We start from the raw sequence: 69,043 nt of genomic DNA, 5'->3' as shown, positions 1-69,043 counted from the left end.
CAGGGGCCTGGATTGAGACCCCTGGGTCGAGTGACCAGAGCCGGGGGGGCTCCTGTCTGAAGACTCCAGCTTCTTTTCCTCAGGTGCCCATCAGATGGGGAGATGGCTGATGCACAGAACATCTCGCTAGACAGCCCAGGGAGCGTGGGCGCTGTGGCAGTGCCCGTGGTGTTTGCCCTCATCTTCCTGCTGGGCACAGTGGGCAATGGGCTGGTGCTGGCTGTGCTGCTGCAGCCCAGCCCGAGCGCCTGGCAGGAGCCTGGCAGCACTACGGACCTATTCATCCTCAACCTAGCGGTGGCCGACCTCTGCTTCATCCTGTGCTGCGTGCCCTTCCAGGCCGCCATCTACACCCTGGACGCCTGGCTCTTTGGGGCCCTCGTGTGTAAGGCTGTGCACCTGCTCATCTACCTCACCATGTATGCCAGCAGCTTCACGCTGGCCGCCGTCTCGGTGGACAGGTGGGCTGTGCCCGGGACCTGGCTGGGTCTGGGCTGGGGAGGGAAGACCTGAACAGATTCCTTAGGAAGGAGAGAACGGGGAGCCAAAAAGGAAATGGGAGGGAGAGAAGGGTCAGCTCTGTGGCCCCCACCAACCAGTCTCTGGGCGGCAGCAGAGTGTCCTTGAGGGGACCATCCTGCCCTCCCCCCACTCCATTGTGAGCCTCCAGGGGCCATCTCTGTGTCTCACGTGTGGGCACAGAGCCCTACACGTAGTAGATGCCCTGTGTCGCATGAATGGCAAAGAGAACACATGAATGAATTCATCAGGTGTTTTATTACTGCCCACACCTGCCCGGGTCTGCGGTCATCCCTGCCTTCGTCGTTCCGAACTTGGGGTCCAAGCCAGGCTGACTGTCCCTTCCCTCCGAGCCTCTAACCCAGCCTTGCTGGGTGCCAGGCACCCCCCTACGCGCTTGGCCCGTTGATGCCCTTCACCCTGCAGCCCCCTGCAGGCGGGTGGCGCCCTCTCGCCCCTGCTGCCCAGACCCGGAAAGCCAGGCCTGCGGCCCCAGGTCCGGCGCAGCGTCCGGGCGGGGGCGGGGCGGGGGCGCGGGGGCGGGGGCGGAGGGGCGCTCGGCCCCCCGCCGCGCTGACCCGCGCCCGCCCGCCCGCAGGTACCTGGCGGTCCGGCACCCGCTGCGCTCGCGGGCCCTGCGCACGCCGCGCAACGCCCGCGCCGCCGTGGGCCTGGTGTGGCTGCTGGCGGCGCTCTTCTCGGCGCCCTACCTCAGCTACTACGGCACGGTGCGCTACGGCGCGCTGGAGCTCTGCGTGCCCGCCTGGGAGGACGCGCGCCGGCGCGCCCTGGACGTGGCCACCTTCGCCGCCGGCTACCTGCTGCCCGTGGCCGTGGTGAGCCTGGCCTACGCGCGCACGCTGCGCTTCCTGTGGGCCGCCGTGGGCCCCGCGGGCGCGGCGGCCGAGGCCCGGAGACGGGCCACGGGCCGCGCGGGGCGCGCCATGCTGGCGGTGGCCGCGCTCTACGCCCTCTGCTGGGGCCCGCACCACGCGCTCATCCTCTGCTTCTGGTTCGGCCGCTTCGCCTTCAGCCCGGCCACCTACGCCTGCCGCCTGGCCTCGCACTGCCTCGCCTACGCCAACTCCTGCCTCAACCCGCTCGTCTACGCGCTCGCCTCGCGGCACTTCCGCGCGCGCTTCCGCCGCCTGTGGCCCTGCGGCCGCCGCCACCGCCGCCACCGCGCCCGCCGCCGCGTCCGCCCCGCCACCGCGGGCCCCGCCGGCCGCCCCGGGGACGCCCGGCCTCGAGGGAGGCTGGCGGCGGGCGGCGGCCGCGGCGGGGCCCCCGGGGGAGAGGCCGCGCGCGCCGCAGGGGCTGGCCGAGCCCCGTGCGCCCTGGGCCCCGAGCGAGCCTCGTGCGCCTCCACGGTGCCGGTGACCCCGGGCACGACCCCACCGGGCGGATGGCGCCAACCCAACCCCGGGCGGCAGTCCCCCCAGGCGCCCTGGCCGAGCTGGGGCTCCAGCCCGGCGGACACCCCTGGATGGTGACACTGGGTCACCCCAGCTAAGCGCAGCCCCCCGGGTCTGGAGTCTGGCCACAGCCAGCCGGCCTGAGAGCAGGCCTCTGCCCACGCCTCCAGCTTGGTCAGCACCTTCTAGGCGCGGCTTCCTCCGCTACCCTTCACCGGGCCCCTTCTCCCTTCCAGACGGCGTCCTGGGCAATTTCGCACTAGCAGCATAGTTATGAAGCATTTACTGTGGATTTTCTGCGGTGCTACGTTCTTCAATCTAAGCATCAAAGCAGCTTTGCAAGGTAGATACAATTAGTTCCCTTTCTACAGATGTAGAAATCAAGGATCAGAAAAGGTTTAGCGATTGGGGGCACCTGGCTGGCTTAGTAGGTGGCGCATATGACTTTTGATCTAGGGGTTGTGGGTTCCAGCCCCCTGAGTGTAGAGATTATTCAAAAATAAAATCTTAAAAAAAAAAAAGGTTTAATGATTTGCCCAAGGTCACATAGCTAGTGTCTAGCAGAAGTTGGATTCAGATCCACTGCAATTTAGCTTTTCCTGCTCAATGGAACCATCTTCTCCACCTTTGGGGCCTCTGCTGTCAGTTTGCATCGTTTCCAAGGTTTTCCTCTGCTCTTTCTGGTTCTGCATCAGCACTCTTCCCTAAACAGGCAGCTCCCCAGACTTGACTGGATGCTGTGGAAACCTCAGAGAGCTCCCAGTCCCTTTCCTTAGGATTGTTCTGTTTAGATACTCAGGCCAGCAAGTCCTGTGGGCATCCCCCCCAGCCGCGCAGTCCTAGGTCCGTCGCCTGACCCAAACCCCTTGCATTATTCCTTCAGCCACTTGGTGCTCCTGGCTCAGGTGAGACACTGAGCAACACTCGGGTCCCAGCTGGCAGCCCTGGCTGCCCTGTGGCCCTCTCTCTCCCTGTCCATGCACACAGCAGGGTAGTCTGTGGCTCTGGAAATCTCCTAATTAGCCAATAAATCAGTCCCGATTGTTGCAGAACTACCCACTTCCCTCCCTCTCTCCCCTCCGCACACATCAATAATATTTATTAGCTTCAGGCAGAGGCCTGAGACCTTTCGGCCTCCTTGTCTCCTTGGCACACCTCCCGGCTGCTAGGCACCCTGGGAAGGCCCCTCCCTGACATGACAGTAGGCAGCTGCCGAGTCCTTCTCACTGCCTGCCACCTGCCATAGACCCTGGGGGTCAGAGTGTCAGTCACCCTTCACAGGGGGGCCCAGCACAAGGGCCTGACAGCAGGTCCCGTGCTCTTTCTACCACGTGTCTGCCAAGGTTCCCATGGCTGGCTCAGGTTGCAGCGGTGGGAGTGTTTCTCAGATGGCAGGGGCGTGATGCTGCCCACTTCTACAGCACCCAGCACGGCCTCTACGTCCCTGTTGCCACCACTCACACCTCCGCTGGCTGCTCTGTGCCTCGGAGACAGGAGACCTCCACTTTCAGTAGAAACAGGTAGCTTGACCAAAGCCAAGTGGCAAATTCACAGCAGAGTTGGGATCCTAACTGGGCCCGACCGACGGCTCCCGTGGCAGGCCCAGCAGCCCAGGGAAACATCTTAAACCATCTGACAAAGTTCACCACACGACACAGGTGAGTGCCTTCAAAGCTGAATGGGGAACATCTTCCCGGGTGTGCTTATGCTGTGCTTGGTCCGGCCAACAAGCGGGACTGCCACTCCTCCGGTCAGCCCTGTGAGGTGGACAAGCGGCTGACCCACCACAGCCTCCGTCTGGGACAGGAGAGAGGTCAGATCACCTGGCCAGGGAGTGGCAGGGCCAGTTTGAACCTGCGTGAGACCCCAGGCCTGGGGAAGGGGCGGTGGGTCCGGGGGGGTCCTCCACGGTGGCCTGGGGCTTTGCTCACCTGGCAGGCAACAGTTGTACAGCTCAAGCCCCTGCCTGGACTCCAGGGCCTGCTTCTGAAGAGAGTCGTCGGGCCCACTGGGGCCAGGTAAACAAAGCCAGAGGCTCCGGCTGATGGAGCCTCTGGACCACAGTAGGCACACAGAGGTATTTGATGCATGAAAACAGAAATGACCCTTCCCTTCCTTTTTTCCTTTACTCCCCAGCCATGTGAGTGCCTGCCTCGAGCTTTGCTGTGAGCTCCTTTCAGGAGCTCTGTCTAGCTGCAGAGCCACACACCAAAAGATGAAAAGACAGCGCCGTGTGGTGGGTCATAACGGGAGAGCACCCGGTCCTGAAAGGGCATAGGGGAGCTAACCTCTGCCTTCCTGAGAAGTCCAAGCAGGAGTCCCAGAGGAGGTGACATTTGCCATGCCTTTTCCTGAAAAAGGTGCAAAGGGTCTGCCAGGTAGAGCAACAGCCTGTGCCAAGGCAGGGTTCAGGCAGGAGCAACTGTGGGCTTATGCAGTTGAAGCAAGCTGGAGGGAGGGGGGTGACGTGGCCTGGGGAGCCCGGGATGGTGAGTGCAGTGAGATCAGGCAGCCTCCTGGGCCAGTCAGGGAGTGGGGACTTCCTCCTTCAGGTGGACGGTGATGCCACTGAAGGTTTTCAGGATGGGCCCCATCAAACGTGTGGTTAGAAAGCCCCCAGCATTGCCATGTAGAGGCTGGGTTGGAGGTGCCAGGGTGGCAGTGAGCAGCCCAACCTGAAGGCTGCTCTGTGAGCCTTTGTTTTCTTTTGTTTTTTAAAGATTTTATTTATTTATTCATGGGAGATGGAGGGATTGGAGAGAGAGAGAGGCAGAGACACAGGCAGAGGGAGAAGCAGGTTCCATGTAGGGAGCTGATGTGGGACTCGATCCCAGGACTCCAGGATCATGCCCTGAGCCAGAACAGATGCCCAACTGCTGAGCCACCCAGGCATCCCCCAAGCCTTTGGCCAGGAAAGCTGCCACCAAGGGCCTGGCCTAGGACTGGGAAACTATTTTGCCTTGGATTTGGCAGGAAGATTGATGGCCTGCTACTGGGCTTGGGCTTGGCCTCAGAGGCTCCTGGGCCTGCTCAGGGGCTAATGAAATGCTTGGAAGAGCAGATGGTCATAGTACTTTGGTTCAGAGAGAGCTGTGAGTCCTGTAGGGCCACAGGCAGCCACTGGAGGCTGGAGGAGAGGCTGAGGGAGCCCTGGCCATTTTCTGAGGCCCAGGAGAATCCATCCAACCTAAGCCCCCTTGCAGGGTCTCTGGGTGGGCCTGGGGGCAGCCTGGGGGTTCCTGGCAGGAGTTTAGGTGTAAGGAGATTTGAATCCTGCAGGCCTCTCATCCTCCTATTTGTGCAGACCTCTTAGGGATAGGCCTGCAGTGTTCACGCCTAGGCACTTACTAGGTACAGAGTTCTTCTGCAGAAAGAAAATGCAGAAGCATGGGGGGTTGGGGGAGCCCAGAAGGCCTTAACCCTGGGCAGGCAGGGAAGACTTCCCAGAGGAGCTGGTGCCCACGCCAAGTCCTAAAGTGGGAGTTAATCAGGGCAGATGGGGAAGGGAAAGATGGAATAACATGGGCATGGGCCACCTGGAGTCGGGCAGCATGGTGGGCTGAGGACCTGCAACAAGGTACCCAGCAGGAAGTGAGGTGGGAGCGGGGTGGCGGGGGGGGGGGTGGTGTCACAAAGGATTCTGTAGGTCCTCTCTGAAACTGATGCTGGACTTTGTCCTGAGGGCAAGAGGGAGCCACGGAAAGGTTGTAAACAAAAGAGGAAACTTGCCAGATTCACTCTACAGGGAACTTTCTGGCTGCAAGGCAGGTTTCCTGGGGAGGAGGGCAGAACGAGATGGGGTGGGGTAGGGAGACCGGTTAGGAGACATGAAAGTGTCTAGATGGTGATAGCAGGTGGGGATGTGTGGACCGCCAGGACAACCACTTACAAGGTACAGTCGTCGGGGCTTGGTGACTACATGTTCAGGGGGTGTCCCAGATGACATCCCAGACTTCTGGCTGGGGCTACTGGGGGTGGCAGAGGGGATAATGGGGGCACAGGTTTGGGGGGGACACGCTGAGACTGAGGGGCCCGGGGGCTCTCTGGGGGTTTCCGTGGAGCACCTGCTGCACTCAAGCCTTGTGCTTGGCCCTGGAACATGACTCATCTGCTTTAGAGTTTGGAGATGGAAAAACTGAGGCTCAGAGAGATTGTGCCACTTGCCCAAGATCACAGAGCTGGCCCCAAACAGCCCCCCTCGGGTCTGTCTGATTTCAGTTCCATGGTCTTTAGGGAGAAGGGGCAGGAAGGAGTGGTTGAAGCATGGAGGGAGGAACTGGCATGTGCAAAGGTGACCCTCACCCCCCCCACCCCACCCTGTGTAACAGCTGTAGCCGGAGCTCAAGCTCTGTCCTGGGCAAGGTGACTGGGGTGAGGACCCTGGCACAGCTGCTCAACCCCTCCCCCTGCTTCAGGCTGCCAGGACCCGCGTCATCCATCAACTACGAGGTGTGTGTCTGGGGACATAAATCCCAATTAACCACCTGACACTTTGTGTTAATAAGCACCAGTTCCTCAGCTCTGACGCAGGGCTCATTTGTGAGCCGCCGGCTGGATCTAAGAAGGCACGAGGCCAGAGGGAAAAGCCGTGCAGGGGTGGGATTGTTTCTGGTGTAAGAGAACCAGACTCTGATTTATCGAAGCATTTGCTCAGGGCCAAGCGGTAGCTCAGGCTCAGTGCAGGGGTGATACCAAAGCAGAGGAGGGGTGGTGAGGAGGGCTTGCGGGGCGAGGGTGCCAGATTAGGGTACCTGGGATCCTGGGGAGGGTGCTGGCCTCAGCATCTGATAGACCTGCCAGGTCTACTCAGAGAGGTGGCGTGGTGCAGGGGTCAGGGCATGGACTCTGGGCCCCCATGTTGGGTTTGAATCCTGGCCTCTGTGCCTCATGCCCCTGGCCTCTCTATGCCCTTGCTCTGTCAGAGCCGAGTCCCGTTGAGGCAGGCCACCTTGGGTTGCTCACTGGCTGCTGCCACCTGTGTGTGACGTTGCCAGGGCTGCCCGGGCAGAGACTGGTCTCCAGCAAACCCTTCACAATTCAGCTGAAGAGGCGTGACTTACCCACCTCTGCCCCTCTGGGCGTCCATGGTGGGGGATGTGTCCATGGCACACGCTGTCCTCCCAGGCTTTCAAAGTGGGAGAAAGTCACCAGGCTGCATGGGACCAGCCCCAGGGACAAGAGAACACTCTGATCCCAGGGCTGGGGCTTTGGGGGAAAGACTCTTGCTTCCCTGAACCTGTTTCCTTATGTGTAAAGGGAGTTGATCATATCTCCCTGATGCACCAAAGTCTCGGTGTTCATTTGAGAGCCAGCATCAGGAGGTTGGAGCTGTAATTCCCTTTGGGACCCATAAGATGGGGGGAGCCAGGGACTTTGTTGGGATCGCCCAGGCCTCAGATCAGCTTCCCGACTTCCTAAGCCTGCCTTGGGCTCAGCATCTGAAGCAGCCTGGGAAGCAGGCAGCACTGTCAGGGATAGCGGCGTCCTCCCAGAGGGGCTTTTTCTGGGAGCTCAGTTCCTTTTTTTTTTTTTAAAGATGTATTTATTCATTTATGATAGAGACACACAGAGAGAGAGGCAGAGACACAGGAGGAGGGAGAAGCAGGCTCCATGCAGGGAGCCCGACAGCGGGTCGTGCCCCGGCCCAAAGGCAGGCGCTAAACCGCTGAGCCACCCAGGGATCCCCTGGGAGCTCAGTTCCTGCTCTGGGTAAGAATGCACCTGACCTCAGCGTGGAGGTGACAGCCTGCCTTACCTGGTTTCTGCCACGAGGCAAATCTTCAGACCTCAGGACCTCTGCAGGCTCGTCCCACCTCCCTCTCTGGCAACCTCTCACCCTCCTGGCCCTAGCACTCTCCACGCCAGTCTCCTGGTCCCACAACCAGCCCACGCCTGTCCTCCACCCTCCAGGCCTGGCTCACGGTGTGCCCTCCACCTTCCCAGTTCTCCAGCCACCCCGGAGGGCTTGAAATAGTTGCAACCACCAAAGGTCAGCAAGGGCCACTCCCGCCTCTCCACCTCGTACTGTCCTTTCTCTGACCCCTAGTGACCAGGTACCTGCTTCGTCTACCAAGTGTGCTATGTCATGTGCTCGGTCAGACTGAGCACCTGAGACTGGTCACGGAAACAGAGATGTTCACTCAGTAGGTCAGTTCCTTCCGATGGTGACCCAGGGGACACTGGTGAACATTGCACTTTGGAACCCCTTAGCAGAAATTATGTTAGACCTGGGCTGGGCCCCGCTGGCTCTCTGACCTCAAGCAATGTACTTCCTCTGGCTGAGCATCAGTTTTCCGCATCTATAAGATAGCAGCTGCACTATGTTGCCTACCTTTTTTTTGCAAGCACGAAAGCAAAGGATTGTGTATAGAGGGCCTGCTGGCACCTAGTGGGAACTCAGCAAATCTCCTCACCCTTAGTTTTAGAAAACTCTGCTTCTGAGAAGGCTCTAATTTCAGGCATGGTGGAAACAGCATGAGCTTTGGGGGTGGTTCCCACCCAGTTGCCCAGTTGGGTCTCCCCCTGCAAACCTGCATTTTCTCCGGTATCAAGAGCAACCCCAAGGCTAGTTATCTGGAAGGATGGTTGTGAGAACCTGTGAATATTTTTCCCTAAGCACTTACCACTGTTTGCCAGGGATTCGATCTCCCGTTCGCTGCTGTATTCCCACCTAGAGTGTAGCCCAGTGTTCAATAAGTATTTCTAACCCGAATGAAATGTGAGGTATAAAGCAAAGGCTGCTACCCAGAAGGTGAAATCTGTAGAGGTGGATTTTTCCCCCATCTGCCCTTTCTCCTGCTCCCTCTACCCTCCCTCTCCCCAGTAACTCCCAGGCTGGCTAGTAACAGAACTAACTCCGAAGCAGGCATCCTCTGATGAGTGCTCTCTCCTGCTCCCTGCCCAACTCAGCCAGCTTACGGCCCACTTGTGTGCTTTCTGACTCACTCCAGCGTCTGGGGCAGACTTTAATGGGCTGGCTTTTCAGACAGATTTGGGGGTGCCGACATTTCCTGGCTGGAAATGGGGTGAGGCCGATTGGTTGGCTGCCTGGCTGCCTGGCAAGTGTTTGATGACTGGCCTATATGGCTGGGGAGGGAGTGGACGATAGTCCCTTCGCTGTTCCCAATGGCCCATTCTCATGGTTATGTGGTTACAGGGCCAGAAGTGGGTGGATGGGGCACCACAGGGGTGGAGGATGCTGCAGGGATGCCACCCGCTTTCCAGGTGGGGCTGGTTTGCTCCAGGCCAAGGACTTGTTAGGAGTTAGCCAGTGAGTGTCTGTCAGACTGTTCTAGAAACACCTGAAGTCCTCTAAGGGCCATTTCACAAAGTCCCAGCACTGCCCACCCTCTTGGCTATGCCAGTGCAAAGCAGCCTGCCCTCGGGGATAACCGATCTCAGAAGTCCCCAAGCAGTCCCCAGGATGCCCTTGGCAGGCCCCTGCCCTATCAGCTCCCAAAGTTCTATAGCAAGAGTTCCTAACTCTCTCTGTGTGGACCCTGCTGAGAATGAAAGCTGTGGTCACTTTTGTTAGCAACAAACACATGCACACTCTCCACACAGTCGTGGATGGTTTCAGGGGATTCAAATCTCTCTGAGGGCCCATTCACTGAACCCCTTAGACCTGAGGTTGAGAAACTCTTCACTTCTCTCTAGGGTGATCAGCCCCAGGAGTGTGGTTATGGGAGGCCCAGAGAAGGCAGGTCCCAAGAGAAGAGGCCCACTGACTTTGAGGGCCATTCCCTCCCACCCCTGCCTCTCCCTTGCGGTGACTCTCCCCTGCGCAGCCTCACCCCCAGGACATGGGCCAAGGGGCCCTGTCCAGGCCTCAGCCCCAGCAGAGCCCCTGGAGAGGGCAAACTCAAACGTGCTCCTGGACTTGAGGGAAGCAGGCTTCCTCAGAGTGAGAAAAGCCGCCCCACCTCTGTACTTCCCCCCACTTGCCCCTCCCCCCACCCCCCCACTCCCCGCCCACCCTAATGGCACCCCTCCCTTCAGCCCACCCCTACCTCACAGATCCCCCCTCAGTCTACCCCTCCCTCACAGGAGCACCTCCCTCCCCAACTCCTCCCCCAGAGCGCCCCCCCCACCCCCTTGTGGCACCCTTCCCCCTAGGAGTCCCTCCCTCCCCCACGGTGCTCCAACCCCCATTCCACCATGTAGACAAGACAGTCACTTCTCTGCTGCAGCAGCTTGGGCTCTGTGGAAACCTGACTGCTTCCTCCGCCCCCCTTTCTCCCCAGTCTTGGGGCTGGCACCACACTCCCCCCTCCCCAACCCTGCTGCCAACCCTGCCGACCTGGTGGGGCTACTCCCTTCACAGGGTGCTAAAGGCAGCCCCCCCCCCATCTCCGACCCACAGCGGCCCTTTTGTCTTCAGGGTCTGGAGAGCAGCTGGGCTCCATGGGTTCAGTTCCCATCTGATCAAGCTGGGCTTTGGGGGACAAGCTCTCCTTGCAAAGTAGCCAGGATTCCTGTGTGCTCAGAGGGCAGTGGTGGGACTGGACAGCGTCCAGGGAGGACTGGACAGTGACCTTGGGAGAGTCTGTGTGTACACTGTAGTCACCGCCTGGGAAAGGGTCAGGCCAGGCGGTGCTCTGTCCTCCGCTCCCCTCTTGTGGCCTGACCCCGGCCAGGACGGGCCCTGCCTTTGGTGTGTCCACTGCCCACAAGGAAGGTAGAGTCTGCCCCTGCAGGGGCAGCGGTGGGCTGCGTCCTTTACAGTGAGCTCTGTGCCTCCATGACTCTGTTAGTTTCCTGTCGCTGCTGCAACAAATGTCCACAGACTCAGTGGCTTAAAACAACACGTATTTATTCTCTTACAGTTCTGGCAGTCAGAATTCTAAGATCTGGGCTAAAGTCAAAGTGTCAGCAAGGCTGGTTCCCTCAGGAAGCTCTGAAGGGAGAATCCATTTGTTGCCTTTTCTAGCCTCTGTGGGCGCCCGCCTGCATTCCACAGCTCTGACCCCTTCCCACTATATCTCCTACTTCCTCTCTGACCTCCTGTCTTCCTCCCATAAGGAAGGAATCCCCAGGATTACATGAAGCCCACGGGGTTATTCCAGGAGTCACCTTGTCCAAAAATCATTAATGTAATTACATCTGCAAAGTCCCCTTTGCCCGACAGAGTAATGTTCCCAGGTTCATGGGATAAGAACATGGACATCGGGGGGGGGGGCACTATTCAGCCTACTACAGTTAGGCTGCAGAATGGACCACTAGGCCCTCCAGGTGTTTTAGCGCCAGGGAGAGAAAGGCTTTGGGTTCCTTTCTGCTTTGGGTTCCACGAGATCCTTCCTAACCTTGTATTTCTAAGGTCTAGGCCTCACCGACCCTCCTTTCCAACCAAGAGAAACTCACTGCAATGTCTCCCTGAACATCAGGTGACAAGTCTAAATCTTAGTGCTGGTGAGGGGTGCGGGGCCAGCCAAGAAGCCCCCGAGGATGCCTGCCCGAAGCCCATACCCTGCTGGCTGTAAAGAGCCCCTGGCCAGGAAGAGACACAGAGAAAGGTCTGGAGCCTGCCGAGGGTGCCAAGGAGGCCACAAGACAAGTGAGGCCTGCTAGGACAGTGCATGTTGGCCAGAACTGAGATGTGGCTGTGGTGCTGTGGGAGCAGAGGAGGAAGCTGGAGCTGTGGTCCCAGCCCATGGAGATGAGACAGGCCGTGGCTGGGAGTGGCTCTGAAGTCGGTGAGAGGGCATCTCTGCCCTGGCAGCATCTGGGGGCAAGGGCCTCACCAGAGAAGTGCGGCTCCGAAGTCCCAGGCATTAGGCTTTTTCTTTGTAATGAGAGAGCAGTGGGGGCAAGGGTGGGGCAGTGGCAGAGCAGGGAAGGCAGGGAGCCTCTCTTGCTACCTCTTCTCCATGTTCTGCATCTGCAAGCTGAGGGACGTGAAGCTGGCCAGGAGGTCGGTCACTTCATCCACCTGTAGGACCAAACCAAGGCTCTGTCACAGGTGCCACAACAGGCCCAGGGGTCTCAGCCCCCAGATCTCCACCCCAGTGCCAGAGACATGGAGGGTAGGGTTGTCTCTCCTCCCAGGGCACGTGGTGGCCTCACTGTGGGGACTACGCAACAGATAATCCTTGACTCCAGGTGGTCTCGGACGGCCCCAGAGAGAAGGCCACAAGTAGCTTCAAAGGAAGTAGACAGAGGCTTTAAGGTCTACAGTGCGCTATAACCCCACGGCCGCGGCCTCTCTCCACTAGGAGTGACTGTGTCACAGCAGAGAGGCACTGGCCTGAGGCTCCTGCCAGGCCCTGGGCCTAGCCCTGCAGCTGCAGTTCACCTGCTCTTTGGTGCTCGTCATCTGGAGGCGGGTGCAGAGATCATCCAGCCGCTCCCGCTGCTCGTGCCGCCCCAGGCGCTCCAGGTATTCCCTCAGCATCTGGATGATCTGGAACAAGGGGCTGGGCTCAGCTGCTGGGGGTTCTAGCCAGGAGGCTCAGAGAGAGCTGGGGGTGGAGCAGGTGCCAAATGGGGTTGGTGGGAAGCAACCAGGAGCCCTAATGCTGTAGGCAGGTGTGTCTGTGGCTAGGGCAGCACCTGCCCTGTGCTTGTTTGCAGCTGTGGGCTCAGCATGAGGGACACTCACCTGCTTCACCTCCAGCCGCACAGCCTCCAGGCACTGGGAGTGGCCTTCCTGCAGGATGTTCAGCTTTGACTTGGCCAGGTGCAGGGGCGTGCGGCCAGCTCGGTCCAGGGCGTCCACACGAGCCCCTGAGGGGGCAGGTGGAGTAAGTACTGTGGAGGGTGAGGGCAGGAGAGGGGGCCGCAGGGGAAGGGAGCACATACCTCCTCGTAGCAGTGTAGTGATGACAGGGACGTGGTTGGTGCAGGCCGCTGAGGAAGAATAGAGACTTGAGAGTCCAGGACACCAAGGCTTGGCCCTGTGTGCCTGCTGGGGGAGGGGAATGAGACTCCCAAGTGTGCCCACTCTAGGTCACACTTCCAGAGATGGTATTACCAAGGCAGCCATGGGGCAGGTCCAATCCAACTCCCTCCCTGTACAGCTAGGGAGACTGAGGCTTGGAGACGGGACCTGCCTCACTGTGAGCCACAGTGTGGGTCAGTCACAGGCAGGAACAAGCTCTGCTGAGGTGTATAGGTTACTAAAACAGCTATGCTCAGGGCACGGCCACGTGGTTGACCAAAGGAGAATTCCAGGGGACACAGACCAAGGGGAGTGAGGCCCCAGGGGGCTCGGGCTCTCCCTGGCTGATAGGAGATCCTGCTGGGAGCTTGCAGGACCCTAGGCTCGCCATCCAAGGAGCCTGTCTGTGCTGCAGAGAAGGGTGTCCTGGCAGCTTCTCAGGCACTCACCCAGGTGCAGTGGCGTGTTCCCCAGCCCATCTCGCTGGTTGGGATCAGCCCCATGGTCCAGGAGCAGCTGTACTGGAAACAGGAAAACCCACGAAGAGTTGTTGGAGGACTCCAAAGGACTGGACCCAAGCCCTCACCCCTAACCTAACTAAAGAGGCTTCCTCAAATCAAAGTGTGGGACACTGAAAGCAGACACAGTTCTCTATATTGTTTCGTTCATTCATTTGTTCATTTATTCGTTCACTTACTCACTCACAGGGTTCATGTGCAGGAGTCTCAGGGACAGGGACTGAGGATTCTGGGAGAGACTTCTGGCCTATGCGGTTGGAAAGGACTGGGATTTTAAGGGTTAAAGAAAGCTCTTTCAAAAAAAAGAAAGCTCTTTCAACAGTGGTGGCTGCTTGTAAAGGCTTTCAAGGCGGCTTCCTGCTCTTTCCATAGCCACGTGCCAAAGTGGGAATTAGGCCAAAAGCTGATGCTGAGCACCTTCCTCCCTGAGAGTCTCTGTGCCACCTCAAGGGTGGGCTGTGGTATTGCCAGGGCCCATCATTAGCAGACTAATGCATATGACGAGCCCAGGCTAAGGCCCACGCCATATACAGAAACTAATGTGAGAGGTATCATGGACCTAAATGTGAAAGCTCTAAGTCAGGCTCCTAGAAGAAAATGAGACATCGTCTTCATGACCTCGGGATAGGCAAAGATATCTTAAACAGGTCACAGAAATGTTAACCATAAAAAAGAAAAGATTGATACATTGGATTCATTCAAATTAAGAACTTACATTCATCAAAAGATACCACTCAGAGAACAAAAGATAAGATCAGAAAAGTTAAGTCATTTATATTTGACAAATGATTTGTATTCAGAATATACAAAGAATTTGTACACATCAATAAGAAAAAAAAAACCAGGCAGCTTGATTTAAAACACAAAAGACAAAAGACTTGAACACAAAAGAGGATACAAGAATGGCCAATATATACATGAGCACGTGCACAACATTACTGGCCACCAGAGAAATGCAAATCAGACCACTGTGAGACGCCACCACACCAGAATGGCTAAAATTAAAAAAAGAATACCAAGCATCAGCAAGGATGTGGAAAAATGTGGAACTCTTACACTGCTGTGGGAGTGTATATTGGGCCACATGGTGGGAAATCGTGTGGAACTACACACTAAAGCTAAGTGTACAGGTACCCTAGCGAGTCAGCAACCCCACTCCTGCATTTTAATCTAACACAGTTACGACGCTTATATCCACCAAGTCACACGTACAAGAATGTTCATAGCACCTTTATCCATAATAGCCCAAGCCTACAAACAACACAGACATCCATCAACAGTAAAATAGATGAACTGTGGGACATCACACAATGAAATACCAACCAGCAATAAGAAAGGGAAGGCTCCCGATACAACAACATTCAGGGATGAATCTCAAGGATGTAAGTTTGAGTGAAAGACAGTACAAAAGAGTACATACTCTATGCTTCCATTTATGTGAAATTCAAAACCAGGAAAACAAATCTATGGTGAACAAGGTCTACAAAGGGTTAAGGACTGGACGGGGCATCAGGTAGGCTGCTGGGATGCTGAAACTATTTCTTTTTTTTAAAGTAGGCCTTACAAAAAAAATAAAATAAAATAAAGTAGGCCTTACACCCAACATGGGCTTGAACTCATGACCCTGAAATCAAATCACATGCTCTACCAACTGAGCCAGCCAGGTGCCCCTGGAAATATTCTTTAACTTGATCTGAATGGTGATAACACCAGTGCACACATGCAGAAAGCTCACTATTTATACATTATACCACATGCAAAAAAGGACTTTAAAAAGGGAGAGAAGGGATTGTCCTGCTGCAGCCCTTGGCACTAAGTAAATGTTGCCTAAATGTCTTGAAAGACTGGCCCCCCACCCTGGCTGTGCAGACAGCAGGTCTCCCCCTGCACCTCTGGACAGATGCTGCTTGGCCAGCCCCGCTCCCTCCCCCTTGACCAGGACTCACCAATCTGGTCATTGCCATTGCAGGAGGCAAAGTGCAGAGCTGTGCGGCCCTTGTCGTCAGCTGCACAGGGATCCGTGCCATCTTCCAGAAGCTGCTGCACTGACACCGCCAAGACACAGGGAACAGGGGGACAGAGACAGTGTTAGCTAAGCGGCAGCCCCTGGACCTGAAAAGAAAGATGCTCGGGGTGCTTCTGGGCAAGCTTCCAGGTAAGGCATCCATGAGGCAGGAGAGACCGAGTCACACCTGGGTGCTGGCCTCACAGGGGATGCCAAGACAAGGGACTTGTCCTTCTGAGGGCAGAACTGAGGACCACCAAATCTGGCTGCTCTGGCTCTGTGTCTAGGGATAGATCATAGAAGGATCTTGGCCCCCAGAGCCAGGAATTCTAGAATCACAGAAATCCCTGGCTGACTTTGGCCCCATATCCATTTGGATACATTCCCATTCTGGTTGGACACGGTGGCCTGAGCTGTCGGGCCTTTGCTCCTGGGAGGCAGCCCTTTAGTGGCCCAGAGCGCAGGCCTGGGGCCATGCACGCGAAGTCCCAGGCTAAGCTGAGTAAGGAAGAAAGGAGGATGTTGCCCACAGCATGGGGCAGTGGAAAGAGCTGGGTTGGGGCCAGGAAGCCTGAATTTGGGTCCTGATTCACCAGCAAATGGGAATAATCGCCCTGCCAATCTCCAGAGCTGCTATGATGGGAATAATGGATGTGAAATGTCTTCTTTGCAAAATGTGGAGACATTATAAATTGTGAGGCATTATCTGCCACATGTGTATGTCCAACTGAAATGTAGAAATTGATGCCAAATATCATTTTGGAGCAACCAACATTTTTGTCTTTGGCAGCAAACCTCTCAAGGACTCCAGACAAAGTCCAGAATCCCCTCCTCTTTCTTCTCAGGCTCAGGTACCAATCCATCTCCTCAGTGCCCTGTTCACTCTGCTACTCTCACTTTAACAAGCTGTGCCATTTTAAAGCATGGAAGCTGTACGCCGAGCAGCTACCTGGCACCAGGCACCTGTCTGCTATGCCCTTCAACGACCCAGCCAGGTGTCATGTCCATTTAGCAAACCAGGAGAAGAGTCCTGGTCTGTGGAGTGGTACACTCACCCAGCTACCAGGAGGCAAAGCTGTGATGTAAACCCAGGCTTCTCTGGCTTCTCCGGCTCCAGAACTTACAAGAAATACATAACTTTGGTTTTTCTGGAGGTTTTGTTTTAGAAATGCTATCACTTTAAATTCTTTCTCTCCAATTATATTGTAGATTTTTTGGTTTTATCTTACTTAATACCTAGGACCTGGGTGGCTCACCAGTTTGGCGCCTGCCTTCAGCCCAGGGTATGATCCTGGAGTCCCAGGATCGAGTCCCACATCAGGCTCCCTGTGAGGAGCCTGCTTCTCCTCTGCCTGTGTCTCTGCCTCTCTCTCTCTCTCTCTCTCTCTCTCTGTGTGTCTCTCATGAATAAATAAAATCTTAAAAAAAATAATACCTAGGACCATGATCAAATTTGTTCAGCTTCATGAACATTATTGACTAATTGAAGAAATGAATGAAGGTGGTAGGAAAAGGTTTATGAGAGTCAAAGAGAAAGAAGAGCTTCCAGTCAGCTCAGGACATTCACCAAAAGACAACCTGTACCAAAGAGATAAGATAAAACTAAGAGTCAGTTCTCTTTTATGATTTGTACAGTTACAGTCTTATTGGAAAGCACTAGAAGCAGCATCTGGCAGAAGTCATCGAAATATGCATATCTTTTGATGTGATAACCCCATACACCTGGTTAATTATCTTAACAATGAAAAACTTGGGCTAGGTGGGTGAAGCAGGTTAAGTGGGTTAAGCGTCTGACTCTTGATTTCGGCTCAGGTCATGATCTCAGGTCCCTGAGATCGAGTCTTGTATCGAGTCTTGTATCGGGCTCCTATTGGGCTCCGTGCTGAGCATGCAACCTACTTAAGATTCTCTCTCTCCCTCTTCTTCTGTCCCTCCCCCACCCCAAAAAGAAAAATCATTCTGCAAATCTATGACTAACTCTCACTTTGTTCCTCTGAAGACAGTGGGCATCCATTACAAATTGTGATTATAACTGGAGAATGGAATTATGAGGTGATTTCTGCTTTTTACCTTATAAGCTTCAAAAAGTCATATAGTCATGTATTTATTCTGTAAGTAAGGAAAAAAAAGATGTTTCCATTCTGAAAAAAAACGAATGGTTACAAAGACTATGAAAAGTTATATGGGCTACAAAATTGTGTATCCGCCACAGTTTGCAAGCCCATAAAGAAAATTTCTCTGTCTAGGAAAAAGGATAAGGATAGTCACCAATATATATACAGAGATTAGTTCCTTTGCTGATTATGGATGTTTTTCTTGCATATTTCTCTCATCTTCCAAACATTTTAAGTGTGTATGATTTTCATATATATGAAAATATATTATGATTTAACAATAGTAAAACATCAGTTTTATGTCCACTATAATTGCTGACAAACCAAAACCCCAACAAATGTGTAACAAAGGAAAAGGAAATGCAAACCATAACAGAAAAGGAGTAAAGAGGCTAACTCTACAGCCAAGGTCACCATCAGCAAAAGCCTGATCAATCTGACAGCCATTTAGATATGAATGTGGGTGTGTCAGAGACTCTGACTGGAACATTACAGTATTTCTATCAAAACACTGAAATCACCATGTGAGTACTTGATTCAAGATGAATTAAGCTTTCTGTGCAAGGGAAGTATAATTCAAACAATCTCTGGCCACACACAAGAGGTATTAAAAAGAGAACACTTATCATTTTTCCTTGAAAAAAAAAAAAGCTATCTAGGTTGCTGCTCAAATGTTCGAAAATGTTAAAGTTCATGGAAAAAGACCAAAGTGAAAAGAGTTAGCCCTCCAGCTGCCAGGCCTGCTCACCATGCTACACAAGGGGTAAGGGAACCATCTTGAGGCCCACAGTTTAACACCCAGCCCCCTAAGGTAAACGACTTCCTGTCTGTGCTGGCTGTAAATGGGCTCTCTGATCCCATGGCCTTCAAGCGATGCTCACAACTTCTCTGTTGACCACAGCACAGCACCACCAAAACAGAATGATGGCCACTTGAGGCAGGTAGGATCACAGCCCCCAAGATGTCCATGCCCTAATCCTCAGTTTATTGAATAGGTTACCTTATGCAGCAAAGAAGACTTTGCAGATGTGAATAAGGTTAGGCACCTGAACTAGGAAGATTATTCTGGATTATTCAGGATAATCACACTAATCGCATAAGTACTTAAATCAGAGTCCCTTTCCCTGCTGTGTGAGCCAGAGAGACAGCGGTGTGAGGACTCAGTCCACTGTTGCTGACTCTGAAGATGGAGGGAGAAGACTATGAGCCAACGAATGTGGGTGACCCCTAGAAACTAGAGAAGGCAGGGAAACAGAATCTCCCCTAGAGCTTCCAGAAAGAAATGCAGCCTGGCTGACACCTGACGTTCAGCGTGGTGAGACCTGTGTTGGATTTCTGACCTCCAAAATTATGTGCTAAGAAATCTGCTATTAAAAAAATAATACAAATTTTTCAAAAAAGAAATTTGGGTTGTTTTAAACCAGCATGTCGGGATCCCTGGGTGGCGCAGCGGTTTGGCGCCTGCCTTTGGCCCAGGGCGCGATCCTGGGTCTCCAGGATCAACTCCCACATCGGGCTCCCGGTGCATGGAGCCTGCTTCTCCCTCTGCCTATGTCTCTGCGCCTCTCTCTCTCTCTCTGTGACTATCATAAATAAATAAAAATTTATAATGGGATTGTCATTTAAAAAAAAAAAAAAAAACCAGCATGTTTGTGGTAATTTGTTGCAGCAGACATAGAAAACTAATACATGGATATGATGAGAAGCTTTCCCCTAGGACTTGTCCTTGTACCTCTGATGCTGCTACTCCCGTCAGCCAATGGATGCTGGAAAGCAACCACGCACACAAAAAAAACCAGGGTGGTGTCCTGCTAGGAGCCCCTCTCATTCCATTTGGGTGTTCCGTCAACTAAACAAGTTTGAGAACCATTGACCCAACTACTGCAAAGCCTCAAGGAGCAGTTGAACGTGGTGGTTCTGTTCAGGTGGTGGCTCTTCTGGCAGTTAAAGTTGACTGTTCGTTCCTGTTAACCAAAACTTCTAAAAAGCTCCTACCCTGCTGCTCGGTGCCAGAGATACAAAAACAGACATGGTCCCCACATCAGGGAGCCCACAGACTGAAAAACACTATGACATCAGGAAGTTCAGAGTGACAGGGAAGCATGGGAAGTGAGCATCTGAGTGGGACACCTGGGTGGCTCAGTGGTTTAGCGCCTGCCTTTGGCTCAGAGCCTGATCCCAGGATCAGGGATCAAGTCCCACATTGGGCTCCCTGCAAGGAGCCTGCTTCTCCCTCTGCCTATGTCTCTGCCTCTCTCTCTCTGTGTCTCTCATGAATAAATAAATAAATCTTAAAAAAAAATAAGCCAGACTTATCTCTTGTACGATGAATACAGTTACATGATATATATAGTGAGCCTAGTCCAGGGTGTGAGCTGGCATACTGAATTCAAGCACTGTCTTCCCAGGAATTGGTTGCCTGGATTTTTCTTTCCCTAACCAGCCGGTGGGGCCAGACCTGCTTTGCAAACTCACCTGTTTCCACGTCATTGGCATTGGCTGAGTCCCTCAGCCTCTTCAGAGCTGTGAAGAGAGCAAGAGAGCTCCAGTTAAAAACAAAATAAAACAGGGGCACCTGGGTGGCTCAGTGGTTGAGTGTCTTCCTTCAGCTCAGGACCTGATCCCCAGGTCCTGGGATGGAGTCCCATATGGGGCTCCCTGCAGGGAGCCTGCTTCTCCCTCTGCCTGTGTCCCTGCCTCTCTCTCTGTGTGTCTCTCATGAATAAATAAATAAAACCTAAAAAAATAAATAAAACAGTCATGATGAAGCAGAGAGTGGATGGCTTCCTAGTTGATCCACCATTCACCCACAAGAACATCTAAAGGGAAGGAAAGGCACCAGGATACAAGAGACGCTACCCTGGGAACAAGAAAAACTTGAAATGTATCACAGCTACAACAGTGCAAAAAGCCACTTTCTGTAGCAAATCCTTCAAGGTCTTTGGAGCCAGATCTTGGCTCTGGCACTTATAGTAGCTGGGTGACCTTGAGCAAGTTAGTTAAACCTCCTGGGTCTCAGGTTTATCATCTGGGGAAAAAAAAAAAAAAAGGTTGAGCCCTATCCTGACAGCCCCAAGTTGTTGCAATTATATTCTCCAAAAGAGGTCATTCCCAAATAACTGAGTTAAATTTGGTAATTCCAAAGCAGAAACGCCTTTCTCCTATACGCTACCCCTGTATTAGAGACCAATGCCTTTGCCATCGGAGGGATGGTCAAAATTGCAAGCAGATACATTTAATGATTCCTTACTTCTGTATAGCCCTTTATGCTTTACATAGCACGTTCAAATTTTCATTTAATCTTAACAGCATGACTTAGATAAGGGTGGAATCACAGATAGTCCTAGAAGGGGCAGTAACGTTTCCATTCTTAAATCTTTCAAGGCATTGGTTTCCACGTCATCCCCAAATGTAAAAGACAATAGAGCCCACACACGAGCAGGAGTTTGACCTGGCCGATGTGGGCTGATGCCAGCACAGCCACTTTCTAGCTGGGGGGGGGGGGGGGGGGGGGGTGTTGGAGCAAGGCAATCTCTCCGAGCCGCCTCAGTTTCCTCTTCCATATAATGGGAACAGTATCTGGATCTCACTGAGTTACTGTGAGGACTGGAAATGAACACGTGCCGGCCCAACAGTGTTTGGCACACCACCAAAGCAGGATAACCTGTACTGATTCACCCCCTGACTTAATTCCGGCAACATCCCCGTAAAGCAAGTATTGTAGTCGTTTACACACGGAAAAACTAAGGCTGGAAGTTTCTATAGTTTGCCTAAGGCTTCGAGGTAGAGGAGTCCAATCCCAGTCCGCGCACTTAAAGGAGTTGCCAGAGCTTGGCCACAGGCTCCGGCCTCCCCTCTTTGATGCTAAAAGCGTTCGCCCGACCCCCCCCCCCCGCCCTTCTTTTTTTAATCTACTAAGAAACGCCTGGAGTCCTGAAAAGTTTCTGTTCAGGAATCCCCGGGCGCTTAAAGGCCGTCCCCTCCAGGTTCGCGGTCCTCGGTGCTCGCGGTCGGCGCGGGCCCGGAGCTCAGCCGTCCGCGGACCCGGTCGCGAGCGGCCGCGGCAGTCGGGGCCCCCGGGGTCCCGCCGCGGTCCCGCCGCGCTGCTCACCGTGCACCTCCTTGCCCGTGGGCCCGAGCCGCCGGTGGGGCCTGGCGCGCCTCAGCCGCCCGGCGGGGATCTTACGGCGCAGCTCGTCGCGGGGCTCCGCGTCCTGCTGCCACAGGACGTGGAGGTAGCGCAGCGGGGACTGCGCCCCGCCGGACGCCCGGCCCGAGAGGCCCGCGCCGCCGCCCAGCGCCGACCCGAAGTCTGCGAAGGAGAAGAGGCCCTCGCGGCCCGTCAGCGGCTCCGGCGCCACGGCGCACTCGCCGTCCGAGCTCGAGCGGCCCGAGCGCGGCTCGTCGTCCGCGCCCCCGGCGGCGGCTGCCATGGCAACGGCTCTGCGCGGGCCAGGCCGCGGGAGCCTCGTTCCGGGCCGACCAACCGACCCGCTTCCTCCGCCCTAAGCCTCGCTGTCAGCGGGCGAGCGGGCGGGCCGGGCCCGCAACCACGGCAACCGGGGGGGGGGGGCGGGCTCCCGCCGCCAGCAGCCAATCGGGCTTGGTCCGGGCGAGAGAATAGGTTTCCGGCGGCGTAATTGACGGACAGAACAACCAATCGCAAATATTAACCGCCCACGCCCTCACCGTGCGTCGCCACCGGAGCCAATAAAACAGCTGAGTTTAGGACACTTTCTCTCTCTCTCTCTCTCTCTCTCCTTTTTCTTTTAAACTCTCACCAACTTCCCGAAAGATAACGGGCAGATGCTTTAACCAATCACCTCAGGGGAGCTGCAGCCAATCACTGAGGAGAGCGAAGAAGCCGCCCTCCAGGGATAAACACGGCTACATTTTAAATCGCGAGCGGAAGAGGGAGGTGTTCCCGGTGGGAGTGCGTAGCGTAGGAAAGTGAGACTGTGTCAACGTTTGGGGCTCTTCCGCAAAGGGGAGAGTAATAGCTTCTGAAGCGGAAAGATCCCTTTGGTGAGGGTTCCCGTCACTGACTTAGGAAGAATTTTAATTCAACGTGACTGCCCCACAGCGACGCCGCAGTCGGCGAGCCGGTCACCGAGCCAGGAACCGTGTGTCCAGGGCGCAGGCTCAGCCCCGCCGCCCGCGGTGAAGCGCACAGCCCACGGGACACGCAGGGGCTCCGCGCGGCGGACCGGCCCCGCGACCCCTCTCACCTCCCGGCCGCCCAGCAGGACGTCCACACGCTGCACGAGGAGCGGAAGGAGCGGAAGCCGGACACCAGGGACTTGCGTGTGGATGCCGCGCGCCCCGGACCAGGGCCTGTGTCCAGGCGAAAGTTCTTCCTTCTCCCTCAACCCACTAAAAATGTGATCTTTCCCCTGACAGTTGAAAAACACCTTCAGAATTTGCGGTGCTCTCGGAACACCACCGTGAGGTTTCTCGTGATAACTGTATGGAGAAAAACGCTGTTTTATTTGATCTCTGCCCCATAACCGGTAGTACATGTATGCCTGCTCCCCTGTGGTTACAAGGAAACCGAGGAAAGAAATGAACACCGAACACGCATCGCTTACCAACTGCTTGGTGTATTTTATATGATTTCTCCCTCACAAGAACCTCAGCAGGTAGATGTTATTATACCCACTTTGCTCATCAGGAAATTGAGGTCTGGAGATGTTCTATGAACCCATGTACACGATTAGAAAGAACTGGGATTTGAGCCCCTCAAAGTCCTCTCTTTCCACCATACTGTTTTCTTTAATGAAGAGCCTGCTGGGAACCTAGTTCCAGAAAGTTTAAGGGACATCTGGGTGTTTATACCTTACTCCTGCTGAATGTATCTGGAAATAACTTTATTATTCATTCCATGTAATGACCTCCAAAGTTGTCTTCATCCCTCCAGCCTCTCTTTGTAGAATTCAAGGTGCATATGCTGGCTAAGGTACGATTCTTTTTGTGTCTGGAGGATCTGCCTACCCAGGTTAAAGTGCAAACCCGTTATTCTAGCAGTCAGCCGCTGTCTTCCACCTACTAGTGGGTCCAGTCTTCGAGCAATCTGGTCAACTGAATATGTGTACATGTCACAATCTTTTCATTTGAACAGACTCTCTAAACATTTGGAGTTAATTGTTACTTCCCATTTTAAAAATCAACTTTGTTGGCGTATTAATTATATAGCCCAACCTTCCAGTGTGTTTCAGGAACCACTTGTTATTTTGGATTAGAAGAATGGGATGTGTGTTGAATGTGAATCAAGTTATGCTAAAGGCTTTAGACTGGAACTTGAGCTGGATTCCCCCATAATGCCTGGCTCAGCAATGGGCACCACCGCATTGTAACTATTTGACTGACTGACCCACTGACTGACTGAATGAGAAAGGATAGTATACCCCAGTGGTTAGAACCATCAACTTTGGAGGCTTAAGAATGTGGGGCTATGGTTTCAAGCAATGACTTTACCTTTCTGAGCCTCAGTGGAGGTATTAGCAGGACCTATATCATGTGGTTATCACAAGACTAAATGATATGATGTGAGTAAAGCACAGAGCTTGGCCCAGAGTTAGTGCTCAAAAAATGGTAACTATTGCCATTATCATAATAAATAAGGGTAGGATGCAAGCTATGGCCCATGCAGATCCTATGCAACATTAGGCCCATCACACTGGCTTGAACTTGACCTATGACCTATGAACTTGACCTTGAACTTGACAATCATTCATACTAGTCATTTTTATTCAGCTAATCAGCAAATAAAATACGGAGTACTTGGTGGGAGACAAAGAAAATGCCTATAATGCTTGCCTTGTGGGAAAAGCTTCCACCTAGGAATCCAGGACTTGGGCTCTAAGTCCTGTCTGGACCAAACTCAACTCCTGATTTGGAGTTAAGTGTTTCCTTTCTTTAGGCCTCAGTCTTGTCTTCCTGTAGGAAGGTATTATTCTAGGTCAGATATTGACACTGGCTCAGTTCCAGATTCAGTAGGACTTTCCTTTCATTTTTCTCTCATTATGTTGGCCCTCACAGTATTTTAGAGCAATCTGAACTGAATACCAACGTTTAAAAATGGAGAACTTTGGGATCCCTGGGTGGCGCAGCAATTTGGCGCCTGCCTTTGGTCCAGGGCGCGATCCTGGAGACCCAGGATCAAATCCCATGTCAGGCTCCCGGTGCATGGAGCCTGCTTCTCCCTCTGCCTGTGTCTCTGTCTCTCTCTCTCTCTCTCTCTCTCTCTCTCTCTGACTATAATAAATAAATAGGGATCCCTGGGTGGCGCAGTGGTTTGGCGCCTGCCTTTGGTCCAGGGCGCGATCCTGGAGACCCGGGATCGAATCCCATGTCAGGCTTCCAGTGCATGGAGCCTGCTTCTCCCTCTGCCTGTGTCTCTGCCTCTCTCTCTCTGTGTGTGACTATCATAAATAAATAAAAATTAAAAAAAAATAAAAAATAAATAAATAAAATTAAAAAACAAAAAAAAATGGAGAACTTTTACAGACATTTAAAAAAATCTCCAGATTCTTTTTCTTTTTCTTTTTTTAAGATTTTATTTATTTATTCGTGAGAGACACACAGAGAGGCAGAGACACAGGCAGAGAGAGAAGCAGGCTCCATGCAGGGAGCCTGACGTGGGACTCGATCCCAGGTCTCCAAGATCATGCCCTGGGCCACTGGGGCTGCCCAAATCTTCAGATTCTTTTAAAAACAGGAGATATGGCAACACAGGACCAGCCCTCCCACATGGCACATGGGTGCCTGCAGACAACTCTCCCCTTTGGACGTGGTATTGTGGTTTGCCACAGTTCCCACCACTCCCTTCTGAGCCTTATAGGCAGTTGCCATTTATTGCCATACTTGTGCTGTTGTTTTTCTTAGGCAGAGCTAATAGAAAATTAATATATTTCTTGTCTTCATTAAATGTGGAATAACAGCCACGAATGTGGAGGGAATGATCTAGTATCTGAAAATATGTCATATGGTGATTGCATGCCTTTTTAATAGCATGCTAGAGAATTGCTTGTAAACCCACATAAGAGCCATCTGACTCTCTAGGGAAATCTAACTTTGACAGCAATTGATTAGCATCCAGTGACGTTTTCCAACTCTGTAAAGTTAGAAGTTAGCTTGTAGGAAACTGATAAGATGCAATAATTTTTGCATGTCTGATGAAAATAATCCCAAAGATTATAGTTTTCCCATAGGGCATGAAGTATGATCAGCAATTATAAAACAGTATTCCTTTTTTATATATATTTTTAAGATTTTATTTATTTATTCATGAGAGACACACAGAGGCAGAGACATAGGCAGAGGGAGAAGCAGGCTCCCCCTAGGGAGCCCAATGTGGGACTCAATCCCAGGATCCCGGGATGACCACCTGAGCCAAAGGCACTCAACCACTGAGCCACCCAAGTGTATTCTTTAACTCTTCAAATTCTTTCCAAACCAGCTCTGTCATATTGTTGGTTCCTTCATTAGCAAATAAATAACCTTCCTCTTTATTGTATGAGAATTGTATCTTTAATTTCTTAAGGGTATTAATCTTTTGTCATTGTGTAAGTTCCAAAATTGTTTTGGTTGTTATTAATGTTAATTATAATTTAAAAATCACATTTATTGAGATATGAATTACCTATAGTAAAATTCCCACATTTGAAGTGCACAAGGTTGATGATTTTTGACAAATGTATATACTTAGGTTAACAACCACCCCAGTCAAGATAGAGAACATGACAATGTTTTATATATATCTATATACATATATATATATATATTTTTTTTTTTAACAGAGAGTTGCTCTTTTAGGCTAGAAAGGGCCCTGTGTTTTCAGAAAAGAAAATAATTATTGAGGTACCTGGGTGGCTCAGTTTGTTAAAGGTCTGACTCTTGATTTCAGCTCATGTTGTGATCTCAGGGTCCTGGGATCAAGCCCCATGTCAGAGTTTGCTTGGGGATTCTCTCTCCCTCTCCCTCTGCCCCTCCCTCTCACTCATGCTCTTTCTCTCTGAAATAAATAAATAAATCTTTTTAAAAAGTGATTCTTTAGGGCAGCCCGGGTGGCTCAGCAGTTTAGCGCTGCCTTCAGCCCAGGGTGTGATCCTTGAGACCTGGGATCGAGTCCCATGTCCGGCTCCCTACATGGAGCTCCCTTCTCCCACTGTCTGTGTCTGTGCGTCTCTGTGTGTGTTTGTGTGTGTGTCTCATGGATAAATAAATAAAATCTTTTTAAAAAAAGTGATTATTTATTTGTGGTATTAAAATAGACAGCGGGCAGCCCTGGTGGCACAGTGGTTTAACGCCGCCTGCAGCCCAGGGTGTGTTCCTGGAGACCCGGGATTGAGTCCCACATCAGGCTCCCTGCGTGGAGCCTGCTTCTCCCTCTGCCTGTGTCTCTGCCTCTCTCTGTGTCTCTCATGAATAAATAAATAAAATCTTTAAAAAATATAAAAATAGAACCTTTCCTTGCCTACAGCTCAGTGGAACTCTTGTTTTAAGATTTTATTTATTTATTTATTCATGAGAGACACAGAGAGAGGCAGAGACAGGCAGAAGCAGGCTCCCCACAAGGAGCCTGATGCGGGGCTTGAAACCAGACCCCAGGATCATGCCCTGAGCCAATGGCAGACACTCAACTGCTGAGCCACCCAGGTGAGTGGAGCTCTTTTCTATTGCTAGACGGGCTACTGCTCCATACATGAATTGTTGAATAAAGCCAATTTGATCCTTAAATTTACTTAGTTCAACTTGTGTGTTGTGAACAGTGGGCAAGAACAATAGTCTTGATGTCCATGGTGAAAGAGAAGATAGAATTTAGCAGGTCAGGAAACAGCCTGCTACTTCACTGTTGTTTTTTGATTTTTTTTTTAGATTTATTTATATATTTGAGAGAGAGGGAGAGAGAATACAGAGGTAGAGGGAGAAGCAGACTTCCCACTGAGCAGGGAGCCCAATGCGGGACTTGATTCCAGGACCCTGGGATTGTGACCCGAGCTGAAGGCAGACGCCCTAACAGACTGAGCCACCCAGGCGCCCGTTCTTTGTCTAGTTGACTCCTTGTACCAGATGATCCCTTAAGGAGCCTCTATTTCTGACTTGTAGAGACTGAGCTCCTGCTCTCCCAAGGCCTACCTCCCACCGCAGTAAATGGGGGGTAGCAGGGGTTTGTGAGACCATGCTCAAGAGACCCAAATAAGCAGGACAGTAAGTGAGCTATGGAGAGATGCAGGGTTCTTGGGAAGTGGAGCTTGGAATGAACCCAACTGAAGAGACCAGGCAGATGGTAAAATATAAGTAATGGCTTTTCTGAGTCAGAATTTCCTGCCTCAGATCCCAGGCAAAAGAAGATCAAGAGAAGTAGGAAGGCTTTTCAGCTGCTGAATCCTCTTGATGGCTCCCCCAGCTAGAATTATCCCAGGGGCTTTGGTCTGTCCACAGTTTCTTTGCCTTTGAGGTACTGCTTTTCCATTAACAAGGGAGCCTTTCAAAATCAAACACCATGTGATCAGACATTTCATAGTCTGTAATGGGGTTCTGGCTGCTTTCAGGTCAGGTTGCAATTCTTTATTCCTTTATTTTTTCAAAGTTGCATTTCTCTTTTTTAAGAGATTTTATTTATTTATTCATGAGAGACACGGAGAGAGAGAGGCAGAGACACAGGCAGAGGGAGAAGCAGGCTCCATGCAGGGAGCCTGAGGCTGGACTCAATCCCAGGACCACGGGATAAGGCCTTGAGCTGAAGGCAGATGCCAGCCAGGCGCCCCTCAAAGTTGCATTTCTTAGTGGGCTTAAGATGCTGCCAAGTAATGGTCTAAATTTCATTTCAAATGCAGTTCTCCAAATATGGATTGAGAATTGCAAGCAGGAAGGGTGATGTAGTATTACACTACCAATGAGATGATATTGGTTTGGACAAGAATGATGGAAACAAGGTGGTAACATTTGAGAGGGAATATTTTGAAGGCAGAGCCAGCAAAATGCAGATGCACTGAAATGTGTGGCATGAGAGTCAAGTCAAGGGTGGTTCAATTCAACTGAACAAGTTGAAGTTGCCCTTAATTAAGATGGGGAATACTGTGGAAGGAACAAGTTTGAGACAGAAAATCAGAAGCTCCATAGAGATGTGTTAAGTTAGAGGTGCCTTCAGACATGCAGGTATTTACATGGGCCACTGAGCCCACTTCTGGGATGGAGTGGAGATATAAACGTGGGGAGTCAACAGCATATAAGTGATACTAATATATTTATTATTTTAGTTTATTCATGAGAGACAGAGAGTGAGAGAGAGAGAGAGAGAGAGAGAGAGAGAGAGAGAGGCAGAGACACAGGCAGAGAGAAGCAGGCTCCACTCAGGGAGCCCAATGTGGGACTTGATCCTGGGACTCCAGGATCATGACCTGGGCCATAGGCAGACACTCAACCTGCTGAGCCACCCAGGCGTCCCATATGAGTAATATTTAAACCTACTGGACCAGACAAGCCACCCAGAGGGTGAAGACAGAGAAAGAGACCAAGCCCAGGGAGAAGAGGCAGTCCACTAGTTAGTGATTGGAGAGCTGAGGAGGATCAACAAAAGAAAATGAGCAAGAGTAGCCAGTGAGGAAGGTCCTTTCAGAACCTTTACCAAATATTCTCTGTTAGAGTGTAAATCCTGGAAGAGATAGAAAATAACAAATACACATATGTACATGAATATATACATGAATATACAAATTATATATACATATATATATAGACACTCAGGTGGTTATAAACAAGGGATCCCAGTTTTTGTTGACTGAAACTTACCTGAAGAATAAAATAATTAGAAATTACAAAAACAAAACCAGGTAGGAGAGAGAATATTTATTTAGAACAAGAAATCACAACACAAATTGTGGGAGAAATCAGCCCATCACAAATTGCAATTTGTAACTTCCAAAAGCTGACAAGGGAAGCGTCATAAAATCTGGAAAACAAGCATATTTGTTAAGTTTCTTAAACACCTCCATAATATTTTTTTTAGGCCGAATAATGCTTTGATCGCCTCTTTAGAGGACAACAATTTCATATCATTTTCCATAATGAGAATGAAAAAATAATTCAGTCGTTCCTCTAGCATGTTAGATCAACATTCATTACTTATTTTTATTTTATTTTAAATTTCAGTAGTTAACGGTGTCTGATTAGTTTCCGGTGTAAAAAAGCAAAGCAAAAACGCGGCACGAGGGGGGGCGGGGCAGGGTACCGCAATTCTAAGCAGGATCTCAGAGAACTGAGGGTGACAGAACCGGCCTTGCAGTTACCTGGGAGGACTGCATTCTGTAATCCACACCAGGTAAATGTGAATCCGAAAGACCAAAGGCGGAGTGTACCTCACGGGGAAAAACAGGAAGAGCTGTTTTGACAAGAGCAAGCGGAGGCTCACCTAAGGTGAGAGAGCCAAGCTTCAAGTCACACAGCAACTCAGCAGCAGAGCTGGGACTGGAATCTAGATTTCTTTCTTTCTTTGTTTTTTTTTTTTTTTTTTTTAAAGATTTTATTTATTCATTCGAGAGAGAGAGAGAGAGAGGCAGAGACACAGGCTCACAGTGAAGCAGGCTCCACGCAGGGAGCCCGACGTGGGACTCGATCCCGGGTCTCCAGGACCACGCCCTGGGCCGAAGGCAAGCGCTGAACCGCTGAGCCACCCAGGGATCCCCTGGAATCTAGATTTCTATTAGGCGTTGCGGATGCGCAGATGACCATACTGAGGCCCTGAACCCACCTGCCGGTGTCGGCTGGTTTTATAACCCGATCCCTAGCTCGAGTTCTGCTCCGGGAGGACAAACCTCCCAACGTCCGTTTTGGAAACTGAGCTCAGCCAGAGTGGATGCTGCAGGGGCGAGCCCCAAACCACAGCTGGCTTCACGCTGCCTGCTCCAGCCTCAGTGTCCAAAGTTGGCAGGCGCCTTTTCTCAATGACCTCTCGCTGCACGGGACCAAGTCTCAACTTTTACACCAGTACGTTTAGTCTTCTGAGGCCAAACATTGGAAGTTTCTTGCCGCAGGCAAACTGCTTAGACCTGAACCCCAACCTCAGGCCCACGACACCCGAATTTTCTTTCTCGCGAGAAATCGCTCGAGGAGGCTGTCAGCCATCTTTTGTGTGGCTTCGTTTCTAGGGTCTCTTAACTTTGCCCCGTCTTTGTTATGCCGAAGCGGTTCAGCCTTATTTCTGAGTTGGCGCAAGCACTATAGAGTCGCCCTTCCTCGTAAAGCTTCTAATTGAAGAAGGAAGGAGAAGTCAGGTATTCGTCGTCTCCGCCCTTCTCGACGTGGCGGTCTCCTATGGCCGGCGGCTTCCTGTAGACTTCCGGCTTCCCGGCAGACCCTAGCGGGGCTGGACTTCCGGCCTCACGACGCAGGCGCGGGTCGCCCTTCTCGCTCTCTCCGGAGGTGCTCGTGAGCCCAGAAGCCATGTCTTACCCCGCTGATGATTACGAGTCCGAGGTAAGCCGGCGCTGTGCGTGTTCTGGGCTCCGCGACCGGGCCAGTGTCCTCTGGATGCTGGGCTCCGCGGTGAGAAGGGGTCTGGGTCTCTCTAGGGGCCCCCGCGGGCCGCGCCCGCTGCAGTCTGCCTCCCGGCGTGCTCGGCCCTCGCGCTGTTCCCATGGCTGGCGGCTCCTCACCGGCCCTCTCGGCCCAACCACTTCGCATGGCCGGTCTCCTCGTCCTCAAGTTTTCCGAGACCGGAGACGGGGGCTGGTTATGGCCTTGTTTCCGTAACTGAGCTCCTGTGGGCTTGGCTCACTCTTGTCAAACCCCGTGGGTTCCCACAGCCTCTGGTGCTTTGCTCTACCTTATGGCCCCATAACGTCTGCTTAGTCTACCCCTCTGCACAAGCATGTGAGTTTCTCGGAGCCAGGGACTGTGCTTTATCCACTTTTGTATCCTTAGTACCTTGCTTGGCACACAGATCCTCGAACGAGCGCTTTGGATTCACGAATTGGTGACTGTTCCCATCTGTTTCGTTAACAGGCTGCTTATGATCCCTATGCTTACCCAGGCGACTATGATATGCACACAGGTGAGACTACGGGCTTGTCTGGCGCGCTGGGTACTTCTAAGGTTTGGCACTTTGTTGAATGCCTCCGAACAGGCCCAAGGGGCGTCTGTTAAACACTGCTTCTCCATGGTCTCGGTTTGGAGTCAGTTATTCTCAGAAGGTGGGTGGTACAGCCTAATAAATTCGGCCTTTTTCATGGTTCATGTCAAAGTCTCATCTAGCTGTGGTTTCCCTGTTAAACGACTTGGTCTTGACTTGATCTCAGGTCTTGAGTTCAAGCCCTGTGTTGTGCTCTCTACACTGGGCGTGGAGCCTACTTAAAAATATGTATGTGTGTATATACATGTCTATTTAAAAATATATTTCTAGGGCAGCCCGGGTGGCTCAGGGGTTAAGCACCTGCCTTTGGCCCAGGGCGTGACCCTGGAGACCCGGGATCGAATCCCACGTCGGGCTCCCAGTGCATGAAGCCTGCTTCTCCCTCTGCCTATGTCTCTGCCTCCCTCTCTCATTCTGTGTGACTATCATAAATAAATAAAAATTAAAAAAAAAAAGTTTTAAAAAAAGGATCGAGTCCCACTTCGGGCTCTCTGCATGTAGCCTGCTTCTCCCTCTGCCTGTGTCTCTGCCTCTCTCTCTCTCTCTCTTTCTGTCTAATGAATAAATAAATAAAATCTTTTTAAAAAACCCTTTAAAAATATATTTCTATTTACACATATATTTAAAACATATGTTTATATAAAGTGTTTACTACTTACTTCCCTTTCCTGCAATCTTCCCTTCTCTTACAGTATATGTACAACTGTTCTAGGTGTTGGATATACCTGAATACGAGACAGAAAAGGTTCTTGCCCTCATAGGATTTAGGTTCTAGTGGAAGAAACTGATAATAAGCAAATAAATAATTGTAAATGGTGGTAAGTGTTCTGAAGAAACAGGGTAATGGAATTGAGAGTGAGTTGGGGACAGTTATACCTCTGAGTGTTTAAAAGGGAATTATACCTGATTTTATAGACTTGAGTTTACTTTGAGGGATGGTCTTACTCTTTTGTAACATGTGGGTATGAAAACACTTGTTAAAGTATTATCTCTGACCTCTAGGAGACCCAAAGCAGGATCTGGCTTATGAACGTCAGTATGAACAGCAGACCTATCAGGTGATCCCCGAAGTGATCAAAAACTTCATCCAGTATTTTCACAAAACCGTCTCGGATTTGATTGACCAGAAGGTGTATGAGCTGCAGGCTAGTCGTGTGTCCAGCGATGTCATTGATCAGAAAGTATATGAGATCCAGGACATCTATGAGAACAGGTACAGAGTGCTGACTGAAATGCCCTCTTCCTGGGTGGGGCTGGTTTACTGATGCAGCCCCTTAAAAGGGGCTGTTTAATCATTACTCTGTAAAGAGAGTGCCCATGGGGTTTCTGTGATTCCTTGAGGGAGAAATGTTATTTTGTTGGACTGTATTCCCAGAACTCCTATAGGACCTAAAATAATAATATCACTATCAGTAATTATAGCAGGTATTAGTATGTCTGATCAGTATAGATTAGGCAGTGTTCAGAATGCTTTTCCCATATTTACTCATTACTCTTCACAGTAACCCCATGAAGTAGGTAGTATTGTTTTCTTTACCTTACAGATGAGGGAAACAAAGCATAGAAAGTGTAAGTCACATAGCTAGCTGAGTGTGTGTTGAATTTTGAACCTGCACAGTCTGACATAAGAGCCCTTTGTTTTTTCAAGATACTATTTATTTGAGAGAGAGAGGGAGAAGGAGAGCGAAGGAGCAGGGAGAGGGGCAGAGGGAAACAAACAGATTCTCTGCTCAGCAGAGAGCTGGACGTGGGGCTTGATCCTAGGACTCTGGGATCATGACCGGAGCCAAAGGCAGATACTGAAGTGACCAAGCCACCCAGGTGCCCCCAGAGCCTAATTTTTAAATTCTATACAACTTCACGCATAGCAGGGTGAGCCAACCTTTGAGTGGTTGCTTCTGTTTTGAGGGGATTGCCCTGTGTAATTGGCATTAGAGATGAAACAGGATAGTCAGGGTTGAGATGGTCAGTAAAGATTTCACCAAAGATACAGAATTTAAACAATTCCTGGGAGGGGTGCCTGGCTGATTCCGTTGGAAGAACATGTGACTCTTGATTTCGGGTCATGAGTTTGAGCATGATGTTCAGTGTAGAGATTACTTAAAAATAAACTTAATGTTAAAACTAATTTTCTGGGAGGAAGAGTGGACAAAATGAATGGCCAAAGACTGTTTGGATCATTGAATAGAATTAATCCCTGAACTCTTTTTTCCTTCATCTTCAGGTCTTTCTAGTTAGAAGTGTATAAGATCAGTGCTGTCCCATAGAAATAATACTGAGCCTCAGTGGCTCAGTTGGTTAAGCATCTGCCTCCAACTCAGGTCAGGATCCCAGGGTTCTGGGATTGAGCCCTGAGTCAGGGTCCCTGCTCAGCAAGGAGTCTGCTTCTCCCTTTGCTTCTGCTCTTCACTCCATTCATGCTCGCTCTCACACTCTCTGTCTCAAATAAATAAATAAAATCTTGGGCAGCCCGGGTGGCTCAGCGGTTTAGTGCCGCCTTCAGCCCAGGGCCTGATCCTGGAGACCTGGGATCGGGTCCCACGTCGGGCTCCCTGCATGGAGCCTGCTTCTCCCTCTGCCTGTGTCTCTGCCTCTCATGAATAAATAAAATATTTAAAGAAAATAAAATCTTAAAAAAAAAAAGTAATCCTAGCTACATGTGTAATTTTTTTTATTGACTATGTTTAAAAAATGTAAAAAGAGGGGTGCTTGTCTGGCTCAGTTGGTGGAGCGTGACTCTTAAGGTGGTGAGGTCGAGCCTCACACTTGAGTGTAGAGATTACTTAAAATCTTTAAAAACAAAACAAAACAAAAAACCCAGCACCTGGGTGGTTCAGTGAGTTGAGCGTCTGCCTTTGCCTCAGACCATGATCCCAATGTCCCAGGATTGAGCCCTGCATTAGGCTCTCTACTCAGAGCTTGCTTCTCCCTCTCCCTCTGCCTGCCACTCTGCCTCCTTGTGTATGCATATGCTCTCGCTAGCTGTCACATACATAAATATATAAAATCTTTTAGAAAAGCCAACTAACAAGCAACAGGTAAAATTAATTTTAATGATTTACTTCATCTTAAATGTTATACCACACATAATTAGTATCAGACTGTTAATGAGTTTACTTTTTTTTTTTATCAAGTCTTTTAAAACACATCATTTGTATTTAAACCACATCTCAGGGCAGCCCTGGTGGCGCAGTTGTTTAGTGATGCCTGCCGCCTGGGGTGTGATCCTGGAGACCCCGGATCGAATCCCATGTCGGGCTCCCTGCAGGAAGCCTGTTTCTCCCTCTGCCTGTGTCTCTGCCTCCCTCCCTCCCTCTCTCTCTCTCTCTCTCTCTCTCTCTCTCCTCCATGAATAAATAAAATCTTATAAATAAATAAATAAATAAATAAATGACATCTCAATTCATGTGTTTTGGAAATACCTGATCTCTGTTTAGATTTCATAACATTTATGATAGAAAAAGCAGATTCAGGTGATTCTAAATGTGCTTGAAAGCTTTCCAGTAACTGAGTTAAGTACTAGTTTTTTAATTAAATTGATAGATTGATTGATTGTTAAAATTAACCAAAATTTGAAATTTGATTCTTCAGGCAGAATAATCACATGTGGCAAATGATTACTGTATTGGACAGTACAGGCAGGTAGGGACCAGAGTTGAAGGCAAATACATGGTAGATCTTTTCGTAGGAGAACGTGTGGTGAGAAGAATGGCTTGTGCCTTGGAAAGTACAGTGATCTGGGGATGTCTGAGTGGCCCAGCGGTTGGGTGTCTGCCTTCAGCTCAGGTTCCGATCCTGCAGTCCCGGGATCGAGTACCACATCGGGCTCCCTACAGGGAGCCTGCTTCTCCCTCTGTCTCTTCTCTCTGTGTGCCTCTCGTGAAGAAATTAATAAAATTTCTTAAAAAGAAAAAGGAAGGGATCCGTGGGTGGTGCAGCGGTTTGGCGCCTGCCTTTGGCCCAGGGCGCGATCCTGGAGACCCGGGATCGAATCCCACGTCGGGCTCCCGGTGCATGGAGCCTGCTTCTCCCTCTGCCTGTGTCTCTGCCTCTCTCTCTCTGTGACTATCATAAAAAAAAAAAAAAAAAAAAAAAATTAAAATTAAAAAAAAAAAAGAAAAAGGAAATACAGTGTTATTGAGATGTATTGTATGTGGGTTTTTTTTTTTTTTTTCTAAATACTTATTTTGGGATCCCTGGGTGGCTCAGCGGTTGAGCATATGCCTTTGGGGGCATGATCCCGGACTCCTGGGATCAGGTCCCGCATTGGGTTCCCTGCATGGAGCCTGCTTCTCCCTCTGCGTGTGTCTCTGCCTCTCTCTCTCTCTCTCTCTCTCTCTCTCTCTCTCTCTTTTATGATAGTCATACAAAGAGAGAGAGAGAGGCAGAGACACAGGCAGAGGGAGAAGCAGGCTCCATGCACTGGGAGCCCGACGTGGGACTCGATCCCGGGTTTCCAGGATCGTGCTCTGGGCCAAAGGCAGGCGCCAAACCGCTGCGCCACCCAGGGATCCCTCTGCCTCTCTCTCTCTCTCTCTCTCTCTCTCTCTCTCTCTCTCTCTTTTTCTCATGAATGAATGAAAAAAATCTTAAAAAAAAAAGGATTTTATTTTTTTCATGAGAGAGAGAGAGAGAGAGACAGAGGGAGAAGCAGGCTCTCCGCAGGGAGTCCCATGTAGGACTCGATCCTAGGACCCCAGGTTCATACCCTGAGCTGAAGGCAGATGCTCAACCACTGAGCCACTCAGGCATCCCGAGATACTTTGTGTTTTGCTACATGTCTTGAAGGGGGGACTTGAGCATGTTTCTGTGCTGAACTGAAAGATCTGGAGAAGACAGATGGTGTTTAAGGAGAGTGGGGTAAAGTTGAAGTCACTCCTGAGGGGTCAGGAGGGAAATTGAACAGAGACCTCCTAGAGGGCTGTGAGGTATCTTGGGTAGCAGTGTTAGGGTTGGATGGTGTGGGTCTGTTGTAGCATCAGACCACAACAAACAGATTGATTTCTTCCAAGATTGGGCAGGGGAGGAGGAGGCACAGTGCTCTGGGAAAGTAGGGAAAGTATTGGTAAGGGAGAAGGTTAGTAGTATCTAAAAAGTGGTTACCAGGGGATCCCTGGGTGGCGCAGTGGTTTGGCGCCTGCCTTTGGCCCAGGGCGCAATCCTGGAGACTCGGGATCGATTCCCACGTCGGGCTCCTGGTGCATGGAGCCTGCTTCTCCCTCTGCCTATGTCTCTGCCTCTCTCTGTGTGTGTGTGTGTGACTATCATAAATAAATAAAAATTAAAAAAAAATAAAAAGTGGTTACCAGATTAGGGAACAGCAGGCTGGTAAGTATGAGGAGAGTTCATGATACAGAGGCAGGAAATGATCCTGAAGAACACGGTGGTTGTCTAGTCGATAAAAAGGAGTATTCACTGTATTAAGAGTTGAGGTGCAAAGTTGAGTTGAGGAAAGTTGTAGACTTGAAGGCTCTGGCCCTGACTTTGTTTCTATGATGTCTTTGTGAGCCTGGGTCCTTATCTGTAAAATGTGTGGGTTGCCTTTTCTCTGGTCCTTCATGTTTTGGAGTTCTAGAGTTTTTCTGCTTTGTTTTCAGCTGGACCAAGTTGACTGAAAGGTTCTTCAAGAATACACCTTGGCCTGAGGCTGAAGCCATAGCTCCACAGGTTGGCAACGGTAGGTATGAGTTCCTTGTGTTCTGTATGCTGGATGGGATTCTGTAACTGAGGGGTCCTGAGGAAGCTCAAGACAAGCTGTTTTGCTTGCTGTTTAGTCTTCCCAGGGCTTGGTACGTACTTGTTTATTTCTTTTTTACATAGACCAAATGCCGTTATCTTCCCTTTTAATTTATTTTTTATTTATTTTATTTATTTATTTATTTTTATTTGATTTTATTTATTTATTCATGAGAGACACACAGAGAGAGAGGCAGAGACACAGGCAGAGGGAGAAGCAGACTCCATGCGGGAGCCCGACATGGGACTTGATCCCTGGTCTCCAGGATCACACCCTGGGCTGCAGGCGGCGCTAAACCGCGGCACCACGGGGCTGCCCTGTTTTCTTCCCTTTTTAAAGTTTATCATATTTTTGGAGAGTATTCTTCATCTTAGGATTCCCAAGATCACTCCCAGGATTGATGATTTGCTAGGACACCTCCCAGGACTCTGGGTATGGCTGTACCTACAGGTATGAGGGTTTACAGCAAAAGGATACAAAGCAAAATCAGCAAAGGGAAAGGGCACGCACAGTGGAATCCAAAGGAAACCAGGTACATGTTACAAATCGTCCTTTCCTGTGACTTTACATGGGATGTGCTTAATTCCTCATGCAAGGAATTGTGACATGCGTGAAAACTTGTCTGTCAGAGAAGCTTATAACACACTTGGTGTCTCAAGTATTTTACTGGGCGCTGGTCATATGGGCACACCCTCTGCCTAGCAGGTGCCAAAATTCCAGACTCCCAGAAGGAAGGCAGGAGTTCAGCATAAACCATAGAGTTGCACAGTTTAGCCTCAGCAGATTGCCCTTGTCAGTGTGCTGGGGCCCCTCCTGAAATCCAGGTTTCCACATGCCAGCCAAGGACCGACTTTACTAGCCAGAGGATAGAAGTCTCAGACCTCCTTTGTTAATTCTTTTCTGTATAGTACCCAAAATACCCAAAGAACTTCTTTTTCTACCCTCCTCCTTTTTAGTGGTTGTATCATATCAGTAGGATAAATTCTTTAAAGTAGAATTTGAGTCAAAAATACCCATGTATTTGCACTTTGGATAATGTTGCATTGCTGTCTTTGAAGGTATTACTATTTATTTATGTGTTTATTAAGCAACTGGATGACAAAAATCTCTAAATGGTGAAGGGAAATGGGTCTGGATGAGATTAAGATGAGGTTGAAAGATAAAACGAGAGAGGAGTTTTCTTGTTGCGTGTATTCTTAGGGTGTAAGTATAGAATTTAGAAGTTATTTTGTCTCTTAAATCATGTTTATGCCTCTGTTCCCTTCAAAGGGCTTGGGATGCCTGGGTGGCTCAGTGGTTGGGCATGTGCCTTTGGCTCGGGGAGTGACCCTGGGGTCAGGATCAGGTCCCACATGGGGCTCCTTGCTGGGAGCCTACTTCTCCCTCTGTATCTGTGCTTTTCTCTCTGAGCCTATCATGAATAAATAAAATCTTTTAAGGGGGGGGGCTAAAACTGCCTGAAGACTAGTCGTTTTGTGGATTACTAAAAGCAGCTCTTTGCCATCTCTTTCAGATGCCGTCTTCCTGATTTTGTACAAAGAATTATATTACAGGCACATATATGCCAAAGTCAGTGTGAGTATCTGAATGTTGTTGGTTCCATGCCATTTTTGCCTTTAGAACACAATCATTAGCTTCTATTGGTTCAATGTCCAAGAGTGGTTGGCATGTTTTCTGAGGGTTCTTTTAAGATATGACAGGGAATTATTGAATCCAGCAAGCTGGGTGTCTGTCTTAAACAAACTAGCATGGCAGAGCTTGTCTGTCCTTAATTTTCTCCATCCCTGCAGTTCCTGGCTCAGCACTCATTACATTGATTTGGTTGCAGGATTCCTTCCATCTTGGGCAAGCCCAGGTGGCTCAGCGGTTTAGCGCCGCCTTCAGCCCAGGGTGTGATCCTGGAGACCTGGGATCGAGTCCCACATCAGGCTCCCTGCATGGAGCCTGCTTCTCCCTCTGCCTGTGTCTCTGCCTCTCTCTCTCTCTCTCTCTCTCTCTCTCTCTCTCATGAATAAGTAAATAAAATATTAAAAAAAAAAAAAAGGATTCCTTCCATCTTAATGGTGTGTTCCCAAACACTTTCTGTTGCCTCTGCTTGTGATGCCCTTGCATTTTACCTTCAATGCTACCAGCCTTCTGCTCTCTGAAACACACATGAAACCATGGCTGCGTGCCAGGTATAATGTTAGGCACTTGGCAACCATTTATAGTCTAATCCTCAAAGTAATCCTGCAAAGCAGGCAAACTGAGGTGCAAAGAGGTTGCTTTTTCTTAAATTCATGTAAGGAGTAAGTGGCAAAACTATTTGAACCCAGGCCTGGGTTACTATGATGCCAGTGTTCTTTATATCATACTCTCCCAACTTTGGGCACTTGTGTGATTCTTCTGTCATTTCTGAATTTTAGAATGCCTGAATCTCTTAAAGTAACCATTTGTACTATTTATATACACAATGACTGAAAATCTCTATCTTTAGCCCGTCTCTCCAAATCCATACTTGTATATCCAGCTGCCTACACCACATCTCCACTTAGCTGTATAAAAGAGCTGTATAGCTCTTTTTTATTTTTTTATTTTTTTAAGTTTTACTTATTTCTTAGAATGAGCAGGGAGAGGGACAGAGGGACAGATAGACTTCCCCCACCGAGGAGGGAGCCCAATGTTGGGTTCCATTCCAGGACGCTCAGATCATGAGCTGAGCCAAAATCAGACGCATAACCAACTGAGCCACTCAGGCACCCCATTTCAAGTTTAACATACCTGAAACTAAAGTCTTATTTTCCTTTTAAACTTTTTTCATGTCAGCCAACTCAATAAATAACACTCCATTCAGCCAAGTGGCTTAGACTAAAAACCTTGGCCTCATTCTTGACTTTTCTCTCACTTGACTTCCAACCTTGTAGCAAATCTTGTTTAGCTCTATCTTCAACATACTTCTTGAAACTACCCGCTTCTCACCACCACCGCTATTACTACCCTACTAGTTTAAGGCGTTATCATCTCTTGCTTGAACTGTGTAGCTGCTTACCTGGGGTCAGTTTCCACTCTTCTGAGTTTATTCTTAGCCTAAAACCACATGATTCCTTTGAAAGAGTCTCATCAAGTTACGACCGCCCTCATCGTACCATGACTTCCCATCTCACATTTAGAATAAAATCCAGGTCTTAGTCATAGTCCTGCTTGACCTGGCCCCTGACTCCCTTGCCGGTTTCATTTCCTGCAACTTTCCCTCCTTTCTTGGGCTCCTGGCCATACTCTGGTGTTTCAGAGAGCACTTGTCACTAGGTAACATTGTATTGTTTACTTGGTTTTTGTTTGCTACCCTTACTAGAGGGTGAAACTCTACTAGTGCATGGACTTTATGTTGTCACTGCTATAATCTGGTGCCTAATTCTTGATAGTGACAGGTTACTTGTTGGAGCACGAGTGTATCTGTGTAAATGAAGGAACTCGGCATCATGATCTTTCCTTAGAGTGTTTCCACTTTCTCACAGTTACTCAGCTTTCATCCCCCTGAGGACCACTTGACCTGGCTAGAGCTCCTACCTTGCCACAGTAGCCACTGTCAGTGGTAGCTGGAGGAGTTCCTGTTGTCGGAGTAATGCAGGGGGCCACATTTTCTGGCATCCTGGTGAGATCTCTGACTACCTTATCTGATAGAAAGTAAAGATTCCCTTCTATCATTGATACTCTAGCTCAGGTGCCTTGTGGGCTAGGTTGAGAATCTAGCTAACCTGTATAACATAGCTTCTTTGGGAAGGCCATGGCATCAGAACCCCTAATACAGCTGGTGTTACTACCTCTGATCTTCCCTTTGGAAGATTCAGCAGAAGTTTATTAACTCTATGGTCTCTCTTTGTCAGGTACTGGACAGGGTACTCTGATATATAACATAGTTTTGAAACACTCCACCCCCCACCCCGGGGAGGGGGCAGTTCATTGAAAGAGCCTTTACTATATTGGGCACTTTAACTTCATAGTCTCATGCTACAGAGAAATGGAATACCTTGTCCGAAGCTCACAGTTAATAAGCACTGGAACTAAAATTCCAAGGCCGTGTTTTTTCTAAGTTCATTACAGATAGTGTTGTGTTCCCCAGCTCAGAAATCTGGAGTGGTTCTCAGTTGCCAGCAACATCAAGTCTAGATTCTGGGCAATCAGCAGCCTTCTGTGTGAAGGCCAGATGGTTTTTTGGCTTTGAGGCCATAATGGTCTCTGTTGAATCTATTCAGCTTTGCCTTTGTAGCAGCCATAAACATTGAGTACACATGGCTATATTCCTGTTGAGCAAAACAGGTGGATTTGCCGAACCTCCCTGGCCTTAATTCCTGTTGGGACTGAAAGACCTCTATTGTAGTCCAGTGTAGCCTAGTGTAGCATTACTTGCTCTTCTTCACTATCCTTTAAGCCCGTGATTTTACTTCTTTGCTTTTGTCTGTACTTCCATCTTTTTGCTTCAAGTCTGCGTACTTGTTCTGAAACAGTCAGTTGAGGTTGTTATAAGGCCTGATCATTGTGGTCAGGTACTCAGTGTCCTTTTGAAATGCTCTAGTACTTAGTCTTCCCTCTGACTTGAGCGCTCTTTGTATACTAAGAAGGTAAGAGTAGGCATTAGTTCTCGTGTGTTCAGCTGTCATGGCAGATCATGAGTAAAACACATTTAAATTAAATATCCGTCCTGATGTTTCTGTTCTCTTTACAGGGGGGCCCCTCCTTGGAGCAGAGGTTTGAATCCTACTACAACTACTGCAATCTCTTCAACTACATTCTTAGTAAGTTTTTTTTTTTCTTTTTTTAAAGATTTTACTTATTCATGAAAGACACAGAGGCAGCGACATAGGCAGAGGGAGAAGCAGGATGTATGCAGGAAGCCTGATGTAGAACTCGATCCTGGGACTCCAGGATCACATCCTGGGCCAAAGGCAGACACTAAACCGCTGAGCCACCCAGGCATCCCCATTCTTAGTAAGTCTGACGTTTGGCCAAGGATGTGAGGCTATGATGAGGCATAGTGTTGGCCTCCAGCTCTTTTTAGCAGTATTTTAATATAGGAATGGGAAGGGGAATATCTTGTGATTCAGAGTTGTCTTAAGAGAATAATGACAAAATGCATTCTGTAGGCTTACTGAGTGAGCATAGTCATTGCTTTGACTCTGACTTTTCTGTGATCTCCCACACAGATGCTGATGGTCCTGCTCCCCTTGAACTACCTAACCAGTGGCTTTGGGATATCATTGATGAGTTCATCTATCAGGTATCTGGCCAGTCTTGGTCTAATTTGAAATAACTCGTCCAACAAAGGAGCAGCTGTTAACATTGTTTGCGTTGTTAAAAACCTACTTGGGATAAAAATGTCTCCTCACTGTGGGAAATATCCCATAGTGGTGGTCTTTGATGTCATGGTTTTCTGAAGAGTCAGGCTTAAGATCTCTGGATGTGAACTTGGAAGCCAGCAGAGTTGAACTGACTTTGACTAAGCTCTTAACCTGATCTTGAGAGTTGATCTGATTGGAAAAATAAAGGCTTCAGAAGCCTTAGTCAGGTGGAGTCAGGTAGAAGCAAGTTGGTGCTAGTTTGGGGACTGCCATTGGTAACACTGGCTTGTTATTTAAGCTCTCCAATTTATATTTTCCTCTCCTACAAAACAGAAATGTTCTGTATCTTGATTGTAGTGGTTACTTGAGTATATACTAGGTCAGAATAAAGAAGACTATTATAATCAAAACAGAAATGTTAGCTACCTTGGATGCTGTTGTTGAGGTTCTACTAAGAACTGTGTCGGATGTAGAGTACAGGTGGCTGTGTAGCCTAGGGATATAATTTTTTTTTTAAAGATTTTATTATTTATTCATGAGAGACACACAGAGAGAGAGGTAGAAACACAGGCAGAGGGAGAAGCAGGTTCCATGCAGGGTGCCTGATGTGGGACTCGATCCCGGGACTCCAGGTCATGCCTTGGGCCAAAGGCAGGCGCCAAACCACTTGCGCCACCCAGGGATCCCCGGGATATAATTTTCAAGTCTTGCTGTTAACTAACCTGGGACCTCAAGCAAATTACTTAACCACACTGTGCCTCAGTTTCTCTAATATAGGGATTATTGGGAACATTACTGGAAATGACATCTAAACTGCTTAGTTCATAAAAATCAAAAAAAAAAAAAAAAAAGTGGGATCCCTGGGTGGCGCAGCGGTTTAGCGCCTGCCTTTGGCCCAGGGCGCAATCCTGGAGACCCGGGATCGAATCACACGTCGGGCTCCCGGTGCATGGAGCCTGCTTCTCCCTCTGCCTATGTCTCTGCCTCTCTCTCTCTCTCTGTGTGACTATCATAAATAAATACAAATTAAAAAAAAATAAAAAATAAACTGCTTAGTTCAGCAGTGCCTGGATGGCTCAGTCTGTTAAGTATCCAGTTCTTGATCTTAGCTCACATCTTTTTTTTTTTTTAATTTTTATTTATTTATGATAGTCACACAGAGAGAGAGAGAGAGAGAGAGAGGCAGAGACACAGGCAGAGGGAGAAGCAGGCTCCATGCACCGGGAGCCTGACGTGGGACTCGATCCCGGGTCTCCAGGATCGCGCCCTGGCCAAAGGCAGGCGCTAAACCGCTGCGCCACCCAGGGATCCCTTAGCTCACATCTTAATCTCAGGATCATGAGTTCAAGCTTTGCATTGGACTCCACATTGGATGTGGAGCCTACCTAAAAAATAAACAAATAGAGTAAAAAGATAAAGGTGCTTAGTACAGTGCCTGCCATAGAATAATCAAGAAATACTGCCTTATTTTTACGCTGATAAATATTATCATTCTTTACCACCTTCTTTTAGCTCATTAAAAAAAAAAAAATCTTTTTTAAGATTTTATTTGTTTGACAGAACTAGAGAGCCCCAATTCGGGGCTCCATCCCAGGACTCTGGGATCATGACCTGAGTTGAAAGTATATAGATGCTCAACCTGCTGAACCACCCAGGCATCCCAAGGTTTATTTATTTTAGAGGGGGAGAGAGAGAGAGCAGTGGGGGAGAGGAAGAGGGAGCAGACTTCCCTCAGAGTGGAGCAGACACAGAGCTTGATCCTGGGACCCCAAGATAAGGATCAAGCTGAAATCAAGATTCGGCGGCTCAACCGACAGAGAACCCAGGTATCTCTCAGATTGATTCTTCAGAAATAGAATGTAGACTTAAAAACAATAACTGAGGGGCGCCTGGATTCTCAGTCAGTTGAGCAGCTGACTCTTAATTTTGGCTCAGGTCCTTATATTGGGGTCCCGAGATTGAGCCCATGTCCACTCCATTCTCAGAGGGGAGGCTTCTCTCTCCCCTCTTAGGTGCAGGTGTGTGTGCGCATGCACTTTCTCTCCCCCTCCTCCCTCCCGCTCCCCCTTCCTCCCCCAATAAAAACATAAAATCTTTTAAAAAAAATGATTGGATTTGGAAAAATACTTGTTTTCCATGAGTTTTATGGGGATGATATAACTCACTGGGTATTTCAGAAGAAATCAGTTTCTTTTTTTTTTTTTTTTAAACTTTTATTTATTTATGATAGTCACACACAGAGAGAGAGAGAGAGAGGCAGAGACACAGGCAGAGGGAGAAGCAGGCTCCATGCACCGGGAGCCCGATGTGGGATTCGATCCCGGGTCTCCAGGATCGCGCCCTGAGCCAAAGGCAGGCGCCAAACCGCTGCACCACCCAGGGATCCCAAGAAATCAGTTTCTTAATAAAGCTGTTATTTGAGTTGCGGGGACCAAAGAGGCTTACAGAGTACAGGCAAGTTGTGATTGGTACACTGGGCGAGCCCTCCAAGGGCCCTTTGAGAGAGAGGCTTCCTGCTCAAGATAAGGCTTCAGTCCCTTTGTGCAGAGAAGACCACAAACCATGCTGGCCTTTGTCTTCTGGCTCCTAGGCTTGTGTCAGCCCCTTCTTTGGCATAATTTTAGAAGGTTGGCAGTTCCTGTCGACTCAGACTCACAGCAAGTCAAAGGAGGATCATCCGTGCTGAGATTCTTCATCCTTCATAAGATTATCATAATCCCTTGGGTTTAGCTGGTATTCTCTTGTTAAGGGACTTAACATGCTCTCACTCGTAACAAAGACCGGACCAGTGCAGGCCAGGTAGCTGTCACATGGGCTAAGTGGCTTTTCCCCACCACTCTGCTTTCATTTTTATCAGTTCAGGTATTAACGTGAATGTGTCGTTACTGTTTGAAAACTTTGTATATAAGTGTCTTCCTTGACTTTTCAGAGGCATAGGTTACTGTCTGAAAAGATAGGCACCACATTCACCCTTTTAAAGCATTTATATAAATGTGTATATATAAAATACACCATTTAAAAATGGTATATTGTGTAATTTGTTTTGATTTGGAACACTTAACATGTCTGCATAGAGATGGCTTTGTTCTTCTCTGCCGTGTACACAATATGGATATACCACCCTTTTTGTGATGAACGTGAGGGTGTTCAGTTTCCACTACTATAAATAGTCAATGATATCCTTGTATGTGTCACACATAGGTCTATCTTGACATCACCAAATGTAGAATTGTTGGTTGAAGGATTTTTGCTTTTAAGGTTTTTTTTTTGTTTTTGAGAGAGCGAGCGAGCGCGCACACACATAAGCCCAAGGGAGGAGACAGGCAGGGGCAGAGGGAAAGAGAGAATCCCAGCAGGCTCTATGCCCATCGTAGAGCCAATGCAGGACTCAGTCTCACAACCCTGAGATGATGACCTAAAGCCAAAATCAGGAGTCAGATGCTTAGCTGACTGAGCCACCCAGGTGCCTTACTTTTTAAGTTTTTTAAAATCAGCTTTATAGAGTCAAAACTTAATTACAGGGCAGTCCGGGTGGCTCAGCAGTTTAGTGCTGCCTTCAGCCCAGGGTGTGATCCTGGAGAACTGGGATCGAGTCCCATGTCAGGCTCCCTGCATGGAGCCTGCTTCTCTCTCTGCCTGTGTCTATGCCTCTCTCTCTCTCTCTCTCTGTGTGTGTCTCTCATGAATAAATAAAATCTAAAAAATAAAGCAAACTTGATTACAGTGAAATACCGGTTTTAAATGTACTGTTGATGAGACTTAACAAATATGTACACCACTATAGTCAACATACAGAACATAATCACTTTGGATTTTAATAAATAGTAGTATCTTGTTAACGGTTGTATCAAATTACACAGCTAACAGAAGCATTTGAGAATTTTTCTCTGCTGTGGATGTAATTGGTCTAATTTTTGTCTGTTGGGAAAGAAATGGTAATCTCATTTCAATTTGCATTTCCCTCCTAACAGTAAGATATCAGGCATTTTCCCTGTTATTTGACCAACCTTGGTTTTCTTTGAAGTGATCCTTTGTCCATTTTTCTATTGGATTATCTTTTTTTTTTTTTAATTTTTTTTTTTTTTATTTTTTTATGATAGTCACAGAGAGAGACAGAGAGGCAGAGACACAGGCAGAGGGAGAAGCAGGCTCCATGCACCGGGAGCCCGATGTGGAACTCGATCCCGGGTCTCCAGGATCGCGCCCTGGGCCAAAGGCAGGCGCCAAACCGCTGCGCCACCCAGGGATCCCCTCTATTGGATTATCTTAATGAATTTTGAGAATTTGTTCTATATCCTGGTTACTCTTCTGTTATAAATTTGGAAACCTTTTCTTGTGTTCTTAGAGGAAAGTGGTAATTTGGAGTTGAAGAGCATTCCTGGGTCATCTAAGACCTATATTCTAGGTTTCTAAACCTGGTGTACGGGATGCCTGGGTGGCTCAGTGGTTGAGCGATTGACTTCGACTCAGGGCGATTGACTTCGGCTCAGATCCCGGGTCTGGGAATTGAGTCCCACATTGGGCTCCCTTCAAGGAACTTTCTTCTCCCTCTGCCTGTATTATATCTCTCTCTCTCTTTGTGTGTCTCTCATGAACAAATAAATAGAATCTTTAAAAATAAATACATAATAAATAAATAAACCTGGTGTACACCAGAATCGACCCAAGAGCTCTTTTTTTTTTAAGATTTTATTTATGTATTCTTGAGAGACACAGAGAGGCAGAGACACAGAGGGAGAAGCAGGCTCCCCAGGGGGAGCCTGATGCGGGACTCGATCCCAGGACCCCAGGATCATGCCCTGAGCTGAAGGCAGATGTTCAACCACTGAGCCACCCAGGTACCCCTACCCAAGAGCTTTTATTTTATTTTTTTTTAAAGGTAATTTTTTTTATTTATTTATGATAGTCACAGAGAGAGAGAGAGAGGCAGAGACATAGGCAGAGGGAGAAGCAGGCTCCATGCACCGGGAGCCCGACGTGGGATTTGATCCCGGGTCTCCAGGATCGCGCCCTGGGCCAAAGGCAGGCGCCAAACCGCTGCGCCACCCAGGGATCCCCCAAGAGCTTTTAAAAACTGGTTGAGGGCAGCCCAGATGACTCAGCGGTTTAGTGCCATCTTCAGCCCAGGGCGGGATCCTGGAGACCTGGGATCGAGTTCCACGTCGGGCTCCCTGCATGGAGTCTGCTGCTCCCTCTGCCTGTGTCTTTGCCTCTCTCTGTGTGTCTCTCATGAATAAATAAATAAAATCTTTATAACTAACTAACTAACACTGATTGAGTGGGTAGGTCTCTGTGCTCTGTGTGACTGATGGAGAACCACTGCCTTAAAAAATGCATGTGATGTGGGCCCGAGATGTACCTTCCACTTGACGAAGCTCTGTGGTTGGTACAGCGGTAACTCAGACTGCGTTCCTGTCCCCAGTGAATGGATGGTCAACTCCAGTAGGCAAGACATGCACATACAGACCTACCCTGTCTCTACCTTGTCATTATTCGTAATCCTGACTCAGGCACAGCCCAGCCATGTAGAGGAAGATCAGGGGTTTTTTGTTCATTTTTAAAATATTTTACTTATCCATGAGAGACACACAGAGAGAGAGAGAGAGAGAGAGAGAGAGGCAGAGAAACAGGTAGAGGGAGAAGCAGGCTCCATGCAGAGAGCCCAATGTGGGACTCGATCCTGGGACTGCGAGGTCACACCCAGAGCTGAAGGCAGACACTCAACCTGCTGAGCCACCCAGGCGTCCTGAGGAAGATGAATTATAAGCCACTCCATTCTGACAGCCAGGCTAACTGCATTATGAAGCTTAGAGACATTACATGGCTCCAGGCTGTGTTGGACCTCCAATTTTTTAAGATTTTATTGATTCATGAGAGACACAGAGAGAGAGGCAGAGGAAGAAGCAGGCTCCCTGTGGGGAGCCCAGTGCGGGACTCCATCCCAGGACCCTGGGATCATGACCTCAGCCAAAGGCAGATGCTCAACCACTGAGCCACCCAGGTGCCCTTGACCCCAAATTGAGTATGTTTTTCACAGACTACCTTTCATCTTAGAGATTTTTACTTAGCTGTGGAGAAATGACAGAATTCAGTATTGAATAAAATTAAGTTTTTTTTAAAGATTTTATTTATTTGAGAGAGAGAGATTAAGATACTATAAAGTGGGGAGGAGAGGGAGAAGCAGGCTCCCCTTAGGAGGGAGCCCGATGTGGGCTCAATCCCAGGACCCCCCACTCCCCACCCCACCCCCCGCCCCCGATCATGACCTGAGCCGAAGGCAGACACCTAACCCACTGAGCCACTCAGGCTTCCCACAAATTGAGTTTAATCAGAGATACTTTGCAGAAACAAGTAGTGTACAGACCAGTTTAGCATGAGATGCAGTGCGCATGCCGCCCAGCGCCACCCCACACTTCCTGTTGTGTACCACTGCTGCCTCTCTCCCTTCTTCCTCAACAGTTTCAGTCATTCAGCCAGTACCGCTGTAAGACTGCCAAGAAGTCAGAGGAAGAGATTGACTTCCTTCGCTCCAATCCCAAAATCTGGAATGTTCACAGTGTCCTCAATGTCCTCCACTCCCTGGTCGACAAATCCAACATTAACCGGCAATTGGAGGTGTACACAAGTGGTGGTAAGCGCTGCTTGCTATCTGTCCAGTGGAAGAGAGGCCGCATGCAGCCCAGGGGAGTCGCCATGGCTTAGGCTGTGGGCTGCTTCTCTTTGGTGTTGGGTGTGAACAGTAGCCAAGTGCTGATGTTGAGGAATGTTGGGCTTGGCATTCTGTGGGTTGACAGACCAGCACTCAGGTGGTCTGATTTGCCGATGCTTCTACTGTGTCTCCAGGAGCTTTATGTAGCCAAGCACTTCTCACGCTTTTTGGTGTCAGAACTGCTGTACAGTCTTTAAAGAGTGAGAATCACAGCATTTATCTATCTATATTTATATATCTATATATATATTCATTTTCCCTGTGAGAAGAGTGCCATTTTTGGAAATCTCTTTAGTGCCTGGCTCTGTAAAGAAGCTGGATTCTCAGTGTACTTCCATATTCAGCAATTACTGTATTCAGCAATTACAGTATGTGGTACAATATATGAGGGATATCTGGCCTCACTCAGACCTGGAGTTGGGAAAGCGAGGAGTATCTTAACAGCTTTTTCAGGTGGTTCTGATGTTCTTTGTTACCACATCCAAACTTGATATTGGGAGTTTTGTATTTGTGAATTGCGATGAGGAATCTGGAACCTTAGCAACAAACTTTTACTTTGTTATGTTAAGGTGTATTGGTCTATCCTGCAGCTTGAAAGGATCTTTTTATGCTGCACAATTTTGTAAAATACTGGTTTATTGAGTTATAAAGATTTTCTGAATGCCTTTTTTTTTTTAAGATTTTATTTATTTATTCATGAGAGACACAGAAAGTGAGGCAGAAACCTAGGCAGAGGGAGAAGCAGGCTCCCCGCAGGGAGCTCGATGCAGAACTCAATCCCAGCACCCTGGGATCACAACCTGAGCCAAAGGCAGACGCTCAACCACTGAGCCACCCACGTGCCCTGGCTGACATATTTTATTATACAACCTAAAAAAAAAAAAAATACTTTGGTCATCAGATAAATCTGTATTTGGAAGCTATTGGACTCAGGGTAGCAGATAAACGTTTTTAAAACTATGATTTTTGACTAAGCAGGGTCGGTCCTGGTTAGTACTTGGATGGGAAACTGTGATTTTTGCTTAAAAGCTCACATTTTCATTGGCAGTGGCACTGTCAGTTCTCACTGAAATGTAACAGGCTCACCTCATTCATTTATGAGAAAATGTCTGCCAGATACTCTAAGTAACCATAATTTGTCAGTCGTTCTTTTAAGTAAAAATGGTTTTCGTGGAAAAAAAGTGGCTGGTTCTTTTACTGCGTGAGGGAAAGAATACAGTAATTGCTAATGCAGTTTGGTACCACTGCCTGGTTTATGCTAAGTTGTGAGTCATTTGTACCCACTGTTGTTTTTGCACCATCAGTGCAAATCTCACTCTAGTGAGAAAGACAAATAGGATCTTAGTGTTATTAGGAAAATAGCTTTGACCCCATGAACTTATTGAAAGTAGTTGCCTTGATGAGTAACTGCTCCTGATAAAAGGGGGCCATCAATATTCTCAGGTGTCTTGGGACCAAGAAAATAACCAAAAACCACAACAGCCACTCCCCTCACGCAACTCCTGTTGGTAAATTTAAGATTAGTATAAGGCCAGGGACACCTGGCCAGTCAGTCAATAGAGCATGTGTGATTTTTTTTTTTTTAGATTTTATTTATTTATTCATAGAAATGCAGAGAAAGAGAGAGGTAGAGACACAGGCAGAGGGAGAAGCAGGCTCCATGCAGAGAGCCTGACATGGGACTCCATCCAGGGTCTCCAGGATCACGCCCTGGGCTGCAGGTGGCGCTAAACCGCTGCGCCACCGGGGCTGCCCGAGAGCATGTAATCTTGATCTTGGGGTCATGAGTTCGAGCCCCACATTAGGTATAGAGATTACTTTAAAAAGATTAGTTTAAGGTCAGGCATGTTGCTTCTGGGTATTCCTTTGAAGGCAGTTATTCCCTGTTGCAGGAAGCTTTAGAGGCCAGTAGTAGGTGAAGAGTTGATTAATATTCAAGGCTCAGGCTTCCCTTCCTTCACCTGCCCCTGCTGAAATGTTCACCATGTCTGTTTCTCTCAGGTGACCCCGAGAGTGTGGCTGGCGAGTATGGACGGCACTCCCTTTACAAGATGCTTGGGTATTTCAGCCTGGTGGGGCTTCTGCGTCTGCACTCCCTTTTAGGGGATTACTACCAGGCCATCAAGGTGCTGGAGAATATTGAACTAAATAAGAAGGTGATTACTTGTTTCCCCCTGCCCTGCTACCCAGAGCCAGAGACTCTGCTTTGAGAGAATCTATAAGGACAAATTTCAGGGAGCAAAAAGAAGATTCTTCCCCAGGCCATTTGAAAATTGAGACTTGCATGTGGACAAGGTGCTTTCTCTTTGTTGCTTAGTAATACTTGAAATGTTCAGCGGTCTTTCTATTTTCAAAACAATGATAACGCAGATTTTTATTACTCCGGTTTCACTATTTAAGGAATTTGTGAAAGACTTAGTTCTAGGATAGTATAATGATGATTAGCTGTGGTGGTTTTTTTCTTAGCCACAGAAAAACTGGTATTTTCTGGACACGTGTGTATGTATCATTCAGTCTTACTTGTTGATCTGTTTCTTTATTGGGTTTACCTGGAAAATCAAGGAGTAGAAAGCAAGGAAGAATACATAACTGAGATGTGGAGGGATATGGAGCTGAAAGAAATGTTAAGGTCACCTGATCCAGTCCCTTTTTATTATATCTAACAAGATGGAGTTCTCAGGTCATATGATTTAGTAAATGGTATAATCTGTATTCAGAGCCTCTAACTCCAGAGCCAGGGCTTCCCCTGGGTAGTTCAGGACTTCTACAGGGGGCTTCCACTTCAGCTGACACTGGACCCTGCCAACTTCCAGACTCCCTCTGGGATGTATTGATTTGGGGACTTATGGATGCTTCTGCCTCCTTCCACAGAGTATGTATTCTCGTGTGCCTGAGTGCCAGGTCACCACATACTACTATGTCGGTTTTGCATATTTGATGATGCGTCGCTACCAGGATGCCATCCGGGTATTTGCCAATATCCTCCTCTACATCCAAAGGACCAAGAGCATGTTTCAAAGGACTACATACAAGTATGAGATGGTAAGGAAGCCTTTGACCAGCTTGATGTCTTGGTACCTATGCCAACAGTTTTTGGTAAATGCTATCCAAAATTTTGCCTTTTATATGTCCTTTCAGTAGGATGATTTCTTAATGGCTGGTCTACTCTTAGTTTCTTTTGTTGTGCCTATTATTTCAGACCATGAACTCCTTGACGATAAGGACAGTATCTTTTGTTTTACTTTTGACCCCCAGCAGTGCTTACATTTATTCAGCAACAATTTGCTGAGTGTTCACTGGACTGTGGGTGTTTTAAAGTGAGTTAGTTGGGGTACAACCCTCAAGCAGTTTGCCATGGAGGAGGGAGGGTCCAAGACATGCATAGAATTGGAAGGTATCTAGGCAGAGCAAAGGTGCTGAAACTTGTAGTACAGTGTAGTACAGTGTAGTACAGTGCAGCACAATGAACTACTTTGTTGGAGGGCCGTATATTAGTCAAATTGGGGTTTTGGTTCTGGGTAACCTTCACTACCCAGCTGAAGTATTTAATCTTTATAGGCATTATGGTGCCATCAGAGTTTCTGGGTGACTTGGTCATAATGATGTGGGAGGATTGATGTCCCAGTGAAGTGTGGTGGGCCAGGGAGAGTGAGAAGAAGGCTCTACTAAAGAATCCAGGAGCCAGGGTAGCCTGGGTGGCTCAGTGGTTTAGCGCCATCTTCAGCCCAGGGCATGATCCTGGAGACCCGGGATTGAATCCCATGTGGGGCTCCCTGCAAGGAGCCTGCTTCTCCCTCTGCCTGTGTCTCTGCCTCTCTCTCTCTCTCTGTCTCATGAATAAATAAACAAAATCTTAAAAAAAAAAAAAAAAAAGAATCTAGGAGCCAGTTCCAGAGGCTCTGGAAGTGGGCCAGAAGTTCAGTAGATCTAGAGGGCAGATTAGGAGAGACTTCAGGAAGGTTAACTGACTGAGGCAAACCAGGGAGAAATCAGAGGTCTGAGCATAGTGTACTTGGGAGGGTGGTGGAGCCACGTTGGATGTGGGACCTCTGAAAGTCTATCTCATTTGACCCCGCACCAATTTCTCTTACACCCCCAGATTAACAAGCAAAATGAGCAGATGCACGCGCTGCTGGCCATCGCCCTCACCATGTACCCCATGCGAATCGATGAGAGCATTCACCTGCAGCTGCGGGAGAAATATGGGGATAAGATGCTACGCATGCAGAAGGGTGACCCACAGGTCTATGAGGAACTTTTCAGCTACTCGTGCCCTAAATTCCTGTCACCTGTGGTGCCCAACTATGATAATGTGCACCCCAACTACCACAAGGAGCCCTTCCTGCAGCAGCTGAAGGTGTTTTCTGATGAAGTGCAGCAGCAGGCCCAGCTCTCCACCATCCGTAGCTTCCTCAAGCTGTACACTACCATGCCTGTGGCCAAGCTGGCCGGCTTCCTGGACCTCACAGAGCAGGAGTTCAGGATCCAGCTCCTTGTCTTCAAGCATAAGATGAAGAACCTGGTGTGGACCAGTGGCATCTCTGCCCTTGATGGTGAATTTCAGTCGGCATCCGAAGTTGACTTCTACATTGATAAGGTATGGCTGCCCCCTGGCCTCAGCCTCTGGGGCCCTCTGTCTATCCATTCAGTAGGCAGTGTTTACCAGGTGCCTGGTATTCTGAGCATTTGGGACTTAGCAGTGAACAAAATCAACAAAGATTTCTGCCCTCGCACCCATTTTCTAATGTTAAAAAACAGGCATTATCGTGAAGCAGACCATGTGGCAGGTATCAATGCAAAATGAACAAACCTTTTTAAAAATTTTTAAAGAAAAAAGTTTCATTTGGGCACAAGTTAAGATGGCTGCTTGGAAATACACAGTCTTCACAAAGAAGAGAGTGCTCCAGGGAAGGAACAGTTGGGCAAGAGTATATACGTTTTTGTTTTTGTTTTTGTTTTACATAAAGAGTTATAAGTCGTGATGAAACACTTTCCAGAAAGGCTGTAAGACTGGAGTCTAATGGGAATCAGCAAGGTTTTTTTTCTTTATGTTTGGAATGCTGCTTTTTGTTTTTGTTTTTGTTTTTTAATGAAGCAGCTGTACAGTGTGTACTTGGGACAGGAACAGAACCCATGCTTTGAGGTTTTGCCAAGTCATTTTGACCCTGGGTAAATGTTTTACCAGGAGCAGGGCCCACAGCAAAAGTTGAAAATTTCCTTTATTTTCTCATAGGTAGAAATTGCCAAGTGCTATGCATTTAAGGGTAATGGTGCTAGAAGGTAGAGGTTGCATTATTACATAAGGTGCTCCAGGTAGCCTTTGTCCAGGAAGTGAAATTGTAGCTAAGACTTGAAGGAGGTGAAGAAATTAGCCAAACAAGTATCTGGGGGAGCAGCATTCCAAGGAGAGGGAGCGGTAAAGGCAAAGGCCCTGGGGCAGGAGTGAATCCAGTATTTTTGAGGGACAGCTTCAGTGTGGCTGCAGTGGCCTATGAGAGGGTATTGTGGCAGAAGAGAAGATTGGAGAAGAAAGAGGGAGAGGATGGTACAGTTTTTTGGAAGTAACTCAGCAAGTCGGAGTTATTCTCCTGACTCGTCCTCACCCTAGATTAGTTAGCACCTAGATTAGTGGTGCCTGGTTTTGAACTTGGTGTAATGGACTGACATAGCATGTGCTCTTTCTTTGTGTCTGGCTTCTTTTGCTCAGTGTTACATTTGAGAGCATCGCCATGTACAACAGTCCATCGGTGCTCACTGCTGCAGTAGTTGGCTGCGATTTTCCCTTTTTTAAAAAAAAAAAATTTTTTTTAAATTTTTATTTATTTATGATAGTCACAGAGAGAGAGAGAGAGGGAGGCAGAGACACAGGCAGAGGGAGAAGCAGGCTCCATGCACCGGGAGCCCGATGTGGGATTCGATCCCGGGTCTCCAGGATCGCGCCCTGGGCCAAAGGCAGGCGCCAAACTGCTATGCCACCCAGGGATCCCCGATTTTCCCATTTTAATGCTGATGGACATTTGAGTGGTGTAGGTTATTACAAAAAAGTACATGTGGTTTTAGAGACTGGCTGTCAGTGGTCCACTTAAGGGTTTTTTTGTGTGTGTGATAATTTTATAGATGCTTATGAATGCAGAAGTTATTTCTTCCTCTGCCTGTGTCTCTGCCTCTCTCTGTGTCTCTCATGAATAAATAAATAAATAAAATCTTTAAAAGAAAAAAAATCAAATCTGTCCCTTGTAGTATCACATCAACTTTTTTTTTATTTTTAAGATTTTATTTATTTATTCATGAGAGACACAGGCAGAGGGAGAAGCAGGCTCCACGCAAGGAGCCCAATGTGGGACTCGAACCCAGGAATCCAGGATCACACCCTGACCCAAAGGCAGGCGCTCAGCCACTGAGCCACCCAGGTGTCCCTCCCCCCCCACATCAACTATCTATCTATCTATCTATCTATCTATTTATTTATTTATTTTTATTTATGATAGTCACAGAGAGAGAGAGAGAGAGGCAGAGACATAGGCAGAGGGAGAAGCAGGCTCCATGCACCGGGGGCCCGACGTGGGATTCGATCCCGGGTCTCCAGGATCGCGCGCTGGGCCAAAGGCAGATGCCAAATCGCTGCGCCACCCAGGGATCCCTCACATCAACTATTTAAAGTCCTTTTCGAATTTATTCTTGGTGCCTGACATATATTCTTTGGCAGTATCGGCAACCTGTTCCATCCTCCTATCATCACTTTGTGACCCAGCTGGACTAGCCCCAATTATCTAGATGGTCTTTTTTTTTTTTTTTTTTTTTTTTTTTTACTCATGAGAGACACACAGAGAGAGAGAGAGAGAGAGAGGCAAAGACACAGGCAGAGGGAGAAGCAGGCTCCATGCAGGGAGCCCGATGTGGGACTTGATCCGGGGACTCCAAAATCACACCTTTAGCCGAAGGCAGATACTCAACCGCTGAACCACCAAGGTGTCCCATAGATTGTCTTTTTTTTTTTTTTTTAAGATTTCATTTATTTATTTATTTTTAAAGATTTTTATTTATTTATTCATGAGAGGGAGGGAGGGAAGGAGGGAGGCAGGCAGGCAGAGGGAGAATCTGGCTCCATGCATGGAGCTTGATGCAGAACTGGATTCTGGGACTCCAGGATCACAGCCCGGGCCTAAGGGAGGCGCTAAACTGCTGAGCCACTCAGGGATCCCCAATTTTATTTATTTTTGAGAGTGACCACGAGCAGAGCTGGAACAGAGGGAGAGGGAGAAGTGGACTCACTACCAAGTCCAGGACCCTCGGGATCATGACCTGAGCCAAAGGGAGATGCCTAACTGACTCAGGTGCTCCTGGATGGGCTTTACTAAAATACTTCTCCTGGGATGCCTGGCTGGTGCCGTTGGTAGAACATGTGATTCTTGATCTTAGGGTCGTGAATTCAAGCTTCGTGTTGGGTGTAAAGTTTACTTCTAAATAAATAAAACACTTCTCCTAAGAATTACTAACTTGGGGGATCCCTGGATGGTTCAGTGGTTTTAGTGCCTGCCTTTGGCCCAGGGCATGATCCTGGAGACCCGGGATCGAGTCCCATGTCGGGCTCCCTGCATGGAGCCTGCTTTTCCCTCTGCCTGTGTCTCTGCCTCTCTCTGTGTGTGTGTCTCTCATGAATAAATAAATACAATCTTTAAAAATAAATAAATAAATATTTTTTTAAGTATGTTCTGCACCCCCCCCCCCCGCATCCCTCCCCAGTTGAACTCGGAACCCCGAGAACGAGACTATGTCACACGCTCTGTTGACTGAGCCAGTCAGGCATCCCTGCTTTCAGTCTTTTGGCTTTTCTTTTTTTATCCTTGACATGAAAAAAATACCATCAAATAGATTCAGAAAGTTCTTGGGTCTTAACTTAGATTACATAGGAATTTACAAGTAAAATGGTATTCAACCACATTTGGGCTAAAAACAAAATTTAGAATCTGGACTCACAACCTTACACTCATAAAATATTGTATGAGATTAAAATGCTGTCTTGAAGAATGTGTTTATTGCTGAAAGCTTCCTGTTCATTAAAAAAGACTTGCAAATAAAAATAAATGAATTAACAAAATTAAAATCAACCATCTAGAAAGAGCTGCTATCAACTGGTAATGCTCTTCCATTGAGTTTTTTTCCTGTTTGCTTTTGTAAACCACTGTAGGGGTTTATCTAGCACTTAGCAGCATGGTTACTTGAAAGTCCTTTAAGTGGCTGTACCTCACTGCTCCTCTCTGACTCTGCTTTTCCCACAGGACATGATCCACATTGCAGACACCAAGGTCGCCAGGCGCTATGGGGATTTCTTCATCCGGCAGATTCACAAATTTGAGGAGGTGAGCAGTCACAGTGTTTGTGGGCTGGAGGCAGAGGTTAGGAACTAGGTGGGGAGTTTTGAAATTTTTTATTTTTCATTTCTAGAAGGCCCCAAGTTGGCCCTTTAAAGTTTCTGAGACTGGCTGGCTGCTTGGGGTTTGGGGAATGGGGTTGGGCCTGTTGTAGCAGTTGCTGTGTCAGCCTTCTCTAGAGCATCTCTTTCCAAGATCTCTCTCTGCGGGTGGCCAGTTCTCCCCTCCCTCCTTGGTATTTCCTAATATGGGTGGATTCACTGCCTGCTCTTACCCATCCTCCCCATTTGGCAGTTACTCTCTGACTTGAGACAGGTCTGGCCAGTTCCTGAAGGCAGAGGACAGGAAGCTGTGTTTTGACAGACTTGGTGCATTTCACTTCTTGCCCTAGGAGAGGTCTTGTGGGTCAGGCCAGACACTACAAGGATGCAGGGTGTGCGCGTGCTAGTCTCTTTGTGGCCATAGCTGGAGCCACTTTGTCCTGGTGTCCTGAGTTCTCCAGCAGAGGTCACTACTATGCTCCTCTGGTCCATGCCATGAGGCGCTTCCTGCAGGATGATGCAGTCCTGGCAAGTTTAGCCACTCTGAGCCCTATGTCTATAAAATGGCCAGAGCAATATAGGGTGTGTGTGTGTGTGTGTGTGTGTGTGTGTGTGTGTGTGTGGCGTGTGAAGGGCAGGTAGGAGAACAGTCTGCATGAATTGTGCAGGGCCATAGGAGTATCAGGAGTGGAGCACCTAATTGGGGCTTTATGCACACAAAGTGGACACCCATACCTGTATCAGACACCCCTCCCTGACTTCAGGGGGTCAGCCCAGGGGTCTGTCCTGGTTGGTGATCATGCACACTAGAGGGAAAGGGTTGGTGAAATAACTGTATCTAACTTTGCTTTTCTCTTTCTTTTAGCTCAATCGAACTCTGAAGAAGATGGGACAGAGACCCTGAGGACATTCACACTCTTTGTTAGGAACTCATTTTAAGGTCTTTGTAGGTGGGGCCTCTTTTTGTCTCCATGAAGCCTTTGCCTAGATCAGCCATCAGCAATTCAGCTGAGTTGAAGTTTATTTGGATTAAGGACTGAAGTATTTTAAATAAGTCTCAGTAAAAGATCTTCTTTGGAGCCAGATTTGTCATCTCATCATTGTTGGGGGGAATCTGGTTGAGGGTGACAATATGTGATTTCCTCTAACACTTTTCTCCTGATCATCAGTTGTTGGTATTTCGATTGAATTTGCATTTTGGGGATCCCTGGGTGGCGCAGCGGTTTGGCGCCTGCCTTTGGCCCAGGGCGCGATCCTGGAGACCCGGGATCAAATCCCACGTCGGGCTCCCGGTGCATGGAGCCTGCTTCTCCCTCTGCCTGTGTCTCTGCCTCTCTCTCTCTCTCTCTGTGTGACTATCATAAATAAATTTAAAAAAAATTAAAAAAAAATGAATTTGCAGTTTGCAGGACATTCTCACCTTCAGTATCTTATTTGCACCTCACAAGAAACCCGTGGGCAGTAAGTGACCTACCATGATTTGCATGCATGTTAACAGAAGTGCTGAGTCTTGGGCAAAAGCTTGGACCACCTCCTGGTGCCATGAACTTGCCATGAACTGTGCTAAGAGGAAGCCGGGTACGCTGCTGACCCCTCACAGCGCAGGAGTGGCAGTAGAATCCCCACTTCACAGATGAGGAAGTGCACTCAGGTTGTAAAGTGACTTGCTCGATGTCCTGTAGTTCTCAAAAAGCCAAGACTTGGCTCCCAACGACCACTTTTTTCTACTGTCTTCTGCCTATGTCTTTAATACTTCACGCTGGAAACTGACTTATGGTACGTGCAGCCTCTCCCACCCTCAGTGAGTTTGATACAGCTGCTTCTCAGCACCTTCATGGCCAGTCACAACTGAGTTGTGTCTGTTTTTCTCACTCCTGCCATTCCTTCCTAAATGCATAGTGGGGCTCTGCCATCTTGGGGACTTCCCTGGGAAGAGCCACTTCAAAACCTAGCAGCCTACGCTATTTACTGTCAGAACCAATTTCTAATCTAACAAAGCACAGACAACACAGATGTATGATTGTTGAAAACTTCACTGAAGCTGATTGCCTCAGGCATCTCACTGGACCTATTCATTAATGGTCAAATGTTCTTGTTACTACAGAAATTTTGTATTAGGAGTAAGTCCTCAGGGAGGTCTCATTAAGTTTATGCATGGTCTCATTTATTCTGGAGCCAGGTAGACTTGGTATCCTGATTTTATTGATGAGGAAATTGAGGCTTGGGGTAATCACATCGTTTGTCCAAGATCAAGGTAGTAGGTAGTGAAAACCTCCTTTTGCTTTAGAAAGTCCTACCCTAAGACTGGCAGGAAGAGACGAAGTGGCAATAAGCCCATAAAAATCTGTGTGGTCTATAAGCCTTAAAGTGAAGGTGTGTTTTCTGGAACTTTGCAGGACATGGCTGGTGAGGCTGCTTGGTGTGTCCTTGTGACAGGGTTGCTAGGAATTCTTGAGCTAGACTTTGGCTCACCTGATGTATGATTGCTTCTGTTTGAGTTTTTGGATTATGAGTGAGCTTAAGAATGTGGAAAGAGGGCAGCCCAGGTGGCTCAGCAATTTAGTGCGGCCTTCAGCCCAAGGCCTGATCCTGGAGACCCGGGATCGAGTCCCACGTTGGGCTCACTGCATGGAACCTGCTTCTCCCTCTGCCTGTGTCTCTGCCTCTCTCTCTCCCTCCCTCCCTCCCTCCCTCCCTCCCTCCCTCCCTCCCTCCCTCCCTCCCTGTGTCTCTCATGAATAAATAAATAAATAATCTAAAAAAAAATGTGGAAAGAGCCACTGACACCTGTATTAGAGTCTGAATCGTGTCACTGATACCACCATGTGGCCCCTCTGAGCTGGTAGCCTTGTCTGAAAATGAAGGTCCCTCCTCAGGATGTGAGGTGGGGTGGATGTGGAAGTGCCATGTTACCCACTGATGCACAGTATCCTTGGGAGGTCTTAATGCCTGCTCCCCAGCAGAGCTGGGCCTGCTACAGGCGCTATCATGCTATCATGGGGACTTCAATGGGAGGCATTTCCTGGAGCTGGGCTGAATGGCTTTCTCTTTAATCTGGGTGGTAGCCCTGGACCTACCACCCCAAGGTGGCACCAGTGCAGCTCTCAGGGTAGAAGGCCCGCCTTGCAAGTCAAGGGTAGGAGTTAGCATTTTTAATAGGATAGTTAGGAAAGACCACACTGATAGGTGTCATTTGGGCAGAGACCTGAAGGGGGCAAGGGGGCAGACGTTGAGCTACCCGGGAGAAGTGTTCCAGGAAGAGGAAATTGCAGGTGCACAGGTCATGAGGCCAGAGCATGTTTTGTGTGTTGAGAGAATGTAGGGAAATGGCCAGTGGGAGCCGAGTGAGCTAGGGTGCGAGAGAGGGAGAGGCCAGATGTGGAGTGAAACTCCCAGTCATCTATAGGCTGCAAGTTCTGTGACTAAGTCTGAGTGAGATAGGTTTTCACCTGGCAGGTTACAGAACTTGGCCAAGAGCTAGAGTGGAGTCAGGATTTGAACCCAGGTCAGCCCAGTTTTACAGTCTGCTGCCTCTGAGATAACCATCCTGCAGTTTTGCTTCACTCCCCAAAGGGAAAGAAACAAAAGCAGTCTCCATTAATATGTAATAAGTCCGAACATTCACAGAGCTTTTGGTAGCTTTCTCAACACTTATTCATCTGTTACCTTGCTGGATCCTGACAAGTGGCAGAGTCAGGATCCTGCCACGCATTTTGATTGCCAGACCAGTGCCAACGAGACCTTACCCATGTGGCACCTGTCTGTGGTTCCCTGGCCTCCTAAAGAACGGCTTATCCAGCACCATCTCTTCTGCTGTTCTCCCCGTGAGTCCTCAAGTTCGGCTAGGATGGCTCAGGAATTCAGACCCACCTGAGCAGCCACCTGGAGTTAGCTTGTTGGAATTCAGCTCCAGAGTCTCATAGCTCATGACAGTTTCTTGTCTCCATCATTAAAACTATGCCAGGTCAAGGTGTGTTGTGTCTGACACAGCCTCTCAGCACTCTTCTTACTGTGCCAGGAGACAGGCCATTTCAGCTCAAGGTCACACAGACCCAGTGTGTGAGCGCCTGGCTTGGGGCCACTTCCCAGCAGCTCAGTCCAGGCCCAGCAGCAGCGCCGGGCAGCCAGCAGCCCTCAGGAGGGGGCAGGCACAGCTGAACTCTGCCTGGTACCGCTAGAGGAATGCAGGGCATTCAGCAGCTGCAGCCAACTTGCAGGGGTTTTATCCCTGCTTGCCCAGAATGGAAGCGACAGGGTTATAATCCTCCCATACATACAGGCAGTGCAAGTTTTGTTAGGGAATGGGGAGCATGGGGTGGTACCAGTTACCAAAGTGCTGCACTGACGAGACAAAGCGGCACAGCCAAGTGTGTGGGCTTGGGCTCAGTCAGATCTGGGTTTGAGTCCCAACTCCATATATGAGCTGTAGAATCACAGCCAAATTATTTAGCTTCTCACCGTCTCACGCACCTGCCTCAGGACTGCTCTGTTGATGAAATTGTATGAAGTACTTAGCACCTGGCCATAGTTTGTTTAGGGAACGAAGGCCATTATTAGCTAGCCATGACCTTGGAAGTCAAAGTACTAGATGGCACTACACAGGCAGAAAGGTCCTGTGTAGATCAGCATGGCTAAGGCAGCCCCGGTGGCCTAGCGGTTTAGTGCCCACCTTTGGCCCAGGGCGTGATCCTGGAGATCCAGGATTGAGTCCCACATCAGGCTCCCTGCATGGAGCCTGTTTCTCCCTCTGCCTATGTCTCTGTCTCTCTCTCTCTCCTCTGCCTCTCATGAATAAATAAAGTCTTGTTTTTTTTTAAATAAAGTCTTAAAAAAAAAAGATCAGCATGCCTAGTTCAAGGAGGAACAGGGACTTCGAGCATTCAGATTCAGCCAGGTTCTCCACAACCTGTTCCTTGGTGCCCCAAAGGCAGGTCTGTGTGGAGACACTGAAGACCAGTTCATGGGAAGGCTAAGGCACTTGTCTGGAATAGCCTGGCCACAGAGGAGCTAGGTCTCTGCAGTGGAAGCAGTGGCATGGGGGCAAGTGGGATAATTCAAGAGAGGTTTGGGAAGGTCATAGAGTACAGGACTTGGTAGTAGGGGGAGGTGGAGGGGGACAGATGCTGAGTCCTCTGGCTTTTGCAGCTGGGGAGATAGTAGACTCTCAGATGGTAGGTGGAACAGGTTTGGGACAGGAGGCGTGTGCAGATGGGTAGAGAACTGGGTTTGGACATGAATTCAAGGGTCCTGTGGGGCACCCAGGTGGAGATGCCCAGGATGTAAGAATTTGGGCAGAGGCAATACACAACTGGGGCTGGAAGCTTGATCTTCAGACCCCGAGGCTGGAGCTGGTTCCTCGGTACATAGACCAGCCTCTGGTGGCCTTGGCTTCCTTTGCACGGTGTCTCTCTGGCTTTTTCATACACTGGGTCGGTTGCAAACCCAAGATGGGGCTTCTCCCCTGAGTCTGGCTTTTTTTTTTTTTTTTTTTTTTCTGAGTCTGGCTTTGACCTTGGGTGGCTACTCATCAGCTCCTCATCTGCAAAATGAGGTAGTGAGACCAGCTGTTCCAAGGGTGCAGCATCCTGGGTAACCTCCTAGGATTCACACGGGCCGGGAGTCCCATGAACACTAGAGGAAAGAGGTGGCACTTAGGAGCAGTGGCCTTTGCAATAAAGAGAATTAGCTGAAGGGTGCCTGGGTGGCTCAGGTCATTAACCCTGGGGGTCCTGGGATGTGGTCCCAATCAGGCATCCTGCTTAGCAAGGCCTCTGCCCCTCCCTCTGCTCGTGCTCCCTCTCCCCTCCCCTCTCAAATAAATAAATAAAATCTTTAAAAATTGAGCTGAATGAATGATGAGTGCCTGAGGGAGTGAAAGGATTGAATGAATATAAATGTATGAATAAGTGATAGAGTGTGCCTTAAATCTTTTCCAGAACGGACAGGCGTAAAATGAATAAATGATGAATGTCTGCACTATCCTGCAAGCTTCAGCCAGTGCAAGCGGTGGCTGTGACTGTGCCAGCTCCTACCAGTGGCCATTAGTCCCCACCCCCGGCCTGCCTTGCAGCCTGGAGATGGGTTGGACTGAGCCTTTGCTCCGGGTCAGGTGTGGGGGGTAGGGCATCAGGAAGAGGCTGCAGGGGAGGAGCACACTGAAGCTCCAAAGCCTGACCAGCAATTTCCTGATGTTTTCCGGGAGTGCAGAGGCTCTGGGAAGCTGCAAATCATCCTTGCTTCCTGTGGCTCCACATTCCTGTCAAGCTGGTAGCTAAAAATCCCAGCTTTCCTTATTTCTGGCCCCACCCTGTCCCAGCCGCTCATCAAGATCAAGGTACCTCCCTTCTGCCCTCACCCCCACTACCCTGTGTTCCCCTGAGGCCAGTGACTGCGATGGTGGGCTCCTCTTCTGGTTAGGAAGCGGCAGGGAGCCTGGGCCCCAGGCCTGACATGCCCTCTTGCAAGGGGGCACGTTTCTGGCACGATGTTGAACTTCTCTGAGCCTCAGCTTCCTCCTCAGACAAGTGGAGAGAGTAATTGCCCCCCCCCCCCCCCGCCCCGGGCCCTCTTAGCCTTACCATACAAAGCTGCAGCATGTGCTAGAGTGTTACATCCGTCTTCTGCTGTGTCACCTGGAGGTGAGGTATCCCCTCTCTAACCTCTGTTGTATTTAGAGGAAGAAGCAGCTCCCTCTCAGAGCTTCCACAGAAAAGTCTCACTTTCTGTTTCAGACAGGAAGAGCTGCCTTGCTCACAGTTCCGTGTAGATAGGTAAATGGGAAACAAGTAGTCCTTTTCTAGTGTCTGACAGCCTGGTCGGGTGGTCTGGCCTGTGGCTAACCTAAATCTCTTCAGCCTGATAGCCCCTTCCTTGTCGCTTTTTCCTCAGAGGAGAGGTGACCTCCCGGTGTCAGAAAGGCTCTGAAACCATTTTCCGCTCTGCCTGCTTTTCATCTGCAGAGCTGGCCAGGGAGTTTATATAAAGAGGTGTTGTTGGGAGGGCTCCAGCATTCCTGATCTCCACCATAACCCCTGGCCATCCCTGAGGAGTCAAAGCGCAAGCAGGGCGGGCTCTGCAGACTCGACTCTGAGGCCTTCCAGTCCCCCTCCTTCTCCTTCCTGTCCAATTTCTGCCCCGAGCCCCTCCTGTGGACATTTAGGGTCTTGAATACTGTATCAGCACCCAGGCATGGACGCTGCTAGAAGAATCCCAGTACCAGTCATGTGTATCACAGTTGGAAAGTCACAAGAGGGCAGCCCTGGTGGGGCAGTGGTTTAGCGCCACCTGCAGCCCGGGGTGTGATCCTGTAGACCTGGGATTGAGTCCCACATCGGGTTCCCTGCATGGGGCCTGCTTCTCCCTCTACCTGTGTCTCTGCCTCTCTCTCTCTCTCTCTCTCTCTCTCTCTCTCTCTATGTCTCTATGAATAAATAAATAAAATCTTAAAAAAAAAAAGATTTAGGATCCCTGGGTGGCGTAGCGGTTTAGCGCCTGCCTTTGGCCCAGGGCACGATCCTGGAGACCCGGGATTGAATCCCATGTCGGGCTCCCGGTGCCTGGAGCCTGCTTCTCCCTCTGCCTATGTCTCTGCCTCTCTTTCTCTCTCTGTGTGACTATCATAAAAAATAAAAAAAAAAAATTCCAGAGCAACTTATTAAAAAAAAAAAAAAAGAAAGAAAGAAAGAAAGTCACAAGAACACCAAGGCTGGAGGCTTCAGGGGCTCCCTGTCCAGGGCTGGCCTCCAGCTGATGCTCCAGGGAGGGTTCTTGGGCACCAAGCTCACAGGTAGATAAAAAGGAGTGAATTTGTAGTACAAACTAGGTGTGCAGTGGTGAACTGGACACATTGCCGGCTTCAATACACCAGTGACACCTTTGTGGTGAAAGTTCTTTGTGAAGTCAGAGCTAGACAGTATGGCTTCAACAGGCTTTAACCCCTCAAAACCTTATCAGTAACTGGGGGTCCCGTGATAGTCCCTAGCCCATAGAGTTGCTGTGAGGAGTCAAAGAGATAATGCCCTTTAACAACAACAACAACACACACACACACACACACACACACACACACGTTAAGGATTTCATAGTCCATTGAGGGGAGACGTGTATGCACAAATAAATGCCACACAATGTGAGCAACTGTTCAAATGCCACCTCCTCCATGCAGCCCTCAGGGATGCACCCTGAGTCCCCAGGCAGGAGATGAGAGGCTCCTTCTGAAAGCCCTGTTGTCCCTTTCCTCATTTCTCCATCGCATTACTTGTCTTTCTGTGAATGTTTATTATAATTGTTTACACACCTGTCTTCCACACTGGTCTGCCTCCAGGGGAGGCACGGGAAATTCCTTCCTGAAATCAGCAAGGGATATCCCCTCTAGGTTCCATCTAATTGTAGGGGTGGAATTCTATGAGAAGGCCTGGAGTTGTGGCTCCTGTCAGGGCCTATCATGGAAGGCTTCAGGGAGAAGGTGATGTCTGAGCTGGGCCTTGAAGCCTCTGCAGGATTTAGAACACCAGCCATAGGCGTTTCAGGGATGGCCGAAAGGGGTGCGGGGCAGGGTGGCAGCCTGTAGCAGAGAAAGGAAGGTCAGGGGTGGAGTTCAGTCCCCATTCTAAGTGTCTCAATCACCCTGAGCGAACTTCTCCCCTCCCTGGGCTCTAGCCTATCATGCCAGTATTATGAGGGGGCTTTGCTAGCTAAACCCTAATGGTCCTCACCAGCTTGGATATTTAGTGGCTTCTTTGACCTGCCTCTCCTCCTGAGACAGACCCAGATAGCAAAGTAGGAGTACTTCGGCACTCAGCACCCTCCAAATGACAGGCAGCGTGTGGTCTTCTCTGTTCTGGAGAGTTTAGTTTGAAGGTTGTTTGGTTTTAGGGTAAGAATACGAGCCCTCATGGCTAGTCCCAGATCGTTGTCCTGAATGTCTGTGCGTGGGGAGAGGCATAGACTTTGAAGAAAGGTTTGGGATAGCTGCCTATCCCCAGACATAGCTGGGATTCCAGGGGACCGAGCTCACCCTGGCAGGCCCGGGTCAAGGCTTGGGGCTCAGGATGCTGTCCTGGCATGCTCCGGGCATGCTTCTTGGCCCAGCATGCCTGAAGAGCAGCGAAGCAGCCGACACGTCTGCCACCCGAGCCTCCCACGTGCCTCCTTCTGCTCCCAGGCCCCAGCTCTGAGGTCCCACAATGCTTCCATTGTCCACAGCTCTGCCAGGCTCCCCCAGGGAGCAGCTCAGAGCCAAGGGTCTGGCCAGGGCCCTGATTTCTGGGGGCATAGCCTAGGCAGTCAGACCTACAGGGAACTTGGAGGATCATAGAATCTGGCGAAGTTTAGAAGAAGGAAATCTTGGAATGAGAACACCACGGGTGCTGAGGCTCCAGGCTCGGGGAGGGATGGCCCAGTTCCATGGCCACACTCCCTTGTCTTATTTTTTTTTTTTTTTTTTTTAAATTTTTTTTTTTTTTTTATTATTTATTTATGATAGTCATACAGAGAGAGAGAGAGAGGCAGAGACACAGGCAGAGGGAGAAGCAGGCTCCATGCACCGGGAGCCCGACATGGGATTCGATCCCGGGTCTCCAGGATCGCGCCCTGGGCCAAAGGCAGGCGCCAAACCGCTGCGCCACCCAGGGATCCCTCCCTTGTCTTATTTTAGTTTTTTTCGCTATAAAGTTATACTTGCTCCACCTGACCTACCCAGATTTCTCATCTTTCCAGTGATCTGCCCCCCTGTGGCCCTGTGGACAGATTTCGTCTTGCTCACTTGGGGCCGGTTTTGTTTTTAAATCGGAGCCCTGTTTTCTTTCTTTTATTTATTTATTATTATTTATTTATTATTATTTATTTATTTATGATAGTCACAGAGAGAGAGAGAGAGAGAGGCAGAGACACAGGCAGAGGGAGAAGCAGGCTCCATGCACCAGGAGCCCGACGTGGGATTCGATCCCGGGTCTCCAGGATCGCGCCCTGGGCCAAGGGCAGGCGCTAAACCGCTGCACCACCCAGGGATCCTGGAGCCCTGTTTTCTTTTCGTGGTGTGGACGACATTGCAAACAATGTTGTGTCGGCACAAGAAAGTTAAAGTGATTTTTTTTCCAAGTGATTGGTTGATACTGCGACCAGAACAAGAGTTGAAACATGAACTAGAGCAGCCCTGGTGGTTCAGTGGTTTAGCACCGCTTTCAGCCCAGGACCTGATCCTGGAGACCTAGGATCGAGTCCCATGTCAGGCTCCCTGCATGGAGCCTGCGTCTCCCTCTGCCCGTGTCTCTGTCTCTCTTTCTGTGTCTCTCATGAATAAATAAATAAAAATCTTAAAGAAAAATGGTCAGAAAGTAAAATGGTAGTTGCCAGGGGCTGGGAGCAGGGGGAGGGGAAAAATTTGGAGGGAGTGCCAGTGGGTACAGAGTTTAGGGAATGATGAAAATGTTCTTAATAGTGGTGATGGTTGCACAGCTCTGTGAATATGTTAAAAACCACTGAACTGTACACTTGAAAGGAGTGGATTTTATGGTATGTGAATTATATCTCAAAGCTGTTATTTTAAAAAGCTATACCTGCCGTTGTCATTAAATCAAACCATTACGACTTATAAAAAGGGAGTCTGCCATACGCCCAGTCTCACTCCCAGAGTTAACCACCCCCAGCATTTAGGCAGGTACCCTTTCTTCCACATGTTTAAAAATTCCATCTGTAGGGATGCCTGGGTGACTCAGCGGGTTAGCGCCTGCCTTTGGCCCAGGGCGTGATCCCGGGGTTCCGGGATCGAGTCCCGTGTTGGGCTCCCTGCATGAAGCCTGCTTCTCCCTCTGCCTGTGTCTGTGCCTCTCTCTCTTTCTCTGTCTTTCATGCATAAATAAATAAAATCTTTAAAAAAAAACTTCCGTCTGTATGTTCATGTAAATGTTGAGATACATAAATATATATGATGTTACATATCTATCATATATATATAAATTTTCTTCTGCAAAAATGGGATCCTTGGGATCCCTGGGTGGCTCAGCGGTTAAGTGTCTGCCTTCAGCCCAGGGCCTGATCCTGGAGACCCGGGATCGAGTCCCACGTCGGGCTCCCTGCATGGAGCCTGCTTCTCCCTCTGCCTGTGTCTCTGCCTCTCTCTCTCTCTGTCTCTCATGAATAAATAAATAAAATATATTTTTTAAAAAATGGGATCCTTTTATACCTATTATTCTGCAGCTTGCTTTTTTCACTTTTGAGGATGTGTTTCCATGATATTCTTTTTAACAGTTGTGTGGTTTTCTGTCGTGTAGCTGTCCTGAAAGGTAATTACC

The 69,043-nt window shown here is 48.9% G+C and overlaps 3 protein-coding genes across 6 annotated transcripts in view; 2 read left to right on the top strand and 1 right to left on the bottom strand.

The window, feature by feature from the left end:
* GALR3 (galanin receptor 3) overlaps positions 1-3,336 on the top strand; it is a 3,669-nt gene extending 333 nt beyond the window's left edge. The window contains exons 2-4 of one of the 2 annotated variants that reach the window (XR_008664945.1): positions 84-461; positions 1,118-2,277; positions 3,278-3,336. Coding sequence is in view for 1 of the 2 variants with exons in the window: in XM_055329102.1 (XP_055185077.1) it covers positions 84-461; positions 1,118-2,012 (1,273 nt within the window). In the remaining variant the exon portion in view is untranslated. Of the gene's footprint in view, positions 1-83; positions 462-1,117; positions 2,393-3,277 lie in introns of those variants that run through there. The other variant, XM_055329102.1, reaches the window with a different exon arrangement.
* A 7,393-nt stretch (positions 3,337-10,729) lies between these two features.
* On the bottom strand, positions 10,730-21,984 carry ANKRD54 (ankyrin repeat domain 54). Of its 2 annotated transcripts, none has more exons than XM_055329212.1 (8): positions 21,559-21,984; positions 19,923-19,970; positions 15,275-15,373; positions 13,260-13,331; positions 12,732-12,779; positions 12,532-12,656; positions 12,226-12,333; positions 10,730-11,862 (listed from the first exon to the last, which is right to left on the bottom strand). In XM_055329212.1, exons 1-8 carry the CDS (start codon positions 21,878-21,880, stop codon positions 11,788-11,790), a joined length of 897 nt encoding a protein of 298 aa, XP_055185187.1. In that variant the 5' UTR covers positions 21,881-21,984; the 3' UTR covers positions 10,730-11,787. The 2 variants fall into 2 exon arrangements, with proteins under 2 accessions (XP_055185187.1, XP_055185188.1); XM_055329213.1 differs by having other exon boundaries at positions 15,275-15,368; positions 21,559-21,696.
* A 7,976-nt stretch (positions 21,985-29,960) lies between these two features.
* On the top strand, positions 29,961-58,831 carry EIF3L (eukaryotic translation initiation factor 3 subunit L). 2 transcript variants are annotated; one of them, XM_055328562.1, is made up of 13 exons: positions 29,961-30,923; positions 31,452-31,500; positions 32,581-32,791; positions 37,176-37,255; positions 38,829-38,890; positions 42,018-42,087; positions 42,496-42,569; positions 49,090-49,261; positions 51,341-51,495; positions 52,211-52,381; positions 53,439-53,936; positions 57,619-57,699; positions 58,618-58,831. In XM_055328562.1, exons 1-13 carry the CDS (start codon positions 30,891-30,893, stop codon positions 58,654-58,656), a joined length of 1,695 nt encoding a protein of 564 aa, XP_055184537.1. In that variant the 5' UTR covers positions 29,961-30,890; the 3' UTR covers positions 58,657-58,831. The 2 variants fall into 2 exon arrangements, with proteins under 2 accessions (XP_055184537.1, XP_055184538.1); XM_055328563.1 differs by lacking the exons at positions 29,961-30,923; positions 31,452-31,500; positions 37,176-37,255 and having other exon boundaries at positions 32,713-32,791.
* The last annotated feature ends 10,212 nt before the right edge of the window (positions 58,832-69,043 follow it).

Source organism: Nyctereutes procyonoides, unplaced genomic scaffold, assembly GCF_905146905.1.
Source record: "Nyctereutes procyonoides isolate TBG_1078 unplaced genomic scaffold, NYPRO_anot_genome, whole genome shotgun sequence".
Taxonomy (NCBI): domain Eukaryota; kingdom Metazoa; phylum Chordata; class Mammalia; order Carnivora; family Canidae; genus Nyctereutes; species Nyctereutes procyonoides.
Note: the sequence above shows the minus strand (reverse complement) of the source record. Positions and strands in the feature narration are given on the sequence as shown.

Coding starts and splice junctions, on each gene's coding strand:
- ANKRD54 (XM_055329212.1), bottom strand. CDS start 21,880: ATGGCAGCCGCCGCCGGGGGCGCGGACGACGAGCCGCGCTCGGGCCGC. Junction 19,971..21,558: donor CACGGGCAAGGAGGTGCACG/GTGAGCAGCGCG, acceptor CTCTCTTCACAG/CTCTGAAGAGGCTGAGGGAC. Junction 15,374..19,922: donor TGCCAATGACGTGGAAACAG/GTGAGTTTGCAA, acceptor TGGCGGTGTCAG/TGCAGCAGCTTCTGGAAGAT.
- EIF3L (XM_055328562.1), top strand. CDS start 30,891: ATGTCTTACCCCGCTGATGATTACGAGTCCGAG. Junction 30,924..31,451: donor CTGATGATTACGAGTCCGAG/GTAAGCCGGCGC, acceptor TTTCGTTAACAG/GCTGCTTATGATCCCTATGC. Junction 51,496..52,210: donor ATATTGAACTAAATAAGAAG/GTGATTACTTGT, acceptor CTCCTTCCACAG/AGTATGTATTCTCGTGTGCC.